At 38.2% G+C, this 72,089-nt stretch overlaps 1 protein-coding gene across 1 annotated transcript; it reads left to right on the top strand.

Moving 5' to 3' along the window:
* Positions 1 to 17,998: 17,998 nt before the first annotated feature.
* Positions 17,999 to 63,855, top strand: HHLA2 (HERV-H LTR-associating 2). Its single transcript, XM_055124516.1, has 7 exons — positions 17,999 to 18,062; positions 20,107 to 20,457; positions 21,404 to 21,680; positions 31,559 to 31,854; positions 35,066 to 35,200; positions 60,721 to 60,834; positions 63,428 to 63,855. Exons 1-7 carry the CDS (start codon positions 17,999 to 18,001, stop codon positions 63,853 to 63,855), a joined length of 1,665 nt encoding a protein of 554 aa, XP_054980491.1.
* The last annotated feature ends 8,234 nt before the right edge of the window (positions 63,856 to 72,089 follow it).

Raw genomic sequence — 72,089 nt, 5'->3', positions numbered from 1 at the left:
TTATTTTATGAGAGTCCTAATTAGTTGTTGGGACAAAGCATACAATAGACCCAAACTGGAGTATGTGCTCAGCTCATAGCAATTTCCTCAGAGGCTCTGCCTGTGCTATTTTCTCAGGATTATCCCTAATCATCCTGATTCAGGAATACAGCACCTGGATTAAGCTGGGTCCCACTTAAAGACTTGGAAACCAGACAAACAGACAGAAAATATGGGATCATCTAGCTAGGAAACTGATGCAATGAACTCAAGCTTTCAGAAGATTGCATTGGAGCACTTCACACTGCTTCAACTCTTGTCTTTCATGAAACTGGTTTGCAAAGGCCTTGCTTTAGTCATGTGAATTCTTCCGCACAAATCCACTTTTTAAATTTCTTTGGGTTCCTTTATGTTGCCATCCAAAAAGAAATTCCCATGTGATACTCATGGTGGGTCACAAATGCAGATAGCTAGAGAAAGGGAGTGTTTCAATTAGTCATTGGATGTTACTGAATAAAAGGCAATGGGCCTCTTTCTTGGTTCAAGGACAGAAATGTAAAGGCTTATGGTCAGTGGCAGTCAAATGACTATTTCTCATTATCAGGTAGCTTGAATTGACAGGGCAAAGTTTTGGGTGCTCAGGTTAATGCTGGCAAAATGAAAAGAGTAGAGACTAATCAGGCATCCTACACTCACAAATTAGGCAGCCTGATTTGAGGTCACACAATTCTTAAATGAAAGGGATGTGAGAAACCTAGATAGTCTTACTTCACAGCCTAGTTCTTAACTAAATCTTTGGACTCCCTTGCCAAGCCAAGTCCCCATTATATGGTAGGCCAAATCTCCCTATAAATAGAATGAAGAGTTGGTAGTTAAAAAAAAAAGTTCTTTTATTCCCAGCTAAATTTGAATTCCAGGTAGATACTAAATGGTTTGTTTTATTATAAGAATGTCCCAATAATGCTTGTACTTATACTAAATTTTATTCTGTAGCACTGTAACACTGTTGTCCTATTGTTCATTGATTTGCTCGAGCAGGCACCAGTTACGTCTCCTTTGTGAGACTTGTTACTGTTTTTGGCATATCGAATACGCCACGGGTATTGCTAGGCTCTGCTGTGCAGGCATCATACTCTCAGTAGCTTGCCAGCCTTTCTGAAAGGGACGGAGAAATTGAACCCAGGTCGGCCACATGCAAGGCAAACACCCTACCTGCTGTGCTATAGCTCCAGCCCAGATATCCTATATTTTATCCAGCAGCTCAACATAGTTCAATCCTGTATTTATTTTTTCATTATTGCTTTCTCAATAACAAAATTTAATTTAAATTCAAAACATAAGTGCCTTAGAAAGTACAGTTAAAATATCTTCTGAGAAAATTTAAGAAATTCAGATCTGTTGAAATCATGGCTAAAATACTCACTGGATCTCCCATTTTAATTAGCTAACCTAGGCAGTCAGTTCCAATTTTAATTTTGATGGTCTGGGGGCTGGAGCGATAGCACAGCAGGTAGGGTGTTTGCCTTGCAAGCGGCCGGCCCAGGTTTATTTCCCAGCATTCCATATGGTCCCCCGAGCATTGCCAGGAGTAATTACTGAGTGCAGAGCCAGGAGTAACCCCTGAGCATTGCCAAGTGTGACCCAAAAAGCAAAAGCAAAAAATAAAGTTTGATGGTCTGTCTAATGTAAACTATTACTGAAAGCTTTTCCTATACTAGGTTACATCATTGACTTCCTTCTCTGTTAATCTGGCATGTTTCTTCTTTCAAGTCTTCCAGAACTAAAAACACTCATTTGGGTGTATGTATATGCTCTGGCTCAACTACCTCCCACCCTTTTCTGTTTCTGGGGCTCAGAAGAATTTTCTTTCTCATGAGAAACAGATTACTGAGGCTGACTGCAGACTCCCTTAAAATGCACATTGTGAACTGTTTCTTTAGACCAGAACTGCAGCAGTGAGAGACAATGAAAATTAGATTCCTAAATTCAGCAGAGTCACAGTGAAGGCAAATGATTGCAGTCTTTAAGCAAATATGGTCAATATTCCAGAAGCAATTTAGTAGTCAGAACCCAAGAAATGGACGAGCAGAAAATTTTGACCCAAGTGAGATGTAAAATCTTCAAATTAAATTGATTAGTCAGCCTTTAAGGTCTGTTATTCACAAAACAAATGCTTTCATTCTGTATTTGTCATGAGTGTTTATAATGGCCAAGCCAATCAACTGACTGGAAATAAGGTATGAAAATCCACAGGCACATTTTTCAAGGCTTTGAATAGGTTCTAGGATGTGGTACTGGTTTTTGATCAACTACTTTGAAGGTAAAGGCTATGTAAATAACTACCATTTATGTCTCCTGTTTTAAGTAGCCTTTATAAAAGAGTCAAGGTGCTAATTTGAGGTTTCTGAAATTTGCCAAGGATAGAGAAAAATGTGTTAATTATAACCCCACAGGGGATAGTGTGAGCAAACATATCTGAGCTACAAGTAGAAGTATCCCAGGAAAATATGCTTCAAACAATCCACTTGAGTTGGGGATTCTCACCGCACAACAGCTGTCCATATGTTTTCTCCTCATTGGAGCAAATTAATTACTGAGTGTCTGAGGCAGATCTGTATTCTGAATGGTACCTGTGGCAAATTCTAGGAGAATTGCAATGATGTCTTCTATATTAAGAAAGACTGAACAAAGGATATTTCTTTCAGAAATAGTGTCTAGGTGTATCCAACAACACAGCGTTTATGGGGGAAAAGCCTAAATTTTAGATTACAAAGAATAAAATATTTATAAGAATATAGAAATAAAATCAAGCGTACCTTTTAGAATTCCATCAAACTTCAAAGGAACAAATAAAATGAGTAAATGATTTGCTTACATGAACTCACCCCCCATCTGTTCTTAACCCGAGTTTAAGGCTTCAAAGTGGGATCCTTTAATAAATCGTTAAGTATCCAGAGTGGTAGCGTAATAGCTATCATCACCTGTAAGTGGTCTTTCTAGCATTAGAGCTCCAGAAGGATAAGTTTGTCATCCTTAGAGACTAGCCCACATATCTGATATGGTATGAAACTTAGTTAAAGACAAGTCAGCTCCTTGTTGAATTATATTTAAATGCTTCCATTAAAAAAGGGAATAGTATTTCTCTTTCTTCCTCTTCTGGCCATCCCTCTGCCAACATTAGAAACTTCATGCAAGCTTACTGAGTGTTTTATACACCATTTTTATTATCCTACACCCCCCCAATTCTTGATCATAAACAGATACCATGAACTAATTCAAATATGATTCTCTGTTTTATGTTTCCTATTAATTTAGCCTTCTCATGTGGTGGAATGGCCACTAAAAACTTAGTTCACATATTTTTATACCTGATTACAGAGTTACTTTGCAGAGTATTTATTAAGTTCCTATTCATGTTCCATGTCTCCATGCTGATTTATCCAACAACCACAGCTAATTAACTTACTTTAAAGATTTTTCCTCACTGTTCCTTTTAGAGTCATTCATCTTTTTAGTTTCCAATAAGAGGGGTGACCTCATCATGGGCTACAGTATAATGCCGCTGAATTAGAATTTAAAATTGATAATTTGGACTCTTTATGGCAAGGAAAAAATAACAAAAATTGGGATATTTTATTGGTTGTAATGACGACCATGTCCAATCAGGGTATCTGTGATTATTGCCATACAAGTAGAAATAATATTATCACTATCACTATCATCCCATTGATCTCAATTTGCCCGAGCAGGGCCAGTAATGTCTCAATTCGCTCTAGTCCTCAGATTTTAGCAGCCTCTCTTTACTCATCATTCCCAATGGTGCTGCATTAGAGACTCTTTCAGGGTCAGGAGAATGAGACCCATCATTTTTACTATATTTGGCATATGAATATGCCACAGGGAGCTTGCCAGAATCTCCAGTGCGGGCAGGAAAACTCTCGGTAGCTTCTGTAAGAGGGAGAACTAGGCTATAAGATGCCTTCCGGGAGCTTGGTTTTTATAGTCTCTGAATGTTGGCTGTTGATGGTATTACATGGTGCCTGGGATAGTTTCTGGGTGTGACCAATTAGCTACTGGAAAATGGGGGATCTGGGCAGAAGAGGCCCAGTTCCGATCCAAGCAGGCTTGGAGATCTCAGACCCGGGTCCCGCAAACCTGGGTTCTTCTGCCAGTTCTTTCATGCGTGAGGCTCATCTGAACGTGTGGAGAGGGGCCTTGAGCATGGCTGTGGCTGGGTTCCAGAGGTCTTCGGCTGCTGGGGCTCTGCTCAGGGTGGGGAGGGAAACTCAACCCACCCCCTCCAAGAGGCCCCTGTGAAGACAGCCAGGCACGGGGACAAGAGACTCTCCCAGAAATAATATAATAATAATATAATAGATATATTTCTTTTGTTGTTTATCGCAGAGGAAACTTAACGGCTGTCTACTACTTCTCTATGGGCAAGATCATTAATGCAGATGATCAATACAATAAGATCATTGAAACAGAATAAACAATTAAGAGTTAGGTGACTCCACTGTGTAAAAGAAATCACAGAATGGGTAACAGACCCATAAAAACTGACTCTGTTCTAGAGATAAGTGACAGATAGAAAAACTATTACTTGTTCCCTTATTTACTATGTCATGCTTTAGGACAAAGTGTCTTCTTTTCTATCAATATGACATGTCAAAAGTGTTGTTGGTGGGTAAGTTTGCCTTTTGATGTTACATTGGAGCTGAATTTGAAGGAGAATGCTTATCTGCAAAAGCAGAGAAACTTTATGTAAAGTCTCTCTAAGAGCTGCTTACTCTTGATTCCTGATTTAAGAAGTACATAAATAGAGAGGAAGCATTTAAAATTATTCTGTCAAATTGGTATGTATGATGGATGTAAAAAAATTCAGGGCTTGAATTTTATGTTTCTATGTATATTTTTCTGGAAATTAATTTTCATTGCATTATTTGAATATCAATAACATGGTAGAGACAAAATTTACGACAAGTATTTAGAAAAGAATGGACTCTGTTGAGCAGTAATCTTGTGGCACTGTAGCACTGTCGTCCCATTGTTCATCCATTTGCTCGAGCGGGCACCAGTAATGTCTCCATTATGAGACATGTTGTTACAACAATTCCTGATGTTTCCTGGAATTTTTATTGTCTTTTTTTCCCTAAACATAGCAGTTCTTCCTTCAGTTCGAGAATTTCCCAGAATCCTAATTAATTTCTTCCTTGCTTACAACGTAAGTTTATCACTTGTCACTAAATTTGCCTTAAATAATGTAAAAGTCTTACTGTTTTAAAGGCCTATGAAATATATCGACAAATTACTTTCTATGAGTAAATATTTTCAAGTAAATATTTTTAAAATGAATATTGGGCAGGACTGGAGTGATAGACAGTTAGGGAGGGAACTTGCAAACAGCTGCTTTGAAAGCAGCTGACTTGGGTTTGGTCCCCAGCAAATATATGGTCCCCTGAGTTGCACCAGGAGTAATCCCTGAGCATAGAGACAGGAGTTCAAGAGTACTGTCAAGTATGGCCCCCAAACTGAAAAAAATACTACAGGGGTTAAAGCACTTGCCTTGCATATGATTTGCCCTAGTTATATCTTGGCATCTCACATGGTTCCCTGAGCACAGAGCCCCTAAGGAATGCAGATATGACCCCCAAAGAAAGAAAAATAACTATATTAAATTTATATGTGTATACATGTGTAAAAATGTAGATTATCCATCCATTTACTTTTCCATCCATCCTTCCATCTATCATTCAATTCATCCACTTATTCAACTTTTCTTTCATATCTCTATCATCTTGCAAGATAAGAAATGGGACCTTATTTATAACTTCTGTCATTTATTTAAATATTATTAAATGTGAATTTGGTAGAAGTATGGATTAGGATGTCAGAACACTCATGCAGTTATAACAACCAAAATCAATTACCTTGAGCAAAAAAGGTATTTTCTTAGACATATAAAATGGAAATACATTAACTTAAAGAATTAAATTAAGGAGTTTAATGTCATGAGGGCATCTTTATTTTTGGACAATTATATACATTATGATGTACTTTCTGCTTATAATCGTATACTCACTCTCAGCTTTTCTGTGCAAACATCACACTGACTTCTTTATGCTAAAAAGTTCTCTTTATGTGGCAGGAAATATGAAGCAAATATCAAGCATATTATTCCAAATATGTTATGCCAAACTAAAACAAAAGAAAAAGATAATTTTATTCAATGTCCAATACTCTATTGGTTTTTCTTTAGTCATTTGGCGACCCTTTGAATGAATTGTCATGATCTACCACACCCCTGCTACAAGTCTATTGTTGTAATGGTCTGCCAGCACTCTAGGAGCAGTTGTGACTAACAGTTTTTCCAAGTCAAAATGAAATGGGAAGGCAAGACTTTTGGGAAGGCAGAAATGTCTCCAACACATTTAAAGGTTCTTGAGTTCTGTTTTGGTCAGTTTTTTTAAAAGCAGATTGATTATGTGTTGAAATCATAGTTTGAAGAAGGTTAAATATGAAAATATAATATGTGTAGGGTAACTATATAATCTATCATTTAGACTAAACACATTTGAACATGAATAAAATTTCTGTTAATCATAAAATGCATAAAAAATATTTGGAGAGCTGAGTAAGGTGGAAGCAGAGAAGGCACTTTGGAATTATGTATCAATGACCTTGCTGATGTGATAAGGTCTAACAATTGTAGCACCGTGCATTTTTGCAATCATCATCAACTACTTGATAAGAGGAAATAATGTCTTTGAATCAGAACCAATACTCTTTAAAAGTATCAAAATTCATATAAAGGTTGATTATAGTTGAAAGAACAACTTTCCCTTAGCTAGTTGGTTCTCAGGGGTATAACCTTTAGGACAGTAATTCAGAGAAAGTTCCTGTGAGATTACATACTAGCATGGTTAAGAGAAAACTTTGAAGTCATAGTTCTGACATAGTTTAGAACTCTTGATTTTTTTTATTAGTTATTTAACCTCTCCAAATCTCAGTATCTTCACCCTTAATATGGAAATTAGCTATTAAATAATATGTCTAGATGTAAAAAACATATAATATTACTGGATGCTTAATATAACTAAAGTATTAGCTAATACTATGAAAAGGAGCAGTAAAATACAGTCAAAAACATAAAAAAGAAAATTTACACATTGAAAAATCAGAACCTTCTAAAAACACTTCATTAGTTCTTTCATTCATTTTTATTTACTCACATAACCTGCTTTTGTAGGATTTATCAATTCCTTTCTTCAAAGACAAACAACATTCTATTGTGTCACATAGGAAGGAGTAACTGACTTTTTCTTTTAGTTTTAAACATGTTTAAAAAGCAAGAAAAGGAAAGGTATGCTTTATCAATAGGACTTTAGTAAGACCAGAGTCTGATTCAGAAGACTAGTAAGTTTTGAGGAGTGGCAATATATAAGAACCCAGGTGTAATTAAGGTGAATAAAATCAGAAGACAAGGTAGTTGGCAGAAAGGATCATAACCAGGAAGTACAATAGAGTCAAGAAATGAAACTATGGGAGCTGGAGCAATAGCACAACAGGTAGGGTGTTTGCCTTACACTAGGTTGACCAGGGTTTGATTCCCAGTATCCTTTATGGTCCCCTCAAGCACTGTCAGGAGTAATTCCTGAGTGCATGAGCCAGGAGTAAGCCCTGAGCATCACCAAATGTAATCCAAAAAGAAAAAAAGAAAAAGAAAAAAAGAAAAGAAATGAAACTATGTATGGTTTTTTATGAGTGTGAGGAAAGAGAAGGACTCTAGGCATGAGTTAGCAGAAAGGTTAGAGTCTAGGGAAAGTTAAGAGAGACAGAATTAAGACATGGGAGAATTATTAACTTGAGAGAGATGAGTGAGATCGTATTACCTGGTGAATCATTCTGGACCTGGCTTATACTATCTGAACAGGGTATGACAAGATGTCTCACTTGAAAAAAAATATCTGTCAAGGATGTTGAGGTTGCAGTTCAGGTGGTAAAATACATTCTTTTCATGCATGATCCTGGGCACCATGTCTCCTTCCCCAGTACCTCCACATTGATCTAGAGGTGCTGCCTCCCTCAGCATCGCTGACTGTGGCTATCACAAGAACTAACCACACCAAACATATTGGGTATGTGTGTGTATATACGCATGCACACACACACACATATACATATACGTATATATCAGTTTAACAATAACTCACATATGTATGGACTGGAGCCATAGCACAGCGGGTAGGGCGTTTGCCTTGCCCGCAGCCGACCCGGGTTCCTCTGTCCCTCTCGGAGAATCCTGTAAGCTACCAGAGTAATCTGCCCACAGGGCAGAGCCTGGCAAGATACCCGTGGCATATTTGATATGCCAAAAACACTAACAACAGTCTCACAATGGAAACATTACTGGTGCCCGCTTGAGCAAATCGATGAACAGTGGGATGACAGTGAGAGTGCAGTGCTACATATGTATATATATACATATATACATATGTATATATACATACATATGTATATGTATACATACACACATACCCATATATATATACCCATATATATACATAATATATGTATATATATATAAATAAGACAACATTTATTTCTTTTTCTCTCATCCTCTCTCCCTTGCCTTCTTTTCTTTCCCTCTCTTTCACTCCATCTTGGGAATTTGCTTGTGTCTTAACAGAAGCAGTTTGTTCTGAGTGGGCCAACAACTGTATGACTAAATGAGTCAAATTCAGGTACTCTGTTTGAAAAAACAAGGAAAGAAAAGTTTTATCAGTAGGTCAGTAGTAAGACCAGAGTCCGGTTCAGAGGACTTTAGTAAGTTTTGAGAGTGGTACTAGATAAGAACCCACGTGTAATAAAGGTGAATAAAATCATGTAGGACTTTGAAAGGTCTACATACCAGCTTAAGGTTTTTATACTACCCCTTCTATAGTCTTAACTTTATAAAGTCAGTGCTAAACTTACATCATTGAAGTATGCCTAGTGAGTCATGAGATATCAAATTTATTATTTCTTCCAATATTCTAGCTATAGTTGTATACTATAAAGTAACTTTACTATCGTATAGTCCTATTTTTAATAGACCCTTGTAAAAAATAATTTATTCTTTCTCTTTGTACAAATAAGGAGAAATTGGGGCCCTGGAGAGTAAAACAGCTAGCTAAACTCTTTTTTAGTTGCATAATAGAAAACTTCCATATTTGCAAGATAAAACTGCAGCTGAAAATTGGTCTTTTACTTTTAATGTTGACACTAAAAAGAAACAGAAATTTTAAGGGTAACGCAGTTCTGCTTGTTAGAAACTTTTTCCTATAAAAAGCATAAGGCGCATTAAACTAACTACAAACTTCCAATGGCTCATAACTAATGTTTATTTTAGCTTCAAGATTAAAAGTGATTTTGCTACTGTTGGCAAGTAAATGTATGTCTCAAATTTTTCTTTATTAAAAGGTACAAAACAAACTTTTTTCTCTATTTTGTTGTGGTGGGAGTTTATTTTCATTGATTTATTTATGTAGCCAATAATGGAGACTACATTCTATTTATTAGCTTTCATCGGTAAAAGTGGTGTGTGTGTGTGTGTGTGTGTGTGTGTGTGTGTGTGTGTGTGTGTCCGTATGTGTGTGGCTGTGTTTGAAATGCTTGGAGAGTTCTGTAGACTCAAAACAAAGCAGTTTATATGTATTATTTTACAAAAATATTAAGGACAAAGAACCTAGAACAGATAGATATAGGAACTGGTGGCACTATGATCAACACGAATGCTTCTCATCTTTCTGCTCTCCCATCTTTATTATGTTGACTTTTCAATACTCATGCTTCTTTATAGATATCTGAATGATGATTGATACAACTCCAGACTTCAAATCAGTGCTCCAAAAGTAGAGGAGGCTGTTGGCATCAAGTACTGCTCTTATATCTCTGCTTCTTATACAGATACAAAAGTTTTAAAACTTTCTCCCAGCAGATCTCTGTTTATCCCTGTTTTTAAAAAGAAATGGTGTCAAAACCATTTTTTTTCACTTTTACCTGAGTAGTTTGTGTTAGAAACTATGCAGTGTATGAACCTACACCCTACATTGAACTCAGAAAGGAAACGACAGATAGATCTGATTGAGTTTAATGCAAAAACTCATGGAAGTATATTTGCTGGTTCTTAATTTCCAAGAAAGTACATTCCGACTGGTTTTCTCTACAATGAAACCCAGTAGAGATCCACCAACCTGGAAAAACGTATCATCATATCATTGACCTGTTCCAAGTCATTTCTTCTTCTTCATTTTTTTAGCTAGAAGTGGTCATGTCCTGCACCAGGAAAGGAAAGTTCTTTTAGCAAGACAGTAGGGAAGTAGTCCAGGGAGTTGTTACAGTATTCTTTGATGGTTTATCCATTTCCTGCTATTACCCTTTGTGTTAAATGGTTTCCTGCCACATGCAATTAGTTGATTCTTAGAGGCTGGCTTCCTATACTCAGTAGCTAGAATACTACTTTTCTAAAATACAACACTGGTTTCATCATAAGTTTTCAATTTTTTTAACGTGGCTTAGATGAATGGTCATGATCTCATCCTTATAGACCTTTTCACAATTTTATTTTCTACACAGGCTACTTGGTATTTACGTTCCCTCTGGCATCTCAATCTTAAATTTATTTTTGCCTAGTCTGTCTTTCCTCCTTCACTTCCCTGTATTCATCCTTAGTGGTCAGTTTCTCTTTATCTTTCAAAATTGGTACTTGGAAAAGTTTCTTTATACTGTGACCCCACTAATTGTAAGTGTTTTTACTGTGACCTTCTACTGTTTGGTTTAATATATCTGTTTTACAATTATTTATTTTATAAGTTTTTTTGATACCAGACTGAGTGTTTTGAAGTCAGGGACTCTCTAACTCATCCCGCTACAGAGTGTGATCATAAATATTCAAATTAAATGTCCTTAATACTAGAAAATAATAGTAATATTTCTGGGTCATATGTTTAGGTATCACAAAAAATGATCTAGTTTTATTTTCTAAGAAATAAGGATTAATTTAAGGCATCTCATTTTCTCTTCTTTCTTAAAACTTAAATATTGTCTGACTTTAGTTTCAGAAGGGATTTTAAGTAGAAAATAAAAATAAAGCAACAGAGTTTTACAAATAACAGTTATTGGCAGAATTGACTTTGAGCTGCACAGACAATGCAGTGTACAAAGCCAGCCTGATAACACTGTACTTTGGAAATGATCCACTGAACTGTATACACAGCACCACACAAAGAGTCAATAATTCTTAGCACTGGCTACTTAGATTTTTATATGCACTGTAGCACTGTCGTCCAGTTGTTCATCGATTTGCTCAAGCGGGCATCAGTAACGTCTCCATTGTGAGACTTGTTGTTACTGTTTTGGGCATATTGAATACACCACTGGTAGCTTGCCAGGCTCTGCCATGCTGGCGGGATACTCTTGGTAGCTTGCCAGGATTTCCGAGAGGGATGGAGGAATCAAACCCAGGTCAGCCTCGTGCAAGGCAAACGCCCTACCTCCTATGCTATTGATCCAATCCACTTAGATTATAACCATGTTAAATTTAAGAACCCCAAACCACTAATGTGTGTATGCATACACACAAGTACTTGCCAGAAGCAGTTCATTATAAAAGCATCACTTAATAAAAGCTTTAAGTAGTCTATGCTAAATAAATCCTGAGAATACTTGAGTATTCTTTGCACCAAGTACTTTATTCTGATCTTCCACTACAGTACCCACAACTCTGGTACTAAATATGTAGAAACAAGGAGGAGTTCTTTGCTTCTGGATTTGAAAGAATGACAGAAAGATTGAATTGAGATGGTAACTTAATTGAGATGGTAATGAGTAATAATATTTCACTTAACATGCAATGCACTTATTTAAATATAGTGTGTCTCTCATAGTCTGGGGTTCTCACTAGAAATAAGTTATAAAACTAAGCTAAAAAAGAATAAGGAAGGCTCCTGTTGTAATCAATCCAAGATTTTTTCCACACAAACATCCCCAAATTACTGCTGCTCCTTTGTGGCATGGCTATATTGTCTCACATAATATAACTTCAGAACTTTTAGTTGAAGTTATTATGTCTAATACATCCAGGTCCAGTTTTAACAAAACAAAACCTGCAAAGAAGATTGGAAAAAAATATAGAAAGAGGAAGAAGCTAAGCAAATGAGAATGGGATGTGGCTTGAGGTAAGAGCCCAGCCTCATTCCTTGAGGGACCTGGACCACGGAATGTCTTTAGTCTTAAACCCACCACTGGGGTGAGGAGTAGAGGAGCCTACGTCCCCAAACCACAGCGTTCATCACTTATAAATAGCCCTCTGGGTAAAGGATGCAGTAATGGGAGCATGTAATAATAGCTGAGCAATTAATTATGGGAGAACACTCAACTGATAAAGTGAACACAGGGGAGCTGAGCAGGAATTGACAGTTTCCTAATATACAAATATCAAATGTGAAATTGGATTGTAAATTTGACATTTTTGAAATAGCTGCTTTTACTGGACCCAGTTTATGATCTTCCACAGACTTTCTTGGGTTTCCTCTGTTCTCGTCCTCTCAAACAATTAAACTAAGAAAGCTCCCCCACCCCCTCCCTATAGTGTTGCTTCATTTCTAAATGTCTACTGCTGACCCCATCAACTCTGGGTAGGCTTAATCTCAGCCTCAGATTATTCTCCATTCTGCCCCAACAGTGACAGCTAGAACCCAATCATGACCCAAAAGGGCTCAAAGAGTCTATGGTTTCCCCAACTCTGTATACCCGCACTCAATGCAACAGTCAGTGAGATGCAACCTTAGTTCTGTTTTGAGGGACCAGATAGAAAGCATAGGAGTATCCTCTGGGAAGAGGGTTGATCAATGGAGAATCGCAGACAAATTCCCTTTGCTTGCCTTACTCTGCTGAATTGCTCTCAGGAATTGGGATTCTGTAGAAACTGCATGGAGACTATTTCTCATGGCTATTGATGGTTTCAGCTCTTAAGCTGAAATCAGGTAGGCAATCATCATCAAGGATCTGGTTCCAATCTTCTTAGTTTCACTTCTCCTGTAACTGGTCTTCTACTGTTCTCCTGAGTTATGTTAGTGCACACTTGCAGCCTGCTTTCTAAACAAAAGAGCCAAGAACTGCTCACCTCAACCCAAAAATCAGAGCTTGAGGCAAAGGCATAACCTGAGAGATTCACAGTATTAACCCGACATACAAATCCTCAGTGGATAGATTCTCACTATAAAACATCAGGAGAGATTTGTGTGTATGTGTGTGTGTGTGTGTGTGTGTGTGTGTGTGGAGAGAGAGAGAGAGAATAAGCCAACAATTTGTTCTTTTGTTATGTTTCTGTCTAAAAAAAGTCAATCCTATTAAAATCACAGTGGATGCTAAGGAGAAATCCCTAGGATGCTAAAAGTGTTTTCCTTTTGTTATGACTTCTTACAAAAATTGGCTCAGTGCCCTGAGCACTGTGGAGCAATACTGAATTTGAAACAACACAGGGGAGAATGTAGCACCCTAGAAGCTGCTCTTCCTTAAGGAATACTTTCACAAATGGTTTACATCTTTCATAACACAAATTCATGTGCTCTGAAGGATAGCACAAAAACATTCTTGCTTTTCAAGGAAAAATTAGACATGCTGTGTGACTCTGGTGATTATATAGGTCAGTCCTTAATTTTTTTATATATAAAAGTATCACGATTAAAAAAAAAGTTTTAGTCTTATAAACACACCTACACTAGCATCACAATATCCCTCTAAAAGAATAATCTTTGTGTCACTCATCTGCAGTCTTAAGAACCTGACTTGGGATTTGGAGGATTAGTACAGTGGATAGGACTCTTGCCTTGCATGTGGATGACCTGGGTTCTCTCCCTGGTACCCTATATGTTCCTCTGATCCCTGAGCATAAAACCAGGAGTTAGCCCTGAGGACTGTCAGGCATGGTCCCGAGGCCCCAGCAAAAAAACCCTTATAATCTGACCTGGAGCCAGAAGAAATAGTTTAGGGGTTAAGACAAGTGCCTTCCTTGCAGCCAAGCCCAGCTTGATCCCCTGAGCATTACCAGGAGCAGCCCTGCAGTTTCCTCGAGCACCCATCCCAATTCCCTCATTAGGCTGGGTAAGCAGCACAGCATCTCATACCCTTGCTAGCCTGTTGCTAGGAGGCACCCCTGCCCTGGACCTCCAGAGCACTGCTTGGATGAACCTCCAGAATAAAATACTAATGATTTTTTAAAAATATGACCTGAGCATCAGTGATGTTTGTCATGATAACAATTAGTGATGATAGCTGCAGCCAATTTCTTCTGCAGCTGTTAAGAAGGGTACCGGGGTAGCTATTCTGTTCTCTTTATTTTATGCTTGGAGAATGACCTCAATTTTCTCTTGTGTCTGATTAGTCTTAGCATCTGGTTTCTTTTTTGCCTTGTTCCATTACAGAGGCTGCCTCTCTTTGCTTTTCTCCCCCACGTCTGGAATCCAGCCAAAATGTACCAGTTCAAGATGCTTCTTAACATTGGAGCCTGTTTGTAAGAATGCTGATTGCAACTTCGGTAAATTCATTTTTAATCCAAGGTGGAAGATTTTTGCTATTTGGCGGGGGGGGGGAAGTAAATGTCTAAAAATAAAATTTGAGCATAAAAATAGAGCCAAATACTCATTTACTGCCTCACTTAGCTGAATCCTGAAATTATTTCAATAGTGCTAAATCAAGTATTTGTGTAAAAGAGATTAAGGACTTTTTTTCATTCATCGTACTTTATCTTAGATGATAAATGGGTTACAGTAATTTGTCATTTTACTTAAAAGACATGCATTAAGTAGTTACAGAGAACCTAATATTCAGCTTGTGCTGACACTTGAATTGGAGCACTTGTGTTCATAAGCCCTCTGGAATGTATGTTTTGGACTATTACATTAGCAATGGGGGTAGGATGGGAAGTACCAGGATTTAGAGTATATAATATTTTGTAGGTTAGTGTTAAGAAGATCAGTCAGAATGTGGTGAGAAACCACTGAAGGCATTTAATTAGGAGAATGTCTTAAGTGACTAATATTTTTGAAAAACAGACTCTTGGACACCATATTGAGTGTGGGCTATAAAGAGAGAAAAAATTAAACAAAAGGGTAATCAGTCATATATCTATTTTTTTTTAAATTTATTTATTTTTAATTAGAGAATCACCGTGAGGGTACAGTTACAGATTTATACACTTTTGTGCTTATACTTCCCTCATACAAAGTTTGGGAACCCATCCCTTCACCAGTGCCCATTCTCCACCACCCGTAAACCCAGTGTCCCTCCCACCCTCCCCAATCCCATCTCCCCCCCACCCCACCCTGCCACTGTGGCAAGGCATTCCCTTCTGTTTTCTCTCTCTAATTAGCTGTTGTGGTTTGCAATAAAGGTGTTGAGTGGCCGCTGTGCTCAGTCTCTAGCCCTCATTCAGCCCGCAACTCCCTTCCCCCACATGGCCTTCGACTACAATGTAGTTGGTGATCGCTTCTCTGAGTTGATCAGTCATATATCTATTTTAGAAGCCAGGTTAAGAAATAATAGAACCACATCCCTGGCCCTAATATTAAAATATTGTATTTTTATTGCTTTTCCATTTTTTATGTCTTTCTCTATGAATGAAAAGACAGTTATGTTAGAAAAGTCATATATTGAAAACCATGCTTAATTTTTTCTAGTATTTAACACATAAAAATAAAACTGCAAATCTACCTGTTTTAATTTTGATAAAAGGCAATAACCAAGTTATTCCTTTTAATTTATTTATTTATTTTAAATTAATTATTCATTTATTTTGTGGGGGTGGGTTCACACACGGCGATACTCAGGGGTTACTCCTTGCTCTGCACACAGGAATTACTCCTGGTGGTGCTCTGGGGACCATGTAGAATGCCTGAGATAAAGCCTGGGTCAGCCGTGTGCAAAGCAAATGCCTTACCTGTTGTACCAGGACTCCAGCCTCAGATTTTCATTTTTATATGATTTTAATGTCTTTTTGTTGTTGGTTTGTTTTTTTGGCCACACCTGGTGATGTTCAGAGCTTATTCTTAGCTCTGCACTCAGGGATCACTCCTGGAAGGTTTAGGGTACTGTATGTGGTGCTGGGAATCAAATCCAGGTCTCTACATGCAAGGCATATAGCTTTACCTCTGTACTGTTGCTCTGGCTCCATGATTTTAATAATTCTTATAATTTGACATGTTTCAAATGCAGCCATATAGGAGTAAACTTCCAAAATGATTTCTTTAAAATTTTCTTTGAGTTTTCTTGCATCTATCTATCTATCTATCTATCTATCTATCTATCTATCTATCTATCTATCTATCTATCTATCTATCTATTTATTTCCGACTGGGGCAACTTCAGTCAGAGCTCCAGGTTTAAATCTTCTAGAAGTTTTTATTTTTCTTTTTGGGTCACACCCAGCAATGCTCAGGGGTTACTCCTGGCTTTGCACTCAGGAATTACTCCTGGCAGTGCTTGGGGGACCATATGGGATGCCGGGGATCAAACCCGGGTCGGCCGCGTGCAAGGCAAACGCCCTACCCGCTGTGCTATCGCTCCGGCCCCTCTTCTAGAAGTTTTTATAAAGCTTCTTAAGTTGCTGATTTTTAAAGAAAGAAGTTTCTTATTTTTTTTTGTCTGTTGGGGGTGGGGGGCTCTTCAGATGTTCTTGGAGCTACTAAACTCTTACCCAAACTGTCCTGCTCCAGAAGCCACATGGTACCAGGGATTAAACCTGAGGTCTGGTGTATGCAGCAGTATGGATGCTCCAGCCTTTTAAACTGTCTCCTCAGCTCCTCGCAGACTATTTTTACAAACTCTTTTTTAGGGCTTAGGGGCACACACAGTGATACTTATGACTTACTCTAAGCCCTGTGTTCAGAGATTCCTCCTGGTAGTGTTTGGTGGATCAGATGCAGTGCCAGGAATCAAACCAGGGTCAGCTGAATACAAAGCAAGGGCCTTATCTCTGGTTCCAAGCTGCTTTTGAAAGAGTGAAAACTTTTTTTAATCCCAACACCAGGGGAAAAAAAGAAACATATTTTTACTTACCTAAAGTTATATTGTCTGTAGACATTTTTCCACCTATATTTTTAACTATTTTTAGTTTTTAAAGCATTCTTTGTAAATAATTACTATAATTGCTACCTTATAATTATGTGTTCATTGTAGAAAACTTTAAAAGTAACATATTAAAAACTGCTATACAGAGAAAAGCACTGTTGAACAACTGCCAAATCACTTCATTTAATAGCCATTTTTCAGTATCAGTTACATAGCAGGCACTGATTTAGATATGAAATATGCTCTGCAGAGTTAATATCCTAGTATACAGTTAGTGATATCATGTTAGTCTCCTATGTATCAGAATTTTTTAATGTACAAAACTCCTTAAAAGTTGCTGAAAGTAGATAATGGATGACCTCTTAGTGTCTGTGTTGCAAGCCATAATGCCCCAAAGTAGAGAGAGAGTATGTGGAATATTGTCTGCCATAGAGGTAGGGGGAGGGTAGGAAAGAGGGGTTATACCCAGAATATTGGTGGTGGGGAAAGTGCACTGGTGGAGGGATGGGTGTTTGATCATTGTAATATTGTAACCCAAACATGAAATCTTATAACTATCTAACAGTGATTCAATAAAATTTTTAAAAAAAGAACCATTAAAAAAAAGTTGCATCATAATCTGGCTTTTCTCTAGTAATGCCTTATTAAGCTAATAATTTCTCTAGTAATGCCCATAATAAAAACTTTCCTCTATAACTTTGGAATGGAAAATAGAATGTAAAAGATGATCATTTTTTATAAAATCAACTTTAGTGACTGTATAATTATTTATGTTATTAATCTTCTATAATTTAATTAAGATACTTCGATAGTATACTTTTTCTTTCCTAATTTCTTTTTACAATTGGAATTCATAGCATGCATACTTTGCCTCTCTTTGACAGTATAACTAATATGACAACCATAAGACATGAAGGCACACACAGTGTGGTCTTCCTTCTTCATTGCTCTGTTATCTCTGAGTAGATCTGAAGGTAAGTATCTCTATAATACATCCAATTGTTACTTGAATCAGAAGGACCACAAATACATAGCGTGATGTAGATGTTCCCTCTGTGGCCATTGTGAACTTTCCTAAAAGCTCAATTAATAAGAAGTAGGACAAGGACTAAGGCCTTCATAAGACATAAAAATCATATGTCTCATATACTTTGATTAAAATATTTATAATCTATTATCTTATACCATAAGTAGCATTGCTAGAAAGATAAATTTGATTGATTGTTTTGTTTATTGATTGTTTTTAATTGTATGTTGGGAACTTACTTGACAGAGGCATTATCAACTTTGCTATGTCTTGTGACAGAGTTTTTAATTATCCAGTAAAATATTAGAACTGTTTAATAGAGAAATTAGAGGATTCAAAAAAGCCCTGCCACTTTCTTTCCCACCTTCCCATTCCTTTCTCTTAACACAATACCATATTCTTCTAGCTTTCTGTAGAGCAGAATTTGGGTCTTTGTGACTGGTCCACACGAGCATCCAATTCTTCCATAATGGTTGCCTTACTGTTTAAGACTTTAAGGGTTTAGGTCCACTGTGATGAAGATTGGCACTTTACCATACTAATATAGAATATGTAGATCAATTGCTTTATTTAAAGAATTTTAAAATTTTTTTCCTTTGGGATCTGGGGGAGCTCAGGGCTTACCCTTGGTACTATGCTCAAAGATCACTCCTGATGAAGCTCAGAGAACCATATGGGGTGTCGGGGTTTGAACCTGGGTCATCTGCAAGCAAGGCAATACCTTGCCCACTGTACTTTCTCTCAGATCCTGCATATTTCTTTCTTTTTTTTTTAAGATACTGTGACTTATACAGATATTGTAAATTGATAAAATAAGTAAATGGTTTCTTCAGTTACTATGAATGGAGTATATTTTCTTCATTAAAACATTCTTTGTGAAAACTGGGGCTATAGTACAGTGGGTAGGGCATTTGCCTTGCACACAACTGATCTGGATTCAATCCCCAGCATCCCATATGCTCCCCTGATCACTGCCAGGAGTAATTCCTGAGTACAGAGCCAGGAGTAACCCCTGTCTGGGTATGACCCAAAAAGCAAAAAAAAAAAAAAAATGTAAAATAAAATAAAATAAAACATTCTTTGTGATGAGCCTATCTACTTTTTAAATTAATTTTTGCAGACTGAAGAGATAGCATAATGGGTTGGGTGAATATTTTGCATGTATGAGACCCAGTTTGGATTGCTGGCATAACATGCTTACTCAGAAGCTCTGAGAGACTCCCCTGAACATAGAGCAGGAGTAATTCCCAAGCATTGCCAGTAGAGACTCCAAACAAGACAAAATTTTAAATTAATTTTTGAAGTTGACAGTTCAAAAGTGTGTAAAACAGGATTGGATTCTACATTTATATCCAAAGTAATATTTCTTCACTTTGTTTTGACTGATGGTAGACTAAGAGTGATCTGAATGTCAAAATAAATGAATGAGTTCATTTTCTCCTTTCAACTCCTCCAATTCATGTCCTCTTCTGCTTGAGACTAGCCTCTGAATAGGCTAACAGATTCCTGAACCCAGCATTGCTGCCCAGCTGCTCTAAATATTTGCTCATCAAACTAAGTTTCTTGTATTCCTTTAGTTCCTGCTTACTTTAGTTCTCTGGATAAGTTAATTTATTATTGTTTTAGAGGATGTTAAAAGTAAATGTCTTCATAGAATAAAATTTTTAAAAGATGGGATTCTTTTCTATACATAATAGATGTAACTCATAGTTCTGTAGCAGAACAGGATCAGAGAATAGATGAGACTATGGATCAAGTGGATAGCAAACTAGCGTTTGTATCTATCAAGCTATTGCCAATTCTCATAGCAATATTGCAAAAATCTCAGTCATAGAGATCCATGACTTATATTTCTAGCAACAATGCTTATCAGAATTTTCTTTATGGCATGGTCTATTACTGATTAAAATGAAAGGATGATTCTCGTAGGTATTCTATCACTCTTGATCAGAGCCAATCATCAATTCTTTTATAACTTCTCTTTATTTTAGATACATTATTTCCACAGTTTTTCAGTCTATCTGAAATTCAGAATGAGCAAACAGTCACTGGAAGACTTGATGCAGATGTAACCCTGCCTTGCTCATTTGAGATTGGGTCTGAACCAGTAATTTACTGGCGGAATCAAGAGAGTGAGATTGTTCACTCATTCTTCAAAAATGCTGACCAGGATGCAAGCTCCCGATACGTAAACAGGACATCCCTTTTTCAGAAAGAAATTCCAAATGGGAATGCCTCCCTAATACTTAAAAGATTGAGACTTCAGGATGAAGGGACTTATACCTGCTATGTGGGGACATCATCTGGGAATTCCTGGGCAAACATAGTACTAAAGTTAGAAGGTAAGTAAGTATGTATGATTTTATAAAACAATAGTGATATACTAGTTTTTCTTAAATGCCATTTCTTAGTTTAATATATTATGGGTTTCCTTCTGATTCAATAAGTATAAATCTACCTCATTATTTTTGATTCATCAAATCTCATGCTACAATTGATCACTGATTTACCTGTTTGCACTGAAGGCTAGTGAGGTGTTTAAACTGTTGTGAAAAACATCGTCTTGTCTAAATAAATATGATCTGAAAGAATCACATTACTGTCACAAATAGCATAAACATACTGATTTTCCCATTAGTCTTATCAGCACCTAAAATTATCAGCCTTAAAAATGCCTATCAATATGCTAGCCAAATAGTATTGAATTGCTTATTCAAGTTACATATATATTTATGTTTTCTCAATAAGAGTTATTTTAATATTACATGATTTTATTTTGTCCATATTTATTTACTTATATATTTGGGGGGGAGAAACATTTTCCAATGGGTATTTAATTTATTCCTTCTCCTTCTGTCCCATTTAGCTGTTTTAGACCTTGACTCAGAAATTTAAGAATGATGTGCAAACAAAGAATCAGAAAGGATCTAAGCCTGTACCTAAATTGTTAGGAGTGATACATGAGCTCTAATTTGCAGGCTTTGGCTTCCATATTTTTGTTGCTTATTAAGACCAAATTTAGTCCTCAGAAATCTTCTGAGAAAATTAAGATTGTTATTGCTATGTACCCTAGCGTGTTTCTTTTATCTTTTGTAGGTAACCACTCTATTTCTTAAAGTTACATAGAGATTTTTGTTTTGTTTTTTTTTCCTATCACCAATAGTCAGGTTTTGCACAGAAAATTTAGCTTTTTATTTCATAGGTGTTAAAATAATAAATTCTCTGCACAGGTAGCCTAAAAATAAGCTAATTATAAAATCCTTCATGTGTCTTCTTTCTTCCCCATAGGTTTCATGACACCTGTGATAGAATATGAGGAAACTAACTCGAGCAACAACTTAAAATGCAGTGTGTTATGTGCTCAGCCTTGTCCAAATATCACATGGCAAATGGGTGATATGCCCATCTCTGACCCCATAGTAGAAGAAAGTGGTTTTAATGTTAAAAGTACAATAAACATTGTATCACCAGATTCATTTTATGAATGTGCTGTTGAAAACTTGTTGCTGGAGCAAACATGGACAGGAAGATGGACAAAGAAAGGTGGGTTCCATAAGGTTGTTGTGTTTCTGTGCTACGTCAGAGGTTGGGAGGAATGAGGTTTGCTTTACAGGAAAAGAAAGAACAGAGAAGAAGGAAAATGCATCTATGAAAGAAGACTAAGACTAGAATTCCAAATCTAATACTTACTGATTACATTACCTTTGCCAATCATTTTTACTTCTGAGCAATAGCTACTCATTGGCAAAATGCAAGTAGTTCTTATCTTTCTAAATGTTATGAATTGATGGAATTATTTATGGAATGAATACAGCAGATATATCCATGAATATAATTGTATTTCTCTGTTACTTATTCTTTACAGAGATTTTCTACCTATTTTCCAGTATTACTAGAAATGGAAAGAATTATATCTTATTCACTGTATCACTGTATCACTGTCATCCCATTGTTCATTGATTTACTCGAGCGGATGCCAGTAATGTCTCCATTCATTCCAGACCTGAGATTTTAGCAGTCTCTCCTTACTCATTTTTCCCAACAATTGGAGGCTCTTTTTAGGGTCAGGGAAATGGGACCTGTTATTGTTACTGCATTTGGCATATAGAATACACCCCGGGAAGCTTATTAGCAAGTTGAAATCCCTAGATCCTGCCAACTTTACTAAACAGAAACTAAATAATTAGCATTATTACTTTTGCTTCATCTCCTTTAATATTAGCTCATTAGTTTTCATCAATAGTTCCATCAGTACTGAACTTTTATTCTTTTATTAAACAAACCCTGGTCAATCTTTCATCTATGAACCTACTATTTTTTTAAAGGGTGAAGAAAAACTAATTGATAGTACTCATTCAATTCTTAGGAAAAGTATGGTTTCACATTCTAGTATAAACAAAGCAAATTTCATTTGTAAATGTTCATTATGTCGGAAAAAAATGAGGTCACTTACCCTTTTTAGCGTTCTTTTCCCTATCCACAAAGTTTCCCAATCTCAATTACACATCAAGAAAAAACTCAAACTATCAGTAATTGATTCACTATCTTTTCATGAGTTCAGTATTAAAGTATTGGAGACCCAATGTTTACCAGTTAGCAATGGAAAGAAATGTGGGAAAGGGTTTATATGCTAATATTAAATTGTAAATAGTTTCTTGGGGACACTGTAATTTCATATGTCTCTTTAGAATTGAGTGTTCTGAAGTACCAAGTTCCTTAAGCTTAATTCTATTTTGTCTTAGAATTATGTGCCAAACTTAGTTGCTTTCACACTAGAACCTTAAGAACAAGGAGTCTTACTTATTTCTAGATCCACAGTATCTAGCACAAACATGTAAAAATAAAACTGAGCTAGGAATGTAGCATGTAAAGTTAACAATTACGTTATTGTGATTGGGTATAGATGGGGTGGTTGCAGGATATATGGTTAAAGAAGTTTTTTATGTCAGAATTTTAAGAGAATTAGGAAACTGTGGGAGACCACTGGAATGCCAGTAGCCTATCTGCAAAACACATAAAAGCAAACTTTCCTGAATTTATTGAAGTACAAATGGATGAGGGTAATGCTAAAGCAACAAAAGATAGAGAAAAGGAAATAAGAATTAGATTAAAGGACTCCATCTTCCTAAAGGGCTTGAACAGTGTCCTATATGTAGGTGATGTGGACTCAAAGATGGATTTGAAGCATCACAGAGACTTGAACCTGGATCTTAAATAGTTTGTTTTGGCGTCTCTCTCTTGCAGGAGTGAGCTCCTCCTGAAGTAGCTAAGTTTAGAGCCAAGGAAAATGATCATGGCAATCATATAGTCCAGCCAATGTAATAGGACAGGCAAACTGAGAACACTAAGTGAATTTCTTTTCAGAAAGAACCCAGTCTAGTAGGGTATTGAGTGCATGCAATTGGAAAAATTAAAATTGATTAAATAAAAAAAAATAGACAGCATTGCTTAACAACTCTGTATAACTGGAAGGCAGATAACTTCACACTTGACTGTATCTACTATGCATGTCCACTTCTGTGTCTAATCACCACCCACCACCATCCCATTGACACCCTCTCCCTTGTGTCAACCCTTGCTCACCTTCCTTCTGGTCTGTAGTAACCACCATTCTGTTTTTAGAATCTAAGGCTTTGTCTTGTTTTGCCTCCTTTTTTCTTTCTATTTCACCTATGTGTGAAGCCATACAGTATTATCTTTCTTTGACTTATTTTACTTAGCATAAATCCCCTCAGGGTTTATCCATGTTGTTGCAAATGGTAAGGTTTCATCTTTTATTTATAGCTGTGTTATTATATTGTGTCCATACACCACCACCGCTCTATACATTCATTCATTCATGGGCACACTTTATTTCCATATCTTGGCTGTTGTCAGGTACGCTTCAGTGAATTAAGTAGGGACACATATATATATCTTTTCAAATTAGTGTTTTCTTACGTGTTCTTCAGGTAAATGCCTAGGAGTGGAATTTCAGGATCATATGACATTTATATTTTAAACTTTTTGAGGAACTTCCATTCAGCATTCCATAAAGTCTGTACCAAATTACATTTCTACCAGTATTGCATAAAGTTCCTTTGTCTCTGCATCTTCATTACTTACTGTTTCTTGCTTCTTTGATAATTGGCACTCAAAGCCATGAGGTAAAATCTAATTTACATATTAGAAGGAAATATCTTTTCATGTACCTGCTGACTAATGTGTCTTTTAATGAAATTTCTTTTTAAATTCTTTACCCTTTCATAATTACTGCTATTTTGTTGTTACTATTGTTGAGATATTGTTATTATTATTTTGAATATTAATCAACTGTCTAATATGTATTTAAGATATTTCTTTTATTTATTAGATTGCTTTTTAGAAATCATTAAAAATTTATTTTTTGGCCACAACTACGAGTGCTTAGGGGCTATACCTGATTTGGTGCTCAGGGTAACTTCTGGTGTTATTCAAGGGAACATACAGTGCTGGAAATCAAATTATGGTTTCTTACAAATAAAGCATGTCTCCTAGTTGGTTGAACTATTTGTCTAGCTAAGTTTAATGATGTTTTCTTTTATATACAGTAGGTTTTTAGTTTGGTGTGGTTACATTTGTCTATACTTTCTTTTGTTTTCCTTGCTGTTGGGGATAGATTCACATGATGAAGGCATTACTAAGATGGGTGTGAAGCCCAAAGGGAGAGAGACAGTAAAAGGGAATGTGCCTGCCACAGAGGCAGAGGGTAAAGGTTTGGGGGGAGGGATACCGGAAACATTGGTGGTGGAGAATGGGTACTGGTGGAGGGATGGGTACTCCATCATTGTATGACTGAATTGTAAGCACGAAAGTTTGTCAGTCTGTAACTGTACCTCACAGTGATCCTTTAAAAAAAAAAGATGGGTGTTAAGGAGATCATCACATGTTCTTTTATGTGTTTTATGGATTTGGATATTATATTTATGTCTTTTATCCACCTAAAATTTATATTTGTAGATGGTATGAGATCATGATTTTGTTTTGTTCTTCTGTTTGTAGCTGTTTGTTTTTGTTTTTGTGTTTTGCAGTTGTTAGTTTTTCCCTGTACCATTTGTTGAAGAATTTTTCTTGTTATATTTCATGGTATTGAATTCTTTTTCATAAATTGGTTGCATATGGATGTTATGTTATATGGGTATATTTCTGGGCTCTATTATATTCCATTGCTGTGTGTCTATTTTTATTGCAATGCCATATTATTGCTTTAATTGCTTTCTTGTAGTTTGAAGTCAGGAAATATGATACCTCCATTTTTCCTCATTATTTTTTGATTTTCAATATTTGTTTATGATTTAATGTCTTTTGTTATTATTGTTGAGTTATTGTTATTTTTATATTCTGGATATTAACCCTTTAATATGTTTTCAAATATTTTAACTTATTCACTAGACTGCTTTTCATAAATTATTAAAAATTTTATTTGGGGGCCACACCTAGTGGTACTTAGGGTTTATATCTGGTTTGGCAAATTAAAACTTTTTTGTTCTTTTTATGTGAAGATTACTATTGGTCTTCATAAGAATTGAACTGAATCAGTATATTGTTGGTTCCTTTGACTCCTTAGCATAGATAGCATTCTTTTCTATTTTCTTTCCTTTTCATGAAACAGTGCCTTATAGTTTCAGTGTACAGGCTATTCATGATTCAGTTCCTTAAATAAATTTATTCCTACCTATGTTCTCCTTTCTTAAAAACGTCCTGTTTCATTTTTTAAAACAAGTTTAAGTACTTTTAAATCTTTTTTCTGGGGGTGGGAGCAACAAATCCAGTAGCACTCAGGGGTCACTTGGCAATGCTCAGAGAATCATATACGAAGAGTCAGGGATTGAACTGGGGTCAGCCACATGCAAGGCGAGTGCCTTAACCCCTATATTATCTCTCTGGTCCTTATTGTTCTATTTTATATATATAATCATCACTGTCATCTCATTGCTCATCGATTTGCTCTAGCGGGCACCAGTAACGTCTTCATCTTGAGACTTGTTACTGTTTGGGGGATATCGAACACGCCACAGGTAGCTTGCCAGGCTCTGTGTGAGGGTGAGATACTCTCGGTAGCTTGCTGGGCTCCCTGAGAGGGGTGGAGGAATCGAATTCGGGTGGGCCACGTGCAAGGCAAATGCCCTACCACTGTGCTATCGCTCCAGCCCTCAAATATATAATCACACAAGATGTTATTTTCTTCATTTATCTTTCTGCTAGTTTCTTGTTTGTGATTAGAAATGTAACAGATCTGTGCATATTGATTTTGTAACCTGTAACTTTACTATACTCATTGTTTCTAATATATGTTAAAATTTACAATAATGTTTATATGAATACTTGGGGAATACAATGTCATTGTATCACTCCCACTAGACTGCCAACAATTGTCTCTTCTACCTACTCAAGGTCCCTATTCATCCTCCCATTAGCAGACTCTGAACTCCTATTATCTATAAGCAAACTCTGAGTGCCTGTTATCATTGGCTATTGTTTACCTTGCTATGTTTCTTTATACTCCACATATGAGCAAAAATCATTTGGTGTTTGTATTATCTCTGATTAACTTTGCTCAACATGACACCCTCTAACTATATTCAAGTTGCAATGAACTGCAAGGTTTTATTTGTTCTTAAAGCTAGGTAATATTCCATCATGTAATTATAGCAACAATTTCTTTCATCTCTCATCTTTTGTTGGGCACTTGAATTGTTTCCAGATCTTAGCTATTTAAAATAGTGCTGCAATAAAAATAGACATAAAATTCCTTTTTGAATTAATATTTTTGTGCTGGGATAGATGTCCAGGAGTGAAATTGCTTGATCATATGGAAGCACTAGTCTTAATTTTTGAGAAGTCTCCATACTGTTCTACATAAAGACTGAATCACATAACAGTCCCACTAAGAGTGGATAAAGGTTCATTTTCACCACATCCTCTTCACTTCTCCAAACACTGGTTGTTTCCAGACTTTAAAGGAAGGGGAGACATTCTCTCCAGTGTAGGTGATGTCGCTTTGAATTGTGTTTCTCTAGTCCTTGGAGATGAACACTTTTTTCATGTGTCTCTTGACCATCTGTATGTTTTCTTTGAGGAAGTAATTATTCAACTTCTTTCTACATTTTTATGACAGGAATGACTGTTTTGTTGTTATTGAGTTTTGCGAGTGCTTAACATGTTTTAGATATTAGCCTTTGTCAGATGGATGGTGCATGAATATTTTCTCTCACTCAGTAGGGTGTCTTTTATTTTGTTAGCATTTTAAATTTTTGCAGTACAGAAACATTTTAGTTGATGTAGTCCCATTTGTTTATTTTTAAAATTCTGTTTTCTTAGTAGCATCAAATCATTGACAATGCCTTTGAAGTCAATGTCAGAGAATTCTGCTTTTAATTTTCATAAAATTTTCATGATATATTTTATGGATAGGGTATACTTAGAGGTCTCTGGTGCATTTTTAGTTGTTTTGTGTACATAAGTGGAATTTTTTGCTTTGCTTTGTTTTGTTTTCTGTTTGTTATTTATTTGCATGACGTTAACTAATTTTTTAGCACAATTTGTTGAGATTCTTCTTCTTCTTCTTCTTCTTCTTTTTCTTCTTCTTCTTTTTCTTCTTCTTCCTCTCCTCTTATTTTTTCTCCAATTCCTCCTCCTCCTCCTTATTATCTTCTCCTTCTTTACCTCCTATCCTCTTTGGCTTGGGGGACAAGAAGCAATATTGAGCACAAAATCCAGGTCACTCCATGAAAGGCAGGCACAAACATCTTGCCTGCTGTACTATCTGTCCAGTCCTAGGCTGGTGTTCTTAAACTGAGTTACATCCTCATACCACATTCCTGAAATTGCAAAATAGTTGTTAACAGTAAAGAGTTTTGAAATGAAATAACCAAACATTTATTCAACAATAAAACACCCAATGAATCTGAAGTATTTCTGACTTTGCTGCTGTGTTTTGCCTTTTGTGATTCAAGAAGCAGTCAGAAGTGAAAAAAGAAATTTGATAAGACCATTTTAAACTGCTCTACTCTCTGTCTTAGGTCTGATAGTTTGGTGTTACTCAATTTATGTTATGCAGTCTAGGATCACAGACCCTTTGACTTATTGAGCTAAGTCATTCTTTTTGTGTGCTATACCCACTTCCCTGCTATGTTGGGAAAGCACAGTTGGGCTGATGGGTCACATCAGTTGGATTTACTTGTTGTCCTCAACTGTGAAGTGCTGAGTTGGTCATGCTGTGGGTTTAGCTTTGAAATCTGGCTGCTGCAAGTTGATGTGTAATGCTGTCTCATAGTAGTATACAATACTGTGTGACAGGTGGATGGAGCTGCTGAATGTGCTGGTGTAGCACAGTTGTTTACTGGTAACTGGAACATACCTTTCATAGTTCTGTGGGGCCAGCTTTCTGACTGTGAGGCAGAACCCACTTATTATCTGCTGAGGTTGCTTCAGTGAAATGGGCCCCCTTGCTTACTAGAAGGGTGGGGCCCATTTGGCAAGGGTTACCCCTCTTCATAACTTTCATTAGAATCTTTATTGACTTACTACTGTGTAGGGGTGTGAGGAGCTCTTTTTTATTTTTTTTAAATTTATTTTTATTTTTAATTTATTCTTTTATTGAATCACCATGTGGAAAGTTACAAAGCTTTCAGGTTTAAGTCTCAGTTATACAATGCTCAAACACCCATCACTTCACCAGTGCACATATTCCACCACCAAGAATCACAGTATATCTCCCCCCTCCCCCCCACCTCCCAGCCCCCCACCCTGCATGTGTAACTGGTAAATTTCACTTTACTTTCACTTAACTTTGATTAAATTCAATATTTCAACAAAAAACTCACTATTATTGATTTGGAGTTTTTCCCCCCTAAAGTCAACCTGCTGAAAAGAAAGCATTTGGTAATTTGTTTTCCATTGCTGAGAATGAAGAGATATGAGGTCAAGAGGCCACACTAGCAGCCGAACAGTTTTGGATTTCTGTATTTTAGTATTTTAGTAACTAAGTCCAGAGAAATATCTGCCAGAAATTGCAACATTTTAAAGTTGTACCTCTCAGCTACTTTATATTCCACATATGAGTGCAATCTTTCTATGTCTGTCTCTTTCTTTTTGACTCATTTCACTCAGCATGATACTTTCCATGTTGATCCACTTATATGCAAATTTCATGACTTTATGTTTTCTGACAGCTACGTAGTATTCCATTGTGTAGATATACCAGAGTTTCTTTAGCCAGTCATCTGTTTTTGGGCACTCTGGTCTTTTCCAGATTGTGGCTATTGTAAACAGTGCGGCAATGAACATAGAAATGCAGATGTCATCTCTACTATACCTTTTTGCCTCTCTGGGATATATTCCCAGGAGTGATATTGCTGGGTCAAATGAAGCTCAATTTCAAATTTTTTGAGAATTGTACATATTGTTTTCCAAAAGGGCTGAACCAGTCGGCATTCCCACCAGCAGTGAAGGAGAGTCCCTTTATCCCCAGGGATGTGAGGAGCTCTTACCAAGGATAAAATACTAGTGTACAAAGGGTGGATTACAAGTTGGTACCCACCAGTGCTGATATCAGTAAGGTTGTTAGAGCTTGCCAAGATAGAACCTGCTCAAGATTCATACTAAAAAAGGTATTCCTAAAGTTTCTTGATTCTTTTTGTAGGGGAAAGCTGGACAAGACCACTGATGCTCAGGGGTTACTCCCAGCTCTGTACTCTGAAATTACTCCTGTTAGTACTCGAGGGACCATAATGGGATGCCAGAGATTGAATCTGGGTTTGTATATGTAAGGCAAAAATCCCAATTTACTGTACTATCACTTCAGCCTTAAAGTTTCTTGATTCTTAAGCAAATACTATAAGAATGGTATCTGTAAATCCTTTATTTATGGGTTGATACCAACCAAACTGGTGTTACTGTGTTAGATTGCAAAAAGTATAAGTCTGTGTATGGGTCTATTAAGGACCAATATTTAGTCTATTAGGAAGAAGGATGGAGAGATTCCTGGGAAAGATCAACATTTGAGTGGTCTAAAAAAAAACATAAGCTAACAAATCTGGCACCTAGTAACCAAGTTAACTTATGTTCAACTAGTTAAGCATAAGTTAAGTTATGCTTAACTAGTTGAACTAGTTAACTCATGTTAACTAGTAGTTCATTCATTCTTACAACACTCACTGTCACATTATAACACTCAGTATCACATTGTAAAACCCAGTTGCATCACCTCTCTAGATTTCCAAGCTAGGTATTTTTTTTAAAAAAAATTTAAATTTATTTATTTTTTAATTAGTGACTCACCGTGAGGGTACAGTTACAGATTTACACATTTTTGTGCTTGTGTTTCCCTCATACAATGTTCGAGGGCCATCCCTCCACCAGTGTCCATTCTCCACCACCAATGAACCCAGTATCCTTCCCATCCCCCAATCCCATCCCCCCTACCACATCCCACCTCTGTGGCAGGGTATTCCCTTTTGTTCTCTCTCTCCTTTTGGGTGTTGTGGTTTTGCAATAGGGGTATTAAGTGGCCATTGTGTTCAGTCTCTAGTCAACTTTCAGTAGTTTTTGCCTTCCCTCGGGGGATCTCCAAACACATTTTACTTGGTGTTCCCTTCTCTATCTGGGCTTTCCTTCCCACAGCTTGTGAGGCCAGCTTCTAAGCCATGGAGCAAACCTCCTGGTATTATATACAATTATTCTTGGGACTTAGTCTCCTACTCTGTTATTTTATATTCCACAGATGAGTGCAATCTTTCTATGTCTGTCTCTCTCTTTCTGACTCATTTCACTTAGCATGATACTTTCCAGGTTGATCCACTTATATGCAAAATTCATGACTTCATCTTTTCTAACAGCTACATAGTATTCCATTGTATAGATGTACCAAATTGTCTTTAACCAGTCATCTGTTTTCTGGCACTCGGGTTTTTTCCAGATTCTGGCTATTGTGAACAGTGCTGCAATGAACATACAAGTGCAGATGTCATTTTGACTATACTTTTTTGCTTCTCTGGGATATATTCCCAGAAGTAGTATTGCTGTATCAAATAGAAGCTCAATTTCTAATTTTTTGAGAAGCGTCCATATTGTTTTCCAAAGGGGTTGAACCAGTTGACATTCCCACCAGCCGTGTAGAAGGGTCTCTTCCTCCCCACATCCTCTCCAGCAGCGGTTGCTTTTGTTCTTTTGGATGTGTGCCATTCTCTGTGGTGTGAGGTGATATCTCATGGTTGTTTTGATCTGCATTATCCTCAGTGGTATATTTAAAATTATAATAATAAAGTTATTATTTTAAAATTCCAGAGCAAAATATTTAACGGTTTCTTGGAAAAGCCATTTCAAAATATATTTCAAAGTATAACCGGAGTAAATTCATTTGAAACTTTAATTTCCATTTGTTACCTTTTCCATCCTGTTAAAAGATCTTAAAGCAACAGAAAGTAAAGATGTTTCACTTTTGTGCGAATTTGGAAACAACCTTTTTCAACCTGATGAAGAATTCATTGTCACTTGGTCCAGAGTGCAAAATGGGACTTCCTCCATCCTGGCTTCCTTTCAGAGCTCCTCACAAAATACCACCACCAATGAATCTCGACTATCATTCAATAAAGAACAAATAAACCAAGGCACCATCTCTTCAACCTTGACAAATATTAGAATATCAGACAGTGGGAAATATTTATGCAACATTTCTTCAAGAAAATATACATTATTAACCAACCAAATACTGTATGTAGGTAAGTTGGCTAATGGGTTTTGGTAATAGGACTGTGAATAACAAATAATGAACTTACATCGGCATTTAAACAGACCTTTGATGAGTATTTTAGAAAATACTACATATATATGTTTCAGATAGGAGACACCATCTTCATCTTTTAAAGATTCTACTTTAAAAGAAAAAAATTATTCACATAAGATTCCTTTTCAAATTTGGGTCACTTCAGTGAAGAGTACAAAACTACTTTTTTTGGTAATTCCATGAGTTGAAAAACTTTAATTCCAACTTATTGTTGATCGTAATTATGTGTTTTAGAACTGAAGTTTGGGGAGCTGAAGTTGAATGCACAGTCGTAAATAAGAATTGGGCCACTGCCAGGGAGATAGCTTAACGGTCAGGGGCAAGTTGTTGTTGTGATGACTGTGTCCATAATACATGGTTTCAATGCCTCCTACTCCACTGCAGTGCTCACACACTTTTAGTTGGGGTGCTCATTAGAGATAACATTGTTGTGGTGTCAGTGATCCCCACTGGTAGTACCACTAAGTTTGTACTTGGGCATATAGGACAGTGCCAGAGATAGAATTTGCATCTTTACTCTTGCAAGGCAAACACTGTAACCATGAACTATTCCTGCCCCCCCAAATATTTTTAATGTTTCCTTGTGTTGAATTCATTTGTGACTATTTAAAAGTAACCAGGAAAAAATCAATCTAAAGTGTACATGCCATCCAACTTTCAAATGGTAGATCTAATGTTTAGTTTATACAAAGCAAGACATCAAGACTACTCATCAAGACAAAGGAAAACCTTTAAGAACCTCTAACTCCCAAGAAAGTATTGAACAGTAAAAACTAGAGAATAGTCTTCACATATCTGTCTCAGGAATAAACTCACAGCAGAGATACAGAGAAATCAGTTTTGGTTCTTTCAACATCACTTTTTCAAGGAAACTTGATTTTCTATTATTAATGACCACTTCTACTTTCTGTTAAGTCTAAGAGATGCTACAACATTTTAAAAAGAGGTTGGGGGGTTATAATTTCATAGAAGTTTCACTGAATTGAATGTAATGAAATAATTCTTACTAACTGCTGCCATTGATTCAATATGTGACTTTAGGCAAATCTCTTGCAGAGATAAACTGGGTGAGGGGCCATAGTTAAAGCAAGAAGAGGCAGTACCTTGGAGAATTTTCTTTAAGAGAAAAACTTCATATCAAAATACTTTATAATGGCAATTTAAGGTTTTAAAATATTACTTCACAGACTATCAGAATGATAAAATGTGAAGAGTTTAATGCAATATTGTTTTCAAAACATTATTACTACTATTATTTTGGGCTTGAACTGGAGCGATAGCACAGTGTGTAGGGCTTTTGCCTTGCATGTGGCCGACCTGGGTTTGATTCCTCCATTCCTCTTGGAGAGCCTGGCAAGCTACTGAGAGTATCCCACCTGCACGGCAGAGCTTGGCAAGCTACCTGTGGCATATTCGATATGCCAAAACAGTAACCACAAGTCTCACAATGGAGACATTACTGGTGCCTGATCGAGCAAACTGATGAACAATGGGACGACAGTGCTACAATGCAATTATTTTGGGCTTGGATTCACAACTGTCCATGCTCAGGGATTACTACTGGACCTGTGCTCAGGAATCATTCCTGTCAGGGATTGAGAAATCACATGTAGTGCCAGGGATTGAGCCCAGATTGACTGTGTGCAAGGCTTGTGCCTTAGTCACTGTACTATCTCTCTGGCCCTCTGGGAAATATTATCAAGTAAAAGTATGTACTTGAAAACTGATGTGTTATAAAGCTATTGACTATAAAGAAGTATCATGACCAGTAGCAGTCTTTAATTGGCCTTTGTACTGTAATGAGTTATTTCCTTATTGGTAGAACATATATTACAGAACCAGCAGGATTCTGACTTAGTAACTCAATGTCTTTCAAGTTGAGTTGAGATGTCTCTCAACATCTGCCTTCTGGGCTTCCTATTTATTTTAATACAATAGTCCTAGACCAAACCAAAATATATTCAACATATACTAAAATAAGTTTAGGCTTCTCCAATTACTCCTAAGAAGCTCCATGCACTGTCTCTTATTCTAGTCATCACCTGAAGCTTCTAAATTCCATGGCTCCGCTTTGGTTTTCTGGTCCCCTCTGTTCCCTCATCATGATTCCTCTAGGACCCTGTATTCAACAAGGAGGGACTGGACTGCACAAGTCCTCCCTTCATTCCCAAGGAGATTACTGGACTCAGACTAGTTTACATCCAGTTATTCATTTGTAAACATATATTTCATTTCTTTTGCAATATAGTATAGAGACTTAAATGCAAAAATGATATATGACTCCTCAATATTTAAAACTCTTTCCCTACTATCACCCTCATTAGCACTAAACTGGCTAATTTAAATGTTCTCAATCTCCCACAACTGAGAAGTTGAGACAGAAAGATATCTTTGCTCACTAAAACCCCCTGGTGTAGACAGAATCCTTTTTTTCCCTCTTTTTGTGTCACATCTGGTGATGCACAGAGGTTACTCCTGACTTTGCATTCAGAAATTACTCTTGGTGGTGCTCAGAGGACTATATGGGATGCTGGGAATCAAACCTGGATCAGCCACGTGCAAGGAAAACGTCCTACCTGCTGTGCTATCACTCCAGCCCCAGGATTCTTGATCTTAACTTTTGTTTTTATATATTTGAGGTGCTAGGAATTGGACCCAGGGCCTCACACCTGCAATGTAATTGCTCTACTGCTAAGTGCTCAGCTACATACTGCTCTTCTTGGTCTTATCTTACTTAATAAATTTTTTCACCGATATGCTGTCTATCTCCTACCCAAAATTCAGAAATAATTACTCTTAAAAATAGTAAAGGGAGTTTAGAGAGGAAACACAGGTCAAGAATGCATGCTTTGGGTCACCATGGCCCCTAAAGCATTATTAAACCTGTCCCTGCAGCTCCGAACAGCTTGAAATCCCCAGCACCAAACACTAGAATCTCTGGAGTGGTAAACCATCACAGAGAGTGGCCCTGAGTCCTCCCGACCATGATTTGGAAGGTTCAAAAAAATTTTTTTAAAACAAAAACTAGACAAATAACAAAATAAATATGCCACAATCACTCACCTGCAGGTTTTCTCTTTATTTTTATCCTCAGTTGTTTAAGCTTATATTTGTTTGTTTGTTTGTTTGTTTAGAACCAGCTACAGAAACACATCTAATGGTCAATGATGTTGCTTCAGTGGCTGTTGTTGCTGTGGTGGTGGTGGTGGTGGTGATACTAGTGTTTTTGGTATTACTATGCACAGTTCCTGCATTAAGAAGACGCATTTGCTGCTTCTCAGGTAACAACTCATAGGAAAAGTGGCTGTCTCTGTATATTCAGATAGAGGTGTATTTAATATGACATTAATTAAATACCCAAACTGTTGCTAGGCATGTAAACAGATATAAATTTTCTGGAGAATCATTTGTAAATTTTTCATGAATCCTTTAAAATTTTCCTACAGTTCCAAGCAACTGTTCAATTTCTAGAAACTTATCTTGAGTTAAATGGTTGAGACACATCAAGCTGTTCATAAAACACATACTACAGCATACTGCTATTACTTCCAGGTTTCCTCCTGTTGTAATCAATAATAGAGGGTTGATTAAGTAAGTTGAAAATTACATTTGTTTTTATTAAAGAATACAAATTTAAATCTGGCAGTAAAATATTACACAGAATGAGTTAAATTATCTGGTATAATCTGAAAACTGGCTGAAAAGAAAAACAATGCTATTAAAATGGTAGCTTTGGATAGCAGTGACCCCTCTCCAGCACATGATGGATAGAGGGCATGTAGGAAAGAACCTACCTGGATTCTTTTGTTCTATCTTTTCTTCCTTCAGTTCTTGGCTTTTATCCCTGGTCTGATTTTTCTTCCTTTGATCTTTGTGTTTAGTTTCTACTCTTCAAACATCCCTGTCCTTGGGGGTAGGGGGTATTTTATTTTGATTCTTGTTAAATTTTATTTTAACTTTAAAGTTTTCTGTAAAAAATCTAAATTACTTATAATAATTTAATTACTTTTTACTATAGTTTAAAATGATAATTATGATGTAATTGGTATAGAACTTGTGAAAGGACTGCTTTGATGAGCAGACTCAGATCTAGGAAAAGCTTAGATCTATTTATTTCCATTCTTTAAAGAGAAGGAAAACTGGGATCCAAGAAATTAACCACGTAGGAGAAGGAATCGACTTAAGCACAACACCTACATGATCCAGCAAACTAGTAGCAGGAGTAGAACTAGGTCCCAAGAAGCTGTCCTTTATTCTGTAACCCTCCTGAGAAGGGACTGAGTGTCCTGGCAGCTTGATAATGTTCCAGAGTCTTTTCCTCTTGCTGATATTTGCCAATTGCCTCTGTTATAGTTATACATTTGGTCATAGCAAACACTATTACTAAAGGCAGATTTTAAGGGTTTCAATAAGCAAAATTGTTACTAATTATAGCACTGTGACTACAGGTTAGTTTTCTTATCTGTTATTACTGTCTGTAAGTCAAGTAGAAAATATGGGAGGTTCCATCTACTTAGCTCCTCAGTGTAACTCTTGATCTAAAATATACTTATAATTAAATGAAGTTTAATATGTAGGAGAAAGGGGTACTATATGCAGCACAAGAATGACAGCTTAGATTTTGCATTGGAACTGTGTGTAAGTCAAGGCCCAGACAAAAGAAAGAAAGAGAGAGAGAGAAAGAGAGAGAGAAAGAAAAAAGAAACAAAGAAACAGAAAGAAAGGAGAGAAAGAAAAAAAAGAAGGAAGGAAGGAAGGAAGGAAGGAAGGAAGGAAGGAAGGAAGGAAGGAAGGAAGGAAGGAAGGAAGGAAGGAAGGAAGGGAAGGAAGGAGAGAAAGGAAAGAAAGAGAGAAAGAGAGAAAGAAAGAAAGAAAGAAAGAAAGAAAGAAAGAAAGAAAGAAAGAAAGAAAGAAAGAAAGAAAGAAAGAAAGAAAGAAAGAAAGAAAGAAAGAAAGAAGGAAGGAAGGAAGGAAGGAAGGAAGGAAGGAAGGAAGGAAGGAAGGAAGGAAGGAAGGAAGGAAGGAAGGAGAGAGAGAAAGAAAGAAAGAAAGAAAGAAAGAAAGAAAGAAAGAAAGAAAGAAAGAAAGAAAGAAGGAAGGAAGGAAGGAAGGAAGGAAGGAGAGAAAGAAAGAAAGAAAGAAAGGAAGGAAGGAAGAAAGAAAGAAAGAAAGAAAGAAAGAAAGAAAGAAAGAAAGAAAGAAAGAAAGAAAGAAAGAAAGAAAGAAAGAAAGAAAGAAAGAAAGAAAGAAAGAAAGAAAGAAAACAGTACATATAAAATTGTACAAAAGAGAACGTGGAAGTTAATGTCTCTCCGATCTGGAGGCAGCTGATTCACTAAAACACTGGAAGGGATCAGAAGAAGAGCAGTTCCTAAGATATGGAGAAAGAAATATACCTTCACTCTAGGATTCTGCCAACCCAGGTGATGAATAGGGAAAGAAGCTGGAATGATAAGTATTTGATTTTTCTCACCTGTTTCTTTTTCTCTTTGATCTTACCCAACTAGATAGGACATCAAGGGACAACAGAGGGCATAAAGGCCCTGAACGAAGAACAAATCCAGAGGATACACCCATGATAGGGCTTGGGGTTCTGCAGGCACACAAAGAATATCTCAAGAACTAAGGTACAGTCTACTTAACAGTATTATCTATAGTTTTGTAGTTAGATGGGCCAATACCATATTTTGAGCTCTACAAAGAGCAATGATTTTTCTTTATCACCAAGGTGGCTGGTTGTAGTTTCATAGTTATATGAAATTATAGTCATGTGAAACTTGTTTTTCTATTTAATTTCCTCTTGCTACTGCTCTGTTTTACAATATTCATAGTTTAAGATATGTCTAAAAGACCCACATTTAACTCAAGGTTCAGGAAGATCTTAATCAAGAAATGATCCTACTGTTTCCTTTAAATCACCAACTCCTGGATTATTATTTTCCATTTGGTTAATAGTTAGGAATTAAACTAACAATTCTAAAAGCCAATGACTTCCAGCCTGGTTGTTGGTCCCCTGTCTGTTAATTGTGTCCTACGAATTACTTCTACAATGTTTTTTGTTTGTTTTCTTCTCATCTCAGGTATTTTATTTGATATTCTTTAAAAAATGCTTTTTGTTTTAAAATAAGGGGGCAGGGGAGGCAGAGAACAAGAAGTAATGAGTTAGCAAGGCATCAGGGCCTCAGTTATACCAGTGATATGGGTAAGAGGTACAGCCGTATATCCAAGACACAGATTCAATGGAACTGAAAACTCGAGATCTCAGCAGCAACCACTGAAACTTTGTAATGTGTTTGTCAACTTGAGGAGTGGGAGTGGAGTGGGGCTTCAGATGGGCAGGGAATCTGGGAACACTGGTGGAAGAAAGTTGACACTAGTGGAGGGACTGGTGTTGAATTATTTTATGCCTAAAATGCGACTATCAGTAACTTTATAAATCATGGCTCTTTAATAAATATTTTAAAACACAAATAATAATAATAAATAGAAATAGCACTGTAGCACTGTCATCCTGTTGTTCATCGATTTGCTTGAGCAGACACCAGTAACGACTCCATTGTGAGACTTATTGTTACTGTTTTTGGCATATCCAATATGCCACGGGTAGCTTGCCAGGCTCTGCCGTTTGGGCGGGATACTCTTGGTAGCTTGCCGGGCTCTAGCACAGCGGGTAGGGTATTTGCCTTGCACACGACTGACCCGGGTTTGATTCCTCCATCCCTCTAGGAGAGCCCAGCAAGCTACCAAGAGTATCCCGCCCAAACAGCAGAGCCTGGCAAGCTACCCGTGGCATATTTGATGTGCCAAAAAAAAAAAAGGAGAAAAGTATTTTTCTTATAGCTTAGGTGACATGGCTTCAATAATGTTAACACAGTATTAATGTGCAAAATTTCTGCACCCAACCACCTTTGAGGTGCCCAGGGCCTTGCACCATGGCCCCAAGTCACCTTTAGTCCCTACACTTCTCCACTGCTTGGTATTTGTTCAAAAGGAAGATTTGAAACATTGATCAACTAATATGATGCTGATTGTATGATTATATTAACTTAAGAATGAGGAAGAATGGAAGTGTTTTCAAAGAAAAATTTTTAAAGTTTGTTCTCTTTTTTTTATTGTAGAAAGGCACATGCTGATAATGTAGAAGAAGACATGGTAAAGCACTTTCTTTGTCTAACCAACTATGAATTCTACTGTCAAAAGATGATTGAAAGTTTGATTAATTATATATACATATATGTTATATGTATATAATATCTTACATACATTTATGTAAGATATTATGCAGGAAAGAGGCAGAGAGACAGTGAAATGATAGGATAATTCTTTCAGGAAAAGATACAATGAAACTTTTTCCAAACTGTTGTTATTTAAACAAGTACAGCCTGTATAAGTGGCTACTCTTCTCATCTCCTGTTGTTACTTATAGAGAATATCCCAAATATGATGATGTAAGAATGCACCATTATACTTCTTCTGATGAAAACATTCAATAGGATTATATAAAGTGGTGGGAAAAGATATGCACAGATAAATAAAAGCAGATTATAATTTTTGATTCTAAGACTTACAGTATGATTTTAGTTACATCTAGATTCCTAGGGAATTGGTCATTTATTAGTTTCAATAAAATTTTTAAAATACTAAAAATGATCAAAAATTTTAAAGGCTGTTTGATAAAATTATAATTTGATCAAACACACTTTCTGCTATATGTGAGATTATAAATAAGAGTAAAGAGTTAGGGAAACATGTTTTTCCTTTTGTGAAAAACCTGGGAATATCTAGTAGCAGAGATTAAAATTGATAAGACAAAGACTTTGAGGCAGAACCTAATAACTGGCCTGCAAAACTGAGTTTGTGATAGGATAGCGGGTAGGGCTTTAGCCTTGCATAAGGCCGACCCGGGTTTGATTTCTCTGTCCCTCTTGGAGAGCCTGGCAAGCTACCGAGAGTATCCCACCCTGGGATAGGTATCCCGATCATCCCAGGTAGGTAGCCCGGAAAGCTACCAAGAGTATCCCACCTTGCACAGCCTGGCAAGCTACCTGTGGCATATCCGATATGTGAAAAACAGTAACAACAAGTCTCACAATGGAGACTTTACTGGTGCCTGCACAAGCAAATTGATGAACAACGAGACGACAGTGCTACAGTGCTACCATGGTGGGTGGGAGTGGAGTGGGCACCAGCCCTGGGACCAGATGTCAAATGAGGAGGTGGAGACACTGGGACAATGGTGGGAGGAAGCAGAACTCTGGCGTGGGGTATGGTGTTGGAACACTGCATGCATGAAACCTTACTACAAATACTATTATAAATCAAAGTGCCCAAATTTTAAAAATAAGATGTAGACTGTGATGAAATTAAATAACAAAAAATCTGTTTTGAGGTTTAGGGGTGCCCACTGTAAAATGCCAGCTACCTAACTGGTTCCTTGTTTCTGGAAATGAAATCAGGAGAGAGGAAGGCAGTATGGGACCTGCTAAAAGATAACCATCATAAATTTCTCAGGCACATGCAAGGGGGAAATAAGAGGGCTACACTTGTCCTTCAGGGAAGTCCCAGCTTATTTCTGTCCCCACGAGTAAGACCCACATGCTAATGTACAACAAGTGAACACAATGCTTATCGGTAATAAGTAGGTACTTCTGAACAATAAGGAACTATACTAGACTTGAGTCCCAGGACCAAGTCAAATAGACAGTTTCCCATGGATGAGGCCCCCAAATCCAAGAAAGGGTATATAAACCCAAACAAAGCACAACTAGGATGTTCAGTTTGAATTTTTTACTCTGGAGTAAATGACCGCTTGCATCCTATTTCCCTAGTAAATTTTATTTTGCCTATAATTCTCTGGGTTAGTTTACGAGGCCACATACCCTCTTGCCACTTGGAATAGACTTCATAGCTACTTTTTGTAAGCCTCCTGAATTTATTATAGAACAAATTATAACTGAAATCTCCTACCTCAGGAACAAAATAAAAGTGAACGAAACACTGTCATCACAATATAAGATTAAAAATGTGATCCTGGCTTGACTACTTATTTATGGTATATTTCTCTTGATTCTAGGTTCTTCCAGTTCATCCAGTCAATTCACGAAGTAAAGACAAGACAGTCTTGTGACAAGACAAGATTTTGTTTGGGGCATGGGGGGGGGGCGCATTGTTCTTTTATTTTGTTTTTGGACCACAGTCAGCAGTGCTCAGGGTTTACTCCAGGCTCTGCATTCAGGGACCACTTCTGGCAAGTGCTCAAAAAACCTTACGCACAGTGCCAGGGATTGAATTGGGGTGGGTGAAATGGAAAGCAAGTGCCTTAACCTTGGTGCAATCTCTCTGGCTTCGACAAGAATTCTTAATATCCTGTGACTTCATCTCCTCTTGCCTCACTGTGATCCCAGCCAGGACTGCAGAGACCTAGTTGCCATGACAATTCTGTTTCTAGCATTGCATTCAATCTTTAAGTCCTATGCATCAATTAATTACCCCTCCTCCACAGTACAATTATAAATGCATGGAATCCAAGGAATAAAATACAATTTGAAAAGAATGGTCTCATATATTTTCATTCCTACTGTAATCAGCTTAGGAGAGTAGGTTTCTATAAAGAACTCAAGAAAATGTGTCATTAATCATGGATTCAAAATTTCATCAATTAATGATGGGTATGATTAGAACTGGAATGATAGCATAACAGGTAGGGCGTTTGCCTTTCATGCAGCCGGACTGGGTTAGATTCCTCCATCCCTCTTGGAGAGTCCAGCAAGCTATCAAGAGTATCCTGCCCGCACAGCAGAGCCTGGAAAGCTACCTGTGATGTATTTGATATGCCAAAAACCAGTAACAACAAGTCTCACAATGGAGACGTTGCTGGTGCCTGCTCGAGCAAATTGATGAACAATGGGACAACAGCGCTACGACAGTGCCACAGTGCTATGATTAGGAAAGAGTTAAAAAAAAAAGGCTACAAAAAAGACCCTGGAAACCATGAAAATAGATTTGCTATAGTGATGTATTTTAATTTGATGTGAATGGTTGTATCAGTTTAAGTATCTAGATTTAGTATGGTGAGTCTAAGCAACTACGAAAAGTAGAACTGTCAGTATCTCTAAGACTACAAAAGAAAATGGTTCTATCAACTCAACCCAGAACACTTCTGAGTCTGGATACTTTCTAATATTACATTTGCATAGTTGAATGACCCTATCCACAGGAGATAATTTCATTGCTCTGATTCAGTTGTCATGTGATGATCAGCTTTCTGGTATCTATATTTTAAGCTAAGGTTTTTAATCATTTTTATTCAAGTACCAGAACTTATAACTGTCAATTACACTTTTTGTACCTATATCATTCCAACACCACACCCATCACCAAAATGCCTGCTTCCATCCACTAGTGTCAGAAAGGCCCTTCCTAGCCACCCTGCCCTACGATGCAAGCCCCTTTCTGTAGACAAAATATCCAGATCTAAGAACTATGGCCATTTGTGTTCCCTATGTTTTTATATCCTACATAAGAAAGAGATCTTTATTAAAAGTTTATAAAAGTGGTGTGGAAGTGCTGACACATATATACACTTGATGATTAAAGCTAAAATCCTGAAATTCCACAAAATTGTAATCAATGATAAGATGAAAATTTTTCTCTTTTTGTAGGTATATAAGTTTAAAAATTGATAGTGTGAATAATTAATTATATGCTGATTAAAAATGAACATTAACTAGGTAAATCATACAAATACATAATTTAGTAACAGTGAGTAAAGGAGATTTAAGAAAAATTTAGTGGATAGGGGCTAGAGCAATAGCACAGCTGGTAGGGTGTTTGCCTTGCATGCGGCCAACCCGGGTTCAATTCCCAGCATCCCAAATGGTTCCCTGAGCACTGCCAGGGGTAGTTTCTGAGTGCAGAGCCAAGATTAACCCCTGAACATCGCCAGGTGTGACCCAAAAAGAAAAAAAAGTTAGTGGATAATCTGAATAGGCTTATAAAACTAAAAGTTTGTTTTATCTGATAAAGGTAATATAAGTCTTTATGTTAGGAAATATATAGATAGATAGATAGTGTTTAAGTAGCTTCATTAATAAATAAAATATTATAATAAAATATCAATGGATAAAAATCATCTGAATAAACATATATTTAACATAAATGAAACATTATTATTGAAAAGGTATAAAATTACTTAGCAGGCTAGGAATAAACAGCCATTTCTTAATCTTGTGGAGGGGACCATAAGCATCATAAATGAATGCTATCTCAGCGTAAATGTGCTAATAAGTTTGTCTTGTTTTTCAAAGAAGCTTTTATAACATTTCTAGCAAAACTGGTTTCAAAGAGATGAGTTCCCTAAGTTGTTGCCTGTTCATGAAGTTCTATATTGTTCACCAACATCAGAAATGGCAATCAAATAGTATTGAACACTTACATCCCACTTTAGCTTATTATAAGCTTCTTTTTTGATATTGCTACTTTCAATATCCTGTAGTTTGGCTTTTGTCATTTGGATTATAATGTGTTTGGGAGTTTTTCTATCTGGGTATATTTTGCATGGGAGCGTTTTGTTCTCTTGGGCTCCAGTTCCTGCATTCCTCGACTCTGGGAAATTCTTAGCTATTATTTTTTGAGCCAGTGGTATTTCGTAGAATTTGCCTTCCTGCTTATCAGGGACTCTGATGATTCCTAGATTGCTCCTCTTAGCCTTATCTCATAGTTCTCTGATGTACTGTTTGATTTCTTTGCAGATTTTTCCCATTTTCTGTTGTTTCCTGCATCTCATTTTGGAGATCTTTGATATTTTCCTCAGCTGCTGTTATTCTGCTGCTCATACCCTCAATAGGTTTGTTTGTTTGGGGGCCACATCCATCCCTGTTCAGTGTCTTACTTCTGAATATGTGCTCAGAGATCACTCTTCGCTGTGTTCAGGGGGCTATATGTGGGGCTGGAGAATGAAACTGATTAGCTGTGTGCATGACAAATGCCCTACCTCCTATACTACCACTCCCACCACCATACCCACCAATGTCCCCTATTTCTCACCCAATCCCCAAACCTGCCCCTTTAGCAGGCAAGAACAAATTTACTTCATATCCGCCTGTTACCAAAAAATGGTGAATAAAATTATCAGAAAACAGATCAATAAAAGTTTATTTTTATTAACTTTTATTGATAATTTCTATATCTCACAGTGGTGTTATCAAAGTTATTATCTGAGAATTACTGAGCTGGTTGGTGCTGGTTGAGCCTTTCATGTTATTATTTTCGTTCATTGAGCTTGGTGAGCTTCTATACAACTTTAGCATCAAATTTATTGCATTCCTACTAGATTGCTGTGAAATACGGAGGAGGTGTCCATGGCTGCTCATTCCAGGAGCTGTGGAGTTGGCCGTTTATAAGTCAGAGGAGGTCAGTTGTGGCAGTTGGTGAGCTTCTCTGGATGGGAGGGGAATCTGCTCTTCCCTTGAAACTGGTTAGGCCCATTCTGAAAAGCCTCTGAATTTTCAGCCCAGAAATTGATCTATTTGAGACAATTCAGTGGCTTGTTGTCTTTTCCCTTCTATTGCTTTTTCAGTAACACCAATTATATTCTTCATTTCTGAAACTTCTGGATGTAGTAGTCTCATTTGTGCTCTTATATTTTCTTGTGCTTTGCTGACTACCTGTGCCATTGTTTCTGTGAGCTCATTAATCATCCTCAATAAGGTGTCACTAAAGTGACTCTCTGAGAGTTTAGAGAATTGATTAAAACTGGTATAGCCTCGGTATTATTGTTTGAACTCATCCATCTTGGTGGGGCTGTATGTATCTTTCACCTTCTGTTTGCTGTATTTCTGCTGTACTGTGAGTGAATCTTTGTAGTTAGCCTCCCCTTTGCCTCACCATAAGTGTCAGGGGATATTGAAGTGACTGGTTGAAAAGATGGTCAAATATGCAGATATGGAGGCTATTGTTACTCAACTGGAAGGCAGGGAATCTGATTCAAGATAGAAAATATCCCAAGATGTCAGTTGAGGGGTTAATCTCACTGAGCAGAGTGGAAGAGTAACTAGAGCGTCAGGAGATGTGGAGGTGGCTGACTGAGAAGATGGCAGGAGGCTGATAAATTTAGATATTCATATACATTTTTATGTCAGAATAAAATAACTTGATTTCTTTCCCTTGATTTTAATCTATTTATAGGAAATAAAAAGTTTATTAACACTAATGAATTTGTCACTACAGTCAGATTTTTATGTGTGTGATTTATTCGTTTTGACCCAATAGTTTCAGGAAAACCATAATTGATTCTATTAATTTTACCCAGTCCTCTTAAACATTATCTCAACAAAAATTTTCTCTAAAACTATGTTTGATGCTTGAAATCCTGACATCTCTGCCGCCTAGTAACATTAGCTCTTTTTGGATGGGTGTGTACTGAGTTGTATTAGGGGGTTATTCTTTGCTCTGAGCTTGGAGGTCACAGCAGTTCCAGAGGAACTTTTGGTTTTAAAAAGGGATGTATAACTTGAACCATGAGAAGATGAACTCTGTGGTCCCCTTTAAAATGATGAGGTGGACACACTTAAAAAAATACATTGGGGATGGCAAACAAGAAATTACCTGGGTCTCTCAGCACTGCTGAGCTCAGGCATTGTATTGAAGAGGCAGATTACTGAGAAAAAGACAGTGAGAATTTATTGTAAGGTACATGCTTTACACAGCTGTGAGCTTAGAAATGCTCTTCTCTGTGCAACTGGTGCTCCGCCTGATGTTGCTGTTGTAGGTCAGCTGTACCGATGTTAGGCAGGAGTGCTTCACAGCAATGAGTTGCAATCTATGAGAACTAATGAATCGTACCCACCTCTCTCAAGGCCTCCAAAATCAATGCATTAGGTGACCTGCAGAAGAAGCTGGAACCATAGTCACGGGGCCACCCATACATCTGGCCAGGACTCTGTGAAGTTGAGAAGGGAAGTGACAAGAGCTAAAGAGCTGCAGGTTATAGGAGCTTGGCTGAATCAATTTTTGAGCCTGGAATTGCACATCACTTTAAAAGCATAAAATAGCTGCTTCCAAATATGTTACAAAGTTCTCTTGTGACCAACTTTAATCCAGAGCCACAGAGGAAGAATTTTGGGGCATGTACCTCTAACTTAGTGTGGGGTTTATTGTAAAAGTAGTTAGGTGTCTCATCCAACTAACAGTCTTTTGGTCTAAAGAGACTATGTTCCTGGTGGCATGTTTAAGAACCAAGGATGGAAATGACTCCTTGAATATCTGTCTGAGTGATGCTTCACGTGAGTTTCTAAGTTCCAGAAAAAGAGTGGGATCTTGTGGACAAGACACGTGCAAAGAGCAAGACCTTGGTTGTTTCCCACAGGTTTTCAGAAAGGAATGTTCTGAGATTGTGCTGAGTTCCCGAACTCCTTATATGTGAATGCTCTAAAACATGGGGTGCAAGCTAGCTAGAGGCTGGAGCTTCCAGAACTGTGGTTAATTAAGGGTGTTGTCATGGGAGTTGCAGCCCCTGAGGTGAACCCAGAGAGCTCTGGAAGGATGGAGGGACCCAGCTGCCATGAGAGAGAGAAAGCCTAGGGTGGGCAGAGAAAGTATCATCACTATTTGTTGGCTAAGGCCACTGCTGGCTGCTATGCAGGGGACTGTCAGTAGTCAGACAGAGACTGCTGATGCCAGGGCTGTGTTAGCCAATGATATTATTAGGATCACTACTGCGATCCTAATAATTCGACCAACTGAGATGGGCCCAGAGAGTGTGAGGATTGCAGAAGGGCCTCTCTTTACATATCTTCTACATCCCCGAGTGCAGAGAGTCTGACATGTGAGAACTCAAATAAAGAATAAAAGATTCCCACCATGGCTTGTCTCCATCTCTGGCTGCCAGCCACAGGCCCCCAGAGAAAACCAGCTGTTCTACCACTGGAGAATTGGGCAGTGTCAAGAGGATCAAAACCAACAGACTTCAAGAGTTGGCCTGCAGAATTGTGTTTACTAAGAGGGAAGGAGGGACCCTTGAAATATTAGTGAAAGGACACTGACACTCTGGTGTTGGGTCTGGTGTTGGGTCATTATATGCTGGAAACTGTTATAGTAAACATCATTATTGTTTTGTAAATAATAAAAACTAAGTAAAAATTGAAGGAAAAAAACCCTAGTAACCTTTGAAGCAATGATACTTAATTTCATTATTACATGTTCATAAGCACCTATCTAAATTACTTTTTTCACCGTGGAAACACCTTTTAATGTTGATTTCAAACACAACGCTTAGTTTGGGCTAGAGAATGGTATCTTCCTTCTAAACCAATTCATGAGCAAAAACTGCTTATTTATTCTGCACAAACTTGAAAAACAGCATCGGTGAGATTCCTGCTACTTTCATTACTGCATGCTCAGTGCATCCTGCATGGCCAGAACCATGCCCAGTCCTTTCCAGAGGTAAGCAAAGGCAAGCCAACTCTTCATTAGCTTCAAAGGGAGGCAGGGAATTGAGGCAATTATGTGCATTCTGGAAAGCAGACTCAGGTAATTCACCCTGAGGGCAAGCTCGGTCACTCTCAATTTTCACCTGCCTTAGCAGTGAAGGCAGCGCCCTCTTCAGAAAGACCTTATAAGGTGAAAGACTGTAGCACCAATTTGCTCCAGAGCCCCAACACACAATTCTATCAGAAACTCTTTTCTTCTGATTTAGGACAGTTGAGAGATTTTCAGCTTTTCCTTCTTTGAATGGGAAACAATTAGTCATTGCACTGCCAAGGACAGTTTTCTGATTCATCCCTGGCCTCTCACAAACAATTTCTGCTTCACTCATTTTATTCTTTGTTGGAAATAACTGTGACAAAGTCGAATCCATTACATCTGTTTTGGAAGCCCTTTGACCTCCTGCAGCTGAGTGCAATTGCAGCACATATGAGACTTTACTATAACAAATCCATTATAGCAGGCTGCTGAGTGGACTCTGCACAGAAGACCCCCAAGTCCAGTGCTGTAACGCTTCTCAAATGGAGGCCAGAGTTCAAACCACTTAACAGGACCTCTCCCTAGAGGCCTTAACCCTGGGACAGCTAGTCAGGCATCAATAAGAAATCTGAGTCTGCTAATGACTCATGCTTCACATATTTAGATCTAAACGTACTCACTATAATCAACTCTTAGTTTATCCTTCAAAGGAGATTCTTTTGCGTTTCCTTGATGTAGCAAATTTTATAGCCAACCCTATCAACTTATCTTATGGGATTATTAGTGATCAGCTTGTACAAAATAAGAGGATCAGGCATGTGCCAAAATTTAAAAACAGTAAAATTAGAGTGGACACATGTCTTAGGCATTGTGTTGTCTGTGATAGATGTTCTCGAAAGGGTAGCTAAAATTACGTTCTCCAATCTCCTTTAACTCACTTAACCAAAATCCAGACCTCATTTTAAAATTATGTGCTCTTGGGAAAATGAGAGACAGAGGCTGTCTACTGCTATGGTCTGAATAATTGTGTATCCCACAGTGATGGTATTTGGCAGTGGGGAAGTGATGAGGTCCTGTGGGTAGAGTCCTCGTGAATGAAGTTATTGCCCTTACTTTAAAAAATAAAATAAAGTGAATCCCTAGGGATGATAGTACAGTAGTTTGAGCACTTGCCCTGCATCCCACTCACCCAGGTTAAATTCCTGGCCCCACAAGGACTGCCAGGGGTAACTGCTGAGCATAGAGCCAGAAGCAGCACTCTTAGACCTCCAAAGTGATCCAAAACCAAACAAATACTAACCCCGCCCCTAACTCCCCAGAAAGTTGATTCCTACTTTCTTATCATGGGTGTTAGATCCAAAAAGGAGTCATGTGAAATGACTCAAGTCAGATTTCAGATCTGCCAGACCCTGATCCTGTACTTCCCTGCCTCCATAACTGTGGAAATGTTTAGAAGTCGCTGAGTTATTCTGTTACAACACTGAGTATTCTGTGCTGTAACTACAGAATATTCTGGTTACAATAGCTTAATAAATGAAGATACTTATCCAACTGGGTCTTTAGTTCAGAGTTCTTTGACATCTTGCCTGTTTGCCAGTAAAATTAGACTTGTCAGTTCAGACCAGAGAGGTATAGAAAATTCCTTTCTCAAATTTTTAAAAAATTGAATAACCATGAGATACACCGTTCTGAAGATGTTCATGATTGAGATTTAGTCATACAATGTTCCAACACCCATGCCTTCCCCAGTGCACATTTCCCACCCCCAATGTGCCCAGTTTCCCGGCTGCTTTACCCACAATCTGCCTGTATTGCAGACATTTTCCTTCTTACCCCCATCATTTTTTTCCCCTACTAGGCACTGTTTGCAATCCTGTTACTGAAAGGGTAACATGCATATCCTGTTATCTTTTTTCAGCACCCAGTTCTTGTCCAGAGTGATCATTTCGAATGATCACTCCCATAGTGGTCCCTCTCTGTCCTATCTGCACTTCCACTCCCCCTTTGTGGTAAGCTTCCTACCATGGACAGTTCTCCTGGCCCTCATTTCTATTGTGTTTGGAGATTATTCTCACATTTCCTTTTATTTTAATGTCCCACAAATGAATGCTATCATTTTCTGTCTGCCTGTCTCCCTCTGACTCACTTCACTCAGCATGATACTCTCTACGATATCTCCAAGTATAAGCAAATTTCCTTTCTCTTTTTTATAGTATTTTTAATGGAATCATCTGGAGATACAGAGTTGCAAAGTTGTTCATGATTGAGTTTCAGTCAATGTTTCAACACCTGTCCCTTCACCAGTGCAGATTTCCCACCTTCAATGCTTCTAGTCTCCCTCCTGCTTCCCCCACCCAAGATATATTCTTTCTCTTTAAAAGCACAAAGCTAAAAAAGCAGGAGTACTGCATCTGTTTTACTTCAGTGCCTCAATTTTAAACTTGGTTCCCCAAGGACTCCATGTTAATATGGTATAGTCCTATAATTATATAGTATAGAAAGTGTTCTCTTTGATATTCAAGCAGATCTATCTTTGTCTTTGAATTATCTTTGCTCCTTGATTTCCAGATTGTTGCAAATAAATGGATATAAGGTCCTGGAGCTCAGAGCCTACAAATTAACATAGGATTGAACATTGGAGAAACCCAAGTATCATAAACATCATCATACTGAAGTTCTTAACACTTCAGACTATCCTGAACAAATAGAATTTAGTAAAATAGCAAAATTTTAGTTCAGCCAGAGTTTAAATATTTTAAAGGCTTCAAAGAAAGAAACAGAAAAGAATTTTTTGATATACTGTTCTATGTTAAGGCAGGAGTCGTAAATGTGCAGTTAAAGAATAAGGAAAGGTGAATGTCTGGTGCAGTTATTTTTTTCCAAATTCTTTTGCTTTAATCTTGAGTCTATTAACTTGAGATTCTGCTATCTTTGCCATTTCCTTGGCTTCATTCAACTCATGTTGCTGCTGCTCTTACTTGGAAAAGATATTGATTGGCTTCTGCTTCCTATAAAAATAAAAAAAAGAAATCTCTGCACTACATAGTCATATTTTTTCTGTTACGACATGAAAAGGTTGAAAGATGTGTGAAAGGAATCTAAACTTCTGTGTATTGAATGGAATATCATATTTTGGTATGATGTATAGATTCAGACTTTCTAGCAGGCATGAGATCCATTTTTATAACTGTTTTCCCTTAGAAATTTAAGACCTTATCCATACTTTCCACCAATTGAATGCAAGTCAGCCTTCACATACTTGGTATATGACAGTATAAACACAGTTGTTTGGTAAACAGTTCAACATCCTATTCGACCTCTGTGTAAAGGGGACTTGATTTTCAAGTGTATTAATCAACAGGAATACTGTTTAGTTCAATTATTTAAGCGACAAATTCAGAAAATATCTCTTTGGAAATACTATTAGGCATACATCAACTTAGAGACACTTAGTAATTGCAAGCTGAAAATATAGCCTAGGATAGGCAAATGCATTTCAAATGATGGTATTTTGTACAGTCTGGTCAGTCTAGGATTATAAGGGAAAAATACTCTAAACTGCATTTATGCCTATCCAAGATTTTAAGGTGAGAGAAGCCTCAGGGTGATCATCCACCCCCAAATTTGCCATTCTTCCATCATCCTATGTCCTTAGTTGGCTGGCTTCTTACAGTGAACATGTTTGCAGTAACTTCAAGGTTGAAAGATAAAGAGAGAGAGAGCGAGAGAGAGAGAGAGAGAGAGAGAGAGAGAGAGAGAGAGAGAGCTCTGATTCCCTAGAAGACAAAGTAACATAAAATTTTACAGTGGGTGATAATTCTAGCTTGAGAAAAAAAAAACACAATTAACAGACTTTAAGCTGAGTTGGTCCTCTCCCACAAGCTGCTCACCTAGCTCAGGACAACAGACTTCCATTAATCAAAACTAGGATGGGAAATCTGTGAGGCTGCAACCGCCCCAGGCACTTATGTGGCCTCCATCTGCTGCTTGTAAATTTGCTCCTTTAGCTGAAGTTTATCCATCAGAGTGTGTAGTCTGCTTAGAGTTTTCTTATCTTCCTCTGCCTGGAATACATAGATATCTATGTGAAGGTACTTTGTAGGATTCAGCAGTCTGCACTGGGAGTAGCCTCAAGTAAGGAAATAAGAGTTAGAAAATTATTAAATACCATATTAGAATTATGGTTTTAAAAAATGAATTTAACACTACTTGTCCAAGTTCTGGGAATTTATAAACTCAGTGTGCAAATAGTTTGCTCTCTGCACAAGCATTTCTCCTGGTCTTCCACAGAACCCTATGAATCTTAGTTAAAATGGAAATGAAACCTTCTTGCCATTGCTGTAATGATGATGGGTTAATCAAATATAAATCTAGTATTATGATTAAATGACAAAAGTGGTAAAAAGAACTACAAATTTATCATATAGATAAGAAAGGTAAGATTCAATTGTTAGCATTAAAAATACAAAACATTGGAAGGATATCAATAATATAGACTGCTACAAAATATAGCACAGCGAGTAGGGCATGTGCCTTGCATGTGGCCGACTCTGGTTTGATTCCTCCATCCCTCTAGGAGAGCCCAGCAAGCTACCAGTAGTGTATGCGATATGCTAAAAACAGTAACAAGAAGTCTCACAATGGAGACGTTACTGCTGCCTGCTCGAGCAAATCAATGAGCAATGGGATAACAGTAACAGGCAGTGAAAAAGGTTTTTAATTTAATTTTTATTTTTGGGTCACACCTGGTGTTTCTGCACTCAGGGATCACTCCTGGAGGTGCTTTAGGGACCATATGGAATGTCAGGATCAAATACAGGTAGGCCATAGTCAGGGCAAATGCCCTACTTGCTTGTACTATCTCTCTAGCCCTGACACCTCTAAAATTAATAAGTCATCTTAGCAAGATTCCTGGATACATGGTCAATATAACCAAATTCATTTCATTTTCTAATTACCAACAGCAATCCAATAAACCAAATATTGACAAGATAGGCTGTCCTCATGGTTCAAATGAATTCTTAACTTCTGGTCTATGCACAGTGTTTTTTCTTCTTTTTTCTATTTTTAAAAATTTTTTCCCCATTTAAAAAAATTATTTTATTGAGGCTGTTCACATTAATTGATTTATTCAATATTTCAACACCATTCCTACCATTATTTCAAAATTTCCTACCACCATTCAAGCCTGCCTGCCAGGGGCAGATGCTAGATAATTTATTTTCTATCCCTTATTATGAATATCAAGAGAGGTTGTGTGGCCAAAATAAGTGGCTGCATGCTTCTGGATTCTAAAATTTTAAATGGTTGGGGTCCAGAGACATCCCTATAGGGAGCTAATCCATTTTGAGATTCATTTGTGAGTCTCTTAATCAAGGCCATTGATGCACTAAGATGGCACTTGGAGGCAGAGCATGGGCTTGACAGCCAGGACCCCAAGCATGGGGGGCAAGGGGTGGGGCAGAGGAGTGGAGATGGGAAGGGCTGCTCATCTCCACTACCGCCATGGGGCTTGGAGTCTTAGTCCTTGAATCCATGTACCTGGATTTTTCTTCTGGAAGCTTGTGGCCATCGGCATTTCATCTGGAGCAGGCAGAGAAGGAGCATCTGAGATCCCTTGGTGGAATTGGCTCTGCTAGGGGCCTGAAGAGATATTTGGCGAGTGGTTGTCTTCTGGGATTCACTGATTATATTGCAAAGAAAGAGCAAGAGAACTAAAGAATAGTTACCAGAAAACAATCAGAAAATTAATAACAAAATGGTAATAACCCTATACTTATCACTAATTGCTCTAGATGGACTAAATGGTCCAGTAAAAAGACTTACACAAATCTAGGGAGATAGTTCAAAGGGTCAGCGTATATGTTTCACGTACAAGAGCCTTGGGTTTGATTCTAGTCCCCAGTGGTCACCTGTGCACTTTGAGGAGCAAACCGTGAGCACTGAACCCCAGGAGAAACACCTCAGCACCAATGTGTGTGGCCCAAAAGGCCAAATAAAACAAAAAACTTATAGTTGCTGAATGGATTTAAAAGAAAGAGAAGACCTAATAATATGCTGCTTATGTAGGACTCAATTTGGATGTAAGGACACACTAAGAACTAAAAGAGAGAAGAGAGAAAATTATATTCCATGCAAATAGAAGTTTGAAAAAATAGCTATACTAACATAAGACATAATATTTTGATAAAAAAATGTAATAAGAAACAAAGGATAGTACATAGTGACAAAGGGGTCAATTCAACAAAGGGACTTAACAATTGTAAATATTTATGAACCTAACATAGGAATACCAAAATATGTAAAGCAAATGCTAATAGTCTTAAAGGTAGAAATAGCAACAAAATAATAGTAGGGAATTCTATGCCACACTTTTATCAATGAGTAGATCACCCAGACAGAAAATCAACAAGGGAACATTGATCTTAAATAACATGTAAGTTAGATCAGATTGACTTAGCCTGTACTTAGCAGACTGGAACATAGCACTCAAAAGCAGCAGAACACATTCTCTCAAGTGTACACGAACCATTCCCAGGAGATCATACATTAGGCCATAAAACAAGTCTTAATGGGCTTAAGAAAACTGAAATCATATCAAATATCTTTTTTGATGATAATGGTATAAAACTAGAAATCATTTATAAGAAGTAGTCTTGAAAATTAGCAAACATGGAGATTAAACAACATGCTACTGAATAGGTCAAAGAACAAATAAAAATATTTATTTATATCTTGAGACAAATGAAAATGGATGACATCCCAATTTTACAGTAGAACTAAATTAGTAGTGGTAAGTAGTGGTTACTTGATAGATACCCTCCACTTCAGTAGTAACTATGGGATCTTCTGCTGCATTTGCACACAGATTACACTCTCCAAGTACTCCCTAGTCCATATCAGAGAAGAACTGAGTTAGTAGTATCTAGCCATTTCTTCCAACATGGGACCAATTTGGGTTGATCTTCATACTAGAGACTTGCTCAGAGCCCTACTGCTAACAGAGGTTCCATCTATCTAACCTTTTATTTTTTTTCATTGCTTCCTCTCCCAAGTATCAGTCTTACACTTCAGCTTGAAGGCATTCTTCAATGCATCCAACTTGTCTTTTCCTTTGTTTTTCTTAAAGATTACCTCCCCAAAATTTCACACTTTGAACTCTATCTATTCTGGCATCTTGATCCTACAAGGACCCACGATGACCTTTTCTTTCCTTATACCTAAAAGTGAAGATAGTCAGAAGCCTTATTTTACTGCCCTTCACATTATTTCACCTTGCAAATATTGCATTTTTTTACAAATTGAAGATCTGTGGTATTTGCCTAGAATAGGTAATAGACACCATTTTTCAACCATGTGTGCTCACTTTGTGTCTCTGGGTTGCATTAAGGTAAAGTTGTTTTCTAGACAACATGCTATTGCATACTTAATAAGCTAAATATTGTGTAAATGCAACTTTTATATGTGCTAAGAAATCCAAAAATTTCATGTGAACTGTTTTATTGCAATGTATTCTTTCTGTCAGTAGTCTTAAACTGGGGTTCTTGATTTGTAACTAGTTTTGTAGTGTTTAAAAAGCATTTACAACAGACTTCTGAATGAGTAAAAGGTAAAATGGAGCAGGTGGGTGGAGGGAAGGGAGATAAAATTGTCTTATCTTTTGTAGTAATTATAATTTCTTATGTTTATGTCCTGTTGTAAGTAAAATTTCTAAGCACTGGAAACAGAAAATAGGGTGAGTTTCCAAATGCTAGTGGGATACACAGGGGAAGAAAAATGCTCAGTGGGAAGGACTATAGAACTATTGTGAACAGGTCACATTTGATTCCGTTTCTAATGTCATAGGTTCTTCCCAGAGAATTTTTCCTACAAAGAAAAATTATATGTACCTTTAGAATAACATCTTCTATTGGTGCTTCTGATATGCTATCATAAAATACCATGCTACATAGTCCTGATGGCTATTTTGATGTTAAAGGACAAAGTAAATTGACTCAGAATTTACCTTGGATACTGCAAAACAAGGTATTGCTATCAAGGAGTGTGGAGAGCTCTCTAACGTCTCTTTAAACTTACAGGAACTAGTCCCATATCTCACATAAAATAGACGCTCAATAGGTGTGATCTGATTTGATGGCAAAAAGTCACTGTATGATTGAATAGATATACTATAAACATTGTGCAGGAAAAATAATTAAGAAATGCACCTCCATGATAATACATAGAAAACATTATGCGTATTGCTGTGAAGAAACAAAGACAAAGCCCAAAAGAGGGGAATTGCTTCACTGGGACAAGAAAAGCCGAAAATGTAGAGCTTCAGTGTTTTGTTTTATAATGAGGTTGTTTACAGAAGAAAGAAGAATAGTGCATACGATTATAGAAAGAAGAAAGTCCCAGACATTATTAGCAAGCTGCCTTTCACTCCCCTCTTCATGGGTGGCTTCCTTACCCTCCTCCAAAGAAGAGCTGAACAGAACATCTTTCATGTTCCCAAGGTGTTTTCTTCCTTCGGTGCACACACCATGGGCTCACTCCTCAATGGCTTTGATATAACTAGCATGGTCGAAAGAAGTGTCAGACTAACTTGTCTTAGAAAAGAACCACTTATTCAGCAAAGAGGAGCTGTGGCAAATAGCTTGCTTCATGTTAATTAGCCCAAGATGATGCTTCTGAAGTGCTCTGCTTTCTTATCAGCATTTTCCTGTTGCAAAGGAGGACATTGACATCTCTCACAATAGCTGGTGTCCAGAACCAGACCAGCACTGGCAGATCTTGCATTAAGGCTGTCAGAGTTGCTGCAAATGTGGGTGCATTTTTTCCCCTATAAACTTGCAAGACAAACAAGATAAATAAACAAACTTCTAGCCTGGTTGAAAACCTTGGTAGTTACTAACAAGGGGAATGGTATGCAGAGAATGGGAAGAGGGATCTTTACAGTGAGAGGGTGGTATTAGGATTTTGTTGGTCAGTGTGTTGAGTCCTATAGACAGAGGTGCAAATCTGTGCTTGTACCTGAAATTCTAGACTATAGTTAACCAGTGATAAACCAATCATATATTTTAAATTTTAAAAATATTTAGAGAGGGGACTTTCCACACAATTAAGCTATATTGTGCCACAGAAGTGGCTAGAAAGTGACTGTTCGTCTCAGTGTTCAACCACAAAAAACATGTGTGTTACTCTGTACCAGGCCCAGGGCAGTGCAGTCTGTTCTCATGGAATCTAACCTGCTCCATTTGGAGATAAGACACTAGAAAAGTCACATACAAGCAAATGAGCATTTTATCACTTTAAAAACACATCCATGACTTCTGAGAAGTCTGTCCACCTCTTTACGTGTATTTGTGTGAGTCCAATGTTAGTCCACAGCGTAGAGTCAGAAAGCTTTAGGGGTCTCTCTGGAGTACTTGTTCATCCCTTCCCAGGTGCTTGCAGCAAATAGAGTAGTTGGTGGCCGGAGAGTTTGTGCAAGCAGGAAACTGGAGCTGCAGTAACTCCCGGCTCCAATTTAGTCATGTAACCTGCTGGCTGAGTAGCCACCCCGGGTCCCTGCCAGTCACTTCATTTACACATTGTTCTCACGCAGCCTCTCACAGGAAGGCATCTTTCTGAAAGTGCTGCAGACATTATGTGCGAAAAAATAAGGACAGTAAAAATAGCTTTTCACTTCTAATTGCAACTTGCCACCACATTTTGCTTCCTGAGAGGTCTGAAAAGAGAGCGGCCCAAGCCACTAATAGCACCAGAGCTGGAGCCGTGGCAGGGTGAGTCAGAGTCTGCTCGAAGGGAGAGTTGAGCGCAAGAGAGAAGCGCGTTGAGGCTGGAAGGCTGTTTAAGGCTCCAACTTGAGCACCTTTCTCCAGCGGAGCACCCAGTCAGACAAACAGGGAGCGGTTTCCAGGATGACCGGATAGGTCAACTCTCCCATGCATCACCTGCAGGTCCCCGGTGGACCCCCACACTAGACAGGGTGAAGGGGTTCGCCCTCCAGACTATCTTACAATTCACAAGTCTGCAACCATGATCGCGACTGCAGGCAAAAGCAAATGAGCTATCATACTTGCAACTGGCACCAGTCTTTGAATGAGAGTGAAACTGTCCGAGAGAAGATATGCCGACTCTTTTTTGGCAGTGACTAACAAGCAGCCTCTCCAGGAACCCGGCCTTGCCAAAAGTTGTTGGTTTGAACTACTTGAGTTCCTAAAAGGACTATTGTGAAATGCTTTCCTCTTGTTGATGACTGAGGCACATGGATATCCTAGGAAAGGGGAGAGAAAGAATAAGAGACCTGTAGCGGGCTTGAGGGATTCAGCCAGGACACTTCCATTCTTCTACATTTTTCTCCATGTTCAGCTCTGACACTTAAAAAAAATAATAATGGACCCCGAGTCTACATCACACAAAGGTTGTGTCCAGCCCTACAGCCTATTTTGTAGGGAAAGCGCTGGTGCTAACAATCTGCCGGTAGCCTTTCAGAGTTAAACTAGATTCCACCAAAATTTGATGCCTGCTACACACAGGCACTGGGGCTAGGGATGGAGCAGTGAACAAAATACACAAAACCCTTTTCTCTGAATGGAAAGATATTCTCAAGTGGGGAAACACACCGAAGTAAAATAGAATATGTCATACACCATCAAAAGGTATGGAAAGAAACAAAACAAGGCAGGGATGAGGGAAGGACTGTTTCTCTTAATACATTTCCCCAACCCCCTTATTTGTGGTGGACACTGGGTTGGTGCTGGGGGTTCCTCCTAGCCTCGCTCAAGCTACAGTTGACCACATGCAAAGCAAGTACCTTCACTCCAATGCTGCCTATCCAGCCCCACTTATGAAGCATGTGTCCCTCCTCTTGAGTAAGGCCTGTTAGTTTTAAAATCACAAAATACAATACTTTGCCAGCTGTAGTCAGACAAAAAAGTCTGACCCACCTCTTACCGCCTCCCTTCCTTTCCTCCATGGCAGAATGTTTCCTTCTTGTTCTCCTCTGTAGCACTGTAGCACTGTCGTCCCATTGGTCATCGATCTGCTCGAGCAGGCACCAGTAAGGTTTCCATTGTGAGACTTGTTGTTACTGTTTTTGGCATATTGAATATGCCACGGGTAGCTTGCCAGGCTCTGCCATGCGGGCGGGATACTCTCGGTAGCTTGCCAGGCTCTCCAAGAGGGACAGAGGAATCGAACCCAAGTCAGCGGCATGCAAGGCAAATGTTCTACCCATTGTGCTATGGCTCCAGTAGGGAGAAAAGGACGGGAGGACTGCAGGAAAGCAGTCCATTCTTGTGGATGAGGCCCATTAAAACTAACACCTTCTTTTTTAAAAAAGTTTTTATTAGAGAATCACTGTGATGTACAGTTACAAACTTATGAACTTTAGTGTTTGCATTTTACTCATACAGTGATCATTTACCCATCCCTCCACCAGTGCCCGTTCACCTCCACCAATGTTCCCAGTATTCCTCTCACCACCCCCACCCCCTTCCCCACCACCCCACCCTGACTCTGTGGCAGGGCATTCCCTTTTGTCCTCTCTCCTTTGGGGTGTTGTAGTTTGCAATAGAGGTATTTGAGTGGCCTTCATGTTCGGTCTATAGTAGACTTACAGTTCACATCTTCCAGCCTGAATGGGAGCCAGAGTGATAGTACATGGCTTTTGCCTTATATGCAGCCAACTGGAGTTAATTCTTAGCACCTCAAATGTGTCCCTGAACCCACCAAGAGTGACTTCTTAGCTCAAAGCTAGGAGTAAGTACCAAGTGTGGCCCAAACAAACAAACAAACAAACAAACAAACAAACAAACAAACAAACAAACAGAATCCTTCTGACCCTATTCAAACAGGAAGCAAATGCTGGTTATATCAGCTGTGAGAGTAATAGAGGACACTATCCCTTTCTACTTTTATTTTTTAAGAATTTGTTAAGGTTTTGTTGCTGTTTTTAAGTGATTAAGACACCTCAGGGTGGGCCGGAGCGATAGCACAGCGGGTAGGGCGTTTGCCTTGCACACGGCCGACCCGGGTTCGATCCCCGGCATCCCATATGGTCCCCCGAACACCGCCAGGAGTAATTCCTGAGTGCAAAGCCAGGAGTAACCCCTGAACATCGCTGGGTGTGACCCAAAAAGAGAAAAAAAAAAGACATCTCAGGGAAAAGTGACTTAAAAGACAGCAGACCATCTATACACATTTTTATTATATTTTGATAATGTTTTTATGAAAATGGTTTCTTAGAATTATCTGGCATTTAAGAATTTATTATTACCGAGTTATCATTGGTTTTCTCTAGGCTATAGAGAAGACAAACACAAATTGGAATAGAATAGAATCCTTCCATCTTAAATTTAAGTTGAAGATTACCAGTAGCAGTTTTTGAGGGTAATAAAACATAAGTTCCTTGATTTTGTCCCTCCATGATTTTGCTCTCATCTAAAAATATTGGCTCTTTAATGTATTATTGGCTAAATAATTACATTAGTCTTGTTAGTACTGTTATATATCTTAATAAAGTGCTATTTTTTGAAACTCCAAATGCAGATTTCCCTCTTATTTGCTGATTTTTTTGTTTGTATATATATTTCTGGAGGAGACAGATAAAACAGTATTTAAAAGTCACTGGGAATAATTCTTTTATATGTGTTTTATAGCCCCAACTTGATATGTGTAACCTTGCTACCTTCATTTGTTTACATTTGTACTAAACTTTTAGGCATTGTTTGCTTTATTCTTTGCTTTGATATAAAGTTTTTATAATAAGGAGTATGTGCTTCATATTATTTTACAGTCAAAATAGCTATCAAGGTGCTTTTGGAAGGTCTAACTTTCATTTCTGTGTTCTCCAATGAGTAGCTATTTTTATTAGTTTCTGTTTCATCCTGTCACCATTTCTTTTTGAAAATATAAACAAATGTGCACATGTCTTCATATTTCTCCCTCTGTGCAAAGGTTTGTATAGACTCCACATTGCCTGCACCTTCTATCATTATTTTATTTCTGGGCATAATTTCAAGAACATATTATAGAGTTCTTTCTCATTCCTTTTTAATCAGCATGATTATATGTGGATATATCATCAATGTGCAAAGGCATTCCTTTACTTTTCTTTGCTACCCTCCTGAGTCATCAATTCCCAGCCAAATATTCTTTCCACACTAGTAGCATTCGTTACCTGACCTGCAGAGTCATTGAAATAGATTCAATAATTTTAGATTTTTGAGATAGATTTTCCTATTTGTTGTTAAGTTCCCTGAAGGTAGATACTACATCATTTCTGTCAACTATATCTTCACCAAGTCTTTCTTGAGCCTTGATTTAGCACTTTCCCAACTTCTTTTTCTAGCTGTTAGGAAACTGCCATTCTCCACAGAGAAAATAGGAGCAAAGGCCCATAGGCAAGATTGGAAGGACGTATTTGGAACAGGGAATAATACTGGCCCTGAAAAGCCCAATGATGGTATAGATGAGTAGGAGAAGAAACTTTTTCACTTTGCAGCAAAAGTGAAAACAGATTTTATCTGGTCCCAAAAAAGTTGTATTTGGTGGTCCAACGTCAAGCAAGAATGGATGCATATACTAAAACCTAACATTCACAAAGACTTGCACATGTTCAAAGCAAAATTGATGGCCCAGAAGAGTTAGAGAATATGTAGCCTGACATTTCAAGATAAGAGACCTTTGGATTTGGGGTTGTCAAGACCCTATGATTGATCACCCAGGCAAACTCCTATGCTGGGTTCAAGTTTCTGGATTTACATTCTATGTTACATTAGATCACACCGGTCAGCTTCATCCAATATTTTTTCTAGTCTTTAGTTGCTACATCTGTATTATTTCTTATCCTTTCCATGTGAGCATTCACATTATGCACAGTCTTCAGTTCTTCTGACATATCTGCTGCCTGGAAAAAAAAGACTGAAATAATCCAGCTACCCAATAATTTAAACATTCAATCTCTTCCCACCTAGACTCTATGACCATCAAACAATGTGAAAGGCAATATAATCAGATAGCAACAACTGGGACCAGAGAAACATCAGAGTGTGTAGGTGCTTGCCTTGCAAGCTGCTAATCCAGGTATGATTTCCAGTAGCTAAACTTGTCTTCCACCCTGAGCCCTGAGCCAAGAGTAAGCCTTGAGTAATTAAATAGTAATTGATCTCTGAGTAATTACAGAATCAGGAGTAAGCCTTGAGCAGAGCTGAGTGTGTCCCCAAAACAACAAGATAGCAACCGCTATTGAAGAGAATAGAATGCGGATTTTATGCACATACCAGATTGACAAAGATGTAGTGGATGTAGAGGTTAAAGAGCAGTTAACCCTGGGTTTGATCTGCAGCACCACAAGGTCCCCTGTGAACTGTTGAGAATGATCCCCAAATATAGAACCATGAGTAGCCTTAAGCATCTGAATGTGGGCTGACCCTCCCCCAAACCAGTTCAAGGTAAAATACTATAGACACATTTCTACACAATGCCTGTAGAAAGAAAGATGACCAACCGATGCATCAGCTTTTGTTGAGGAAAGCACCAGGACATTTCCTTTAACGTCATAGACCAGAAAAAGTGTGGAGGAGTACCTCTGAAAATCTTTTTTCTCACTTCACTTCTATAATTTTGTGATTCACAACTGCAAAACAAGTTTAGGCTCCAGGAATTTGGCAGCAAAGGATGCCCTCTGTGCCAATAATTCAGCACAAGGAAGGTTAATTCTTGCTTGTGAAACCTGCTCTTGACTTAAGCTGTATGTACAAGGGTTTGATTCTCGGTGCAATTATTAAGAAGTGTTCCATGAATTTCTCTGTGCATTTAATGTAAGAACACTGCCCTCCGAGCCAAAATTTCTCTGTCTATCAGGTTACCAACCATCTGTATAATTTAAGTGTGAGACGCCTGTGCAGATGGTGGAGACAAGGAATGAATTGCAGAGGCAACTCCAGGCTCTGTCATGTAGGGCTGAAATGCAGAACTAAACTACTGGAGAATTGGGAGGGTGGGGGAAGAGGTAGCACCTTCATTTTTCAACATTGTCAAGAAAATCTTATAAAGGCAATGCTAAGTAGAATCTTCATAATGTGTGACTGCATAAATTTACTGAACAAGAATAGAAGCTCTTTTTATTTCTTCCTATCTATGTGGATTCCATAAATGTTAAGTATATTATCTTTTCCTTGGCCATCAGGCATTTTCAAGTTTTTATACATCTCCTTTCCATCAGAGTGCAGAACTGTTGATGTAAAAGTGAGCTGCATGATAAGCATGTCTTTACTCTTAGAGGGATTTGGATTTTACAGTGACCTGATGGCTAGGACTTGGTCCAAAGGTTTGTTTTAGTTCTCCAAGTGCCAAATAACTTGGACAAATATAGACATAAACTCTTCCCCTCTTCCGAATTTTAACACAACTAATGCAAAATCCAATTAAATATCTTGTCTCCTCAATGTCTGTTCACTTAGTGAGGTCAGGGCTGCTGCCTATGGTTGTGCATTTGATAAGCTCCACAAAATCTCTTGATGAGGCCAGATGGGGGAGACTGTAATCAAGCCTACGCTCCATCCAACAGCCTTGAAACCTGCACGACTGGGTCCTCCCCTCTAAAAGAAGTGCTGCCTCTGCCCATAGGGTGCACTCAAAGGGTGTCCTTTATCATGTTCCCACAAAGGTACAGTCAAGGCGAGCAGCTCACCCTGAGCTTTTAGTGTCATTTAGGAAAAGCACCACCATCAACAATTTTAAACAGGCAACTAAAAAAGGTACATTAGCCCTGAAGCCTTTCTAAACCAACCTGATTTTGTTTCCCTAGCAGTAGTATAGGTTGTAAAAAAAAAAACACAAACAAACAATGAAATAAACATTCTTTCCAGATCACCATCATAAAACCATTACAGACTGTAGGAAAATAGCAATTTGTAAGGGAATCACAGAAAGAATGGTTTCTAGACACCAGATATATTGATTTACAAGTGGAAAGTGACTTAACTTTTTTTTTAATCATAAGATTTTGCCTACAGCAATTAAACTATTTCTTTCTTTGTCTGGGTATGTTGTAGAGGAGGAGCTAATTGGCCTAATTTTTCAAAACGGTAACAGAGAGATGGAGGGGTCAGCGGCCTGCCTCTTGGCTGTATGGGCAATCAATGGGAGCCTTTCTCTGACTGCAGATCTGCCTTTGCCCTTTGGCTACTGCTCCAGCCAACCCTGGAAGACAGGCGAGAGCAGTCAGTCAATAGACCCACTTCAGAGGCTGCCTTTTTGGCCTTCTCTGCATTTTGAGACCCCTGCACTGCTTCTTCAAATCATTCTGCAGCCAGGCAACATCATGGCCCCAGTTTTTGCTTCCGGCGAAGGAGACTTGTGTTCTCAGGGAAAGCAGCACCTCCTTAGGCAAGCTGAGGCTCACCGTGCTTACCAACAAACTGGTCCTTCACTCGTGTTTCAGGACAAGCACTGTGAGAGAGCTCTGACTCACTTCCGGTGAATTCTACTCAACTAAGCAATACTGCCAACTGAAGGAGACCTTGTGAGAAAGCTTCCTTTGCCATCAGAGGCATACTCGAATGGGAGGATTTCATCAATTAGACTTTGAGGATTAAAGAGATGGCAGTGTAAAGCCAGAAGGAGACTACAGGAGGTAGAGAGCTTGCCTTGCATGCTGCCTACTCTGTTCCCATCCCTGGCTTGGCACATGGTCCCCAAACATTGCCAAGAGTCCCTCCTTAGCACAGAGCACAGGAATAGCATCTCCAGGTATGGCCCCTGAGCATTTCCAGGTATGCCCCAAATTCTCCCCCCAATAAGATAAAGATATTAAAATGTACTAATATCTTTAATATCAATAAGATAAAAAGTATAAAACATAAAGAAGAAAGAAATACAGATAACCTACAAACCCCAAACATGCATGTACTTTTTGATTTTTTTTGAACAGTGTGTATGTGTGTATGTGTGTGTGTGTGTGTGTGTGTGTGTGTGTGTGTAGGGGGGCTGGGGGTGACAGTTTTTCTTTGATGGTGTAGAAGCAATGTCCTAGAGAAGAAGTTAGGCTCAATTGCAGATATATTTGTGGAACTAGAGGTGAAAACTAAAAATCAGTTTCTTGCAGCAGGGGGAAGAAGGTCCTTCTTTTCATCTCCCTCCTTTTCAATCTGTCTTTTAGCAAGAAGGTGGGGAAAGCAGTTCAGATTGGCATCCTTCTCCAGACCCTTAGAAAATCCCCACCACACCAAAAGATTCTTTGTCTTTCCTGCTTATTGCTGTCCTAATTTTTCCCTTCCTGGGGAGGCATAACAGAGGCTGAAACTCCTTTTGCTATTTGGTTTGTGTTTGAAGCCCAGCTTTTCTGTGGGTGTAAAACCTTAGTATAGAGAGTATATATATATATATATAAAGGCCTGGACTTCTCATTTTTATTTTTCCTCACTGTCCTTTTAACTTTCTTCTAGCTAGTGACTCTCTTGATCACAGGACTGAGACTTCAAAATAGATCTCCTGGCTTCCTAGGTGCTACAAAGTTTCCTCAATGGCATGAGGTATCTTCATCAAAGCTGCCCTCTTCTGCCCTTATGGAGAACCAGGCCTGTGTGTCACGGCTTTGCTATGGCAGATTGAAGGAAAAGTGTATTTTCCTATAGTATTTCCTAAATTCTCATTGTTTACACTGCCTTAAAGCACAACAAGTTACAGATGCAGATTTGTTTACACATGGAATCATTACAATTCTGCCAGGGAAATAGTGGTTAAAAATCCTTACAAGCTGAATGATTCTAATTAGTGCTGGGAAGAGGGGAGACAGGGAGATGTGCATGTGTGTGCGTTGGGGGGGGGTTGGGAGTTAGCTGTCATTGTGCACAAAAGGTATCTAGACGGGCACAACTCAGGTTTCAAAAAGGACTCATAATTTGTTAAGGATAAAAGTTTGGTCTCAAATGCTTTTCTAGGGTAAAGGTCTGGGAATGCAGAAAGGGCTAAGAAGATTCCATAAAAGTCCTATTGTGCTATCAAAATAATGAAAGGGCTCTCGTAACTGCAGGTGTCCCGTTGTGGTTAAGTTGGGGAGAGATCATTAGAAGCTGTATAAAGTCACCTAGATATGAGGGTGAAAGGGTTTTCTTTGAAGCAGCAGCAGCAGCAGCTGAAGCATGTTTTGAATCCTGGGTCCTTCTGCAGAGATTCTGATGCAGCAGGTCAGGAGTGAGAGCTGAGAATTTGACTTGTGTAAGTGTTTCTTTCCCCTCCCCTACCCCTTCCTTTCTTTCTAGTTGGGGATTGGTTATTGCCTTTATACTTGGTTGTGGCATTCACTGGAGGTTTTTGGTGTTGGAGATTTTGGGTTGAAGCCCCATTGGAGAACCCAAATGCACGTGTCTCTGGAATCATCCTTGTGCGGGGGTGGTAGTGAAGGGTTCACATGCTCAACCTCAGGTCATCGAGGCAGGCACTCTATCAACTGAACCAGCTGGGGCCCCTACTATTTAATTTGCACTAGTATTTCAGTAACAAATGCCCTGGGGACTACGTTTATACTACATATTTTGTCTTAAATTTAGGACTTTATTTTTAAATCAGCTTCTTCTCTTCATCTGCTATATGCTGGTTGCTATCTTTATTTCTCTCTAGATCAGTGGATTTTCATCATATATTGAGAACTGCTGATGCATCTGTCCATTATAATAGGCATGGCAAATAATCTGTTCCCAATAGTTACTGAGTACCACAGCAGCAGTTGATTTATGTTTTAAATATTCAATAATCTCCTTTATAACAATCCCACTCATTGTATTAAGATAAGTTTTCTCAGGAAAGAAGAAAAATATTGGCATGCCTGAGCTGCTGGGAGCTACACATACCCTGCTGCCTGTTTGTTCCAGACTACATGGTATGTTAACAAGGTGGTGTTGAACACATGGATGCCAGAGTCGGTGTAGGCCCAAACTAATTGCAATAGTTAGCAACTGCTGTATTTCACAACTGTGCTTCCTTTTATCTTGTATTTTGCAAGAAGGAGCATTCTCAGAGGAGCAGCTCTTTGTGATGGGGGATTATATTGCATTCCTCAGCAGTCTTAGAGGATTACTAAATCTACCAACCCTAGTCCATTAACCATTGGTGCCAATTCCTAGACAGTCTGGCAACTAAATGGTTCCAGAGATATTTCTAAATGTGACAATGCAATAGTTCTGCCTCTGGTTGTTTTAATCTGTCCTTCACAACAGTCACCAAAGCCAACTTCCTACTGTGACAATTTTGACATCAAAAACTCAGAATTCTCCAGTGGGTTAAATGCTTTAACTGCAAGATGCATTTCTAAACTCTATTAGTGTCACACAACTCCCCGGTAACCTGGATGTACCTGACTCTTAGCATCATTTCTGTTCTCCTTATTCCTCGCTGAACTTCAAGGTATAAAAATATCCCTTCATTTCTCAAATTTCTCTTTTCCCCACGCCTCTACACTTATTTTTATCTCTACCTAACTGTCCTCTTATATGTCCTTACCAATGTAGATGAAGCATATTGCACGTGTACCCATGTGTGTGGGCTGGAGCAATAGGATAGTGGGTAGGGCATTTGCCTTGCACGTGGCCGACCGGGTTTGATACCTCCGCCCCTCTAGGAGAGTCCTGCAAGCTACCGAGAGTATCTCGCCCACACGTCAGAGCCTGGCAAGCTACCTGTGGCATGTTTGATATGCCCAAAGCAATAACAACAAGTCTCATGATGGAGACATTACTGGTGCCCACTCGAGCAAACCAATGAGCAATGGGATGACAGTGACAGTGACAGAGACCCATGTGTGCACTGACAAGGATGGCTGTCTGTAGGCTGGTGTGTGTTCCGGCAGACTATAGTTTTACTTGTGTTTTTCCTAGGTTAGGACAATGGAGACATTCTCTTCCATGTCACATAAAACTCCAGGTTACGAGAGGTGACCTACAAATGTTGGTTGAGTGACCCAGTTAGTATACACATTTGTCCTGTCTCCATGGTTTCTCCTGATTCTCTGAAAATGGCAAAGAATCTGCGAATTCTTGCTTCATGTCACTTACATCACCTTCCATGAGAATCTGGAGTCGTGACAACTCAACAAAACTGTCAGCTGCCACTCAGGATTGTTAGAAATCTCCTGGCTCTGAGTCAAGAGTACTTGAAAAAAAAAAAAAGATCCTCGGGGTTTTGAGGGAAACACATGGCAAAAAGGAACAGGAAAAGCAGGCAAGAGGTTTTGCAACACTAGTGCATGCTCATCTTTCTCTCCTCAGAGATCTGACTGTAAAGCCCCAACAATCCTTTATTCTGGTGTAAGCGTTTGATATTGTAAGGAAATACTAAGTATTGTGAGAAAATGCTAATCATTTCCCCCTACCCCACCCCCAAATGTTGATGTCTCAGCCCCCAATACTGGTGAAAGTGACTTTATAGAGAAACAAGATTTTTTTTCAAAAGTAATAATAATAAAATTAGGTCATTAGATAAAGTCCTCTGCACAGCAGAGCCTGGCAAGCTCCCCATGGTATATTCGATATGCCCAAAATAGTAGCAACAAGTTTCACAATGGGGACGTTACTGGTGCCTGCTTGAGCAAATTGGTGAACAATGGGATGACAGTGGTACAGATAAATACCTGATTCAAAATAACTAATTTCCATATAACACAGGGCAAATCCATGAAAGTGTGTAAGTCTGTAATTCTATCTCTTGGTGTTTCATTAAAAAATAGGGGATAGGACGTTTGCCTTGCATGCGGCTGACCTGGGTTCGATTCCTCTGCCCCTCTCGGAGAGCCTGGCAAGCTACCAAGAGTATCCCACCCACAGGGCAGAGCCTGGCAAGCTCCATGTGGCATATTCTATATGCCAAAAACAGTAACAATAAGTCTCACAATGGAGACATTACTGGTGTCCGCTTGAGCAAATCAATGAGAAACGGGATAACAGTGATAGAGTGAAACAGTGATAAATAAATAAATAAATGAATAAATAAATATCTGATATTTTTCCATCTCAAAAAAAGGGCAAATTAAACAGACACTTGAGATATTATATTAATACAATTGGGAAGAATACCATTTGAAAGTTAATAAACATATTGTAAGCAAATAGTTGGCATCTCTAAGGCTTGGTCTCGGAAAAAGAAAGATTTAGTCCCATATTCAGAAGAAAGCATGGTCCTGCCAAAGCCTTATATCAAACTTCCAACATTCTCATGTTAAAGAGATAAAGTTTTCTGGTTTTAAGCCTCCCAGTTCCTAGTTCTTTGGAAAGAGCACCAGGGAACTTACTCTGTTGGGAATGAATTCTAAGTGCAACTATTGCTGCTGCCAATGTCTGTGCCCATCATGTCACATTCAATCAGGAGAGGGCAATTGTCTGGGGTGCAGGACTCACCTCTGTGTGGAAACCGCTGCTTTCCACCAACAGACACAACTAATGTCTGCTGAGTTCCTAGTTCCCACATGAGTGAAAAAAGACTAATTCTTTTTGTGACTTCTTGGAGCTCATCTTCCACCAGCTGTGCCTATTGTCTGTTCTTGCACAGCCTACAGTTCTTCTAGTTCACTCTGGAGCAGAGAGCAGAGCCATGCACTCACAGCCATCTGCCTTCTCAGCTCACTAAAGATGTCAGGAGAGAAAACACAGCCCTTGGAGTCCAAAGGCTGTGTACCTGTGCACGCATGTTCTACATAACAGCTCCACCTTTATTTCAAATATGTTCTAACAGCTATTTTTCAAACATTTCCAATCTATTGTGGACCAACATTTTAAGTATAATATAAATTAATTGAAAACTAATATTTTAAAGAACATAATATTTAAGCCCCAGTATATATTAGATTCAACAGAAACAAATGATTCCATTTACTTATTATAAAAGTTTCCAAATTCTTTGATTTGCCTACTCTTTTCTATATAGGTCACAAGATACAACTCAGATTCCACACCAGAAGGCCATATTGCCACAAGGCCCTTTAGAATCCCTGAAGGCTATAGATTTATATCCCTCAAAGCTCTACCAATTTAAATTTAAATGTGTTCCCACTTTTGAGGAGTTGGCTTTGCTGTCCTTGTTTTTCTAGCTCATTGCATTGGTCCCTGGATTTACTTCCACAAATAGCCGCCTTCTTCCCCTGATATCATATGGTATTTTGAAAATACCCTTATGTGACTATGAGGCCGGTCTAGGGATTTGGTTGCCTCTGACATGGGCAGGCTGGCACTGTGACTCTGAAGTTTCATCTCATTGAGGTTCTTTTGCATGGTCTTCAGCTGGGTACCCTGGACTCTGCATCCAGCTTCAGAATCCGGACAAGACTGTAGGGAGTCGATAGCATGCTGCTGTTTCTTCCTAATTTTAGAACAACATTCAAAGGGAAAAAATCATGCACCCATATTACAAAGGTTACCTGCTGTGTACACAATAATTTAGGAAACAGAATATAAACTAAAATTCAAGCAAAACTGTAGGTAATTATCAAATGAAATGGATCGAAAGGATTTTCATGTTAATAATAGGGCTTGAAGATTTAGGTTAGTGAGCATATGTCCACTGTAACAGATAAGGTTGCCAGGCCATCTTCCCAGAAAAAATCTTGGAAAGCAGCAGAATGTTTTTGAGGTTCCTGTGGGTCAACTCTAGACTTATCTAAGAATTTGGTATTATAGACAGTCTAAGGCAAACACATAAATTTCCTTGAGGGACTAAGGATTAAAGAAGGACGCTCTTGATCACCAACTACATTGTAGTTGAAGGCCATGTGGGGGAAGGGAGTTGCGGGCTGAATGAGGGCTAGAGACTGAGCACAGCGGCCACTCAACACCTTTATTGCAAACCACAACAGCTAATTAGAGAGAGAAAACAGAAGGGAATGCCTTGCCACAGTGGCAGGGTGGGGTGGGGGGGAGATGGGTTTGGGGAGGGTGGGAGGGACACTGGGTTTACGGGTGGTGGAGAATGGGCACTGGTGAAGGGATGGGTTCCCAAACTTTGTATGAGGGAAGTATAAGCACAAAAGTGTATAAATCTGTAACTGTACCCTCACGGTGATTCTCTAATTAAAAATAAATAAATTTAAAAAAAAATTTAAAAAGAGCTAAGTGCTCAGAGATACAAGCGTATAGTGAAGAGGTGTATGCATAATGGAATACTATCCAGCCATAAGGATTAAACATTGCCTAAAACTCAAGGCTATATCATTGAATAAAGAGTCAGAAGGAGAAATAAATTCCAGATGATCTTATTCATATTTGGTATATAGAGAATTAAACATAGGAAGGGACACAACCGATTTAAAAAAAAATAAAAAAAATGTTGTGGATTCTAGTCCCAAAGTTATGGCTGCCAGAGGTGAGTGTGGAGGAAAGATGAGGTGGAGGTGGGTAAACTGACTATGATGGAGGCTCTTAGTGCTTTAGTTGTGGTTATATTATGGAAATATGGACTTTGGAATTGTGTAAAATTGTTCCCCTAGCACATATACAGTCATATAAACTAATACATGTATATGTACACATATATGTGTATGTAAATGAATAAAAATTTGCAACCACAAAAAAAAAAAAAAGAAGAAGGACGCTCTTTCTGAAAGCCATAATATTTAAGCCACTTTCAGTGGTGTAAAATGTCAAAATAAGTCAGGAACAAGTTCTGAATGCCAACAATTCTGCTTGAATGCTCTGTAGATATTTAACTCTCATGGAATAATAGCATGTTATTTTTCTCCAGAAATTTGTAAGTGCAGTCAAAGACTGGATGAGAAAACAAGTACTATGTGATATTGAATTCACTTGAGTATTCTTTAGAACAAGACCCTGTGCTGGAGCTGTAATTGAAATTTAGATAATAAATGTATGCTTGGAAGGCCATGAAAAAATTGGGGGATCCATGAAAGTAATTCCTCTGCCCTCCTGCAGTTATTTTGGAAGTATTTGACTGCATTTTGGCCTCAGGGCAGATGTGTTTGTAAGTGTGTGATCTTTCACACTTCTTCCTCATCTATTGAAAAATTCAGAGGCCACATAGACAAGATCCTGGCAGTATAAGACTGAAGGAAACTCTGTTCTGAAATGAGATAATTCACTCTATACTGTTCTCCAATGTAAAGTAAAATTAACTTTGAGAGTTTTAAACTCTCAAAGTTTGGTATCAGAGAATCAGGGCATTACTGTGTCTGTCATACTTACCCTATTTAACTAACCAGAAAACATGACCAGATCCAAGTGCTGGAGACATAAGACAAGGTAGAGGAGAAAAGAGCTTTCCATTCTTTTTTCTCAAAATGTTCCTCTGCACAGACAACAAACACATGTTTATCTTGGGTCAGAATTAGGTTCTACATGGATTAGCCATTGATCCTATTCCCTGAGCTCTGAAGCTCATCAGGAAGTAGAAGCATGTTTAGCATCTGCCATTGGAGATTGGTGGAGGTACCACTTTTCACGACAAGCATCAATGGAGGGTCTTTTCATTCTCTCTGTGGGTAGAAAGAGTTCAGAAGCAGCTGTGGAAAGGCACAGGGAAAAAAATCCAGTTCTAGGACCCAAGGAAGCTCCCATCCTCCTGTACCAGACTCATAATTATGACCCACATATGCTGAGGTCGGTACCAATCCTTAGATCCTGGGCATTTCTTCAGCTTCCAAATTAAAATCTTAGTGGCAGGAGCCAGAGAAATAGTATAGTGGGTAAGGTGATCCCCTAAACATAAAAAAAACTGAAT

Source organism: Sorex araneus, chromosome 2 (assembly GCF_027595985.1).
Source record: "Sorex araneus isolate mSorAra2 chromosome 2, mSorAra2.pri, whole genome shotgun sequence".
NCBI lineage: Eukaryota > Metazoa > Chordata > Mammalia > Eulipotyphla > Soricidae > Sorex > Sorex araneus.
The sequence above is the reverse complement of the archived record's forward strand: the minus strand, read 5'-3'. Positions and strand labels throughout refer to the sequence as shown.

Excerpts from the sequence above, each read along its gene's own strand:
- HHLA2 (XM_055124516.1), top strand. The coding sequence starts at position 17,999 with ATGAAGGCACACACAGTGTGGTCTTCCTTCTTCATTGCTCTGTTATCT. Across the intron at positions 21,681-31,558 it reads GGGTTCCATAAGGTTGTTGT|TAAAGATGTTTCACTTTTGT; the intron begins GTTTCTGTGCTA and ends AGCAACAGAAAG. Across the intron at positions 31,855-35,065 it reads CAACCAAATACTGTATGTAG|AAACACATCTAATGGTCAAT; the intron begins GTAAGTTGGCTA and ends AACCAGCTACAG.